Here is a 66373-nt window from a genome sequence, read left to right on the forward strand (position 1 = left end):
GCCAGAAATCGGTACTGCAGCCCGAAAAATCAGTACTGCAGCCGAAGCGGGGCGCATGCGCAGTGGTTTCGGCGTGACCCGTGGGTGCCCTCGGCTGGCCAGAAATCGGTACTGCAGGCGAAGCGGGGCGCATGTGCAGTGGTTTCGGCGTGGCTCGTGGGTGCCCTCGGCTGGCCAGAAATCGGTACTGCAGGCGAAGCGGGGCGCAGGCGCAGTGGTTTCGGCGTGGCTCGTTGGTGCCCTCGGCTGGCCAGAAATCGGTACTGCAAGCGAAGCGGGGCGCATGCGCACTGGGTTTCGGCGTGGCTCGTGGGTGCCCTCGGCTGGCGAGAAATCGGTACTGCAGGCGAAGCGGGGCGCATGCGCACTGGGTTTCGGCGTGGCTCGTGGGTGCCCTCGGCTGGCCAGAAATCGGTACTGCAGGCGAAGCGGGGCGCAGGCGCAGTGGTTTCGGCGTGGCTCGTTGGTGCCCTCGGCTGGCCAGAAATCGGTACTGCAGGCGAAGCGGGGCGCAGGCGCAGTGGTTTCGGCGTGGCTCGTGGGTGCCCTCGGCTGGCCAGAAATCGGTACTGCAGGTGAAGCGGGGCGCAGGCGCAGTGGTTTCGGCGTGGCTCGTTGGTGCCCTCGGCTGGCCAGAAATCGGTCCTGCAGGCGAAGCGGGGCGCATGCGCAGTGGTTTCGGCGTGGCTCGTTGGTGCCCTCGGCTGGCCAGAAATCGGTACTGCAGGCGAAGCGGGGCGCATGCGCAGTGGTTTCGGCGTGGCTCGTTGGTGCCCTCGGCTGGCGAAAAATCGGTACTGCAGGCGAAGCGGGGCGCATGCGCAGTGGTTTCGGCGTGGCTCGTTGGTGCCCTCGGCTGGCCAGAAATCGGTACTGCAGGCGAAGCGGGGCGCATGCGCAGTGGTTTCGGCGTGGCTCGTGGGTGCCCTCGGCTGGCCAGAAATCGGTACTGCAGGCGAAGCGGGGCGCATGCGCACTGGGTTTCGGCGTGGCTCGTTGGTGCCCTCGGCTGGCCAGAAATCGGTACTGCAGGTGAAGCGGGGCGCATGCGCAGTGGTTTCGGCGTGGCTCGTGGGTGCCCTCGGCTGGCCAGAAATCGGTACTGCAGGCGAAGCGGGGCGCAGGCGCAGTGGTTTCGGCGTGGCTCGTTGGTGCCCTCGGCTGGCCAGAAATCGGTACTGCAGGCGAAGCGGGGCGCAGGCGCAGTGGTTTCGGCGTGGCTCGTGGGTGCCCTCGGCTGGCCAGAAATCGGTACTGCAGGCGAAGCGGGGCGCAGGCGCAGTGGTTTCGGCGTGGCTCGTTGGTGCCCTCGGCTGGCGAGAAATCGGTACTGCAGGCGAAGCGGGGTGCATGCGCAGTGGTTTCGGCGTGGCTCGTTGGTGCCCTCGGCTGGCCAGAAATCGGTACTGCAGGCGAAGCGGGGCGCAGGCGCAGTGGTTTCGGCGTGGCTCGTTGGTGCCCTCGGCTGGCCAGAAATCGGTACTGCAGGCGAAGCGGGGCGCAGGCGCAGTGGTTTCGGCGTGACCCGTGGGTGCCCTCGGCTGGCCAGAAATCGGTACTGCAGGCGAAGCGGGGCGCATGCGCACTGGGTTTCGGCGTGGCTCGTTGGTGCCCTCGGCTGGCCAGAAATCGGTACTGCAGGCGAAGCGGGGCGCAGGCGCAGTGGTTTCGGCGTGGCTCGTTGGTGCCCTCGGCTGGCCAGAAATCGGTACTGCAGGCGAAGCGGGGCGCAGGCGCAGTGGTTTCGGCGTGACTCGTGGGTGCCCTCGGCTGGCCAGAAATCGGTACTGCAGGCGAAGCGGGGCGCAGGCGCAGTGGTTTCGGCGTGGCTCGTTGGTGCCCTCGGCTGGCCAGAAATCGGTACTGCAGGCGAAGCGGGGCGCAGGCGCAGTGGTTTCGGCGTGACCCGTGGGTGCCCTCGGCTGGCCAGAAATCGGTACTGCAGGCGAAGCGGGGCGCAGGCGCAGTGGTTTCGGCGTGGCTCGTTGGTGCCCTCGGCTGGCCAGAAATCGGTACTGCAGGCGAAGCGGGGCGCATGCGCAGTGGTTTCGGCGTGGCTCGTTGGTGCCCTCGGCTGGCCAGAAATCGGTACTGCAGGCGAAGCGGGGCGCATGCGCAGTGGTTTCGGCGTGGCTCGTTGGTGCCCTCGGCTGGCCAGAAATCGGTACTGCAGGCGAAGCGGGGCGCATGCGCACTGGGTTTCGGCGTGGCTCGTTGGTGCCCTCGGCTGGCCAGAAATCGGTACTGCAGCCCGAAAAAACGGTCCTGCAGGCGAAGCGGGGCGCATGCGCACTGGGTTTCGGCGTGGCTCGTGGGTGCCCTCGGCTGGCCAGAAATCGGTACTGCAGGCGAAGCGGGGCGCATGCGCAGTGGTTTCGGCGTGGCTCGTTGGTGCCCTCGGCTGGCCAGAAATCGGTACTGCAGGCGAAGCGGGGCGCATGCGCAGTGGTTTCGGCGTGGCTCGTTGGTGCCCTCGGCTGGCCAGAAATCGGTACTGCAGGCGAAGCGGGGCGCAGGCGCAGTGGTTTCGGCGTGGCTCGTTGGTGCCCTCGGCTGGCCAGAAATCGGTACTGCAGGCGAAGCGGGGCGCAGGCGCAGTGGTTTCGGCGTGGCTCGTTGGTGCCCTCGGCTGGCGAGAAATCGGTACTGCAGGCGAAGCGGGGCGCATGCGCAGTGGTTTCGGCGTGGCTCGTTGGTGCCCTCGGCTGGCCAGAAATCGGTACTGCAGGCGAAGCGGGGCGCAGGCGCAGTGGTTTCGGCGTGGCTCGTTGGTGCCCTCGGCTGGCCAGAAATCGGTACTGCAGGCGAAGCGGGGCGCAGGCGCAGTGGTTTCGGCGTGACCCGTGGGTGCCCTCGGCTGGCCAGAAATCGGTACTGCAGGCGAAGCGGGGCGCATGCGCACTGGGTTTCGGCGTGGCTCGTTGGTGCCCTCGGCTGGCCAGAAATCGGTACTGCAGGCGAAGCGGGGCGCAGGCGCAGTGGTTTCGGCGTGGCTCGTTGGTGCCCTCGGCTGGCCAGAAATCGGTACTGCAGGCGAAGCGGGGCGCAGGCGCAGTGGTTTCGGCGTGACTCGTGGGTGCCCTCGGCTGGCCAGAAATCGGTACTGCAGGCGAAGCGGGGCGCAGGCGCAGTGGTTTCGGCGTGGCTCGTTGGTGCCCTCGGCTGGCCAGAAATCGGTACTGCAGGCGAAGCGGGGCGCAGGCGCAGTGGTTTCGGCGTGACCCGTGGGTGCCCTCGGCTGGCTAGAAATCGGTACTGCAGGCGAAGCGGGGCGCAGGCGCAGTGGTTTCGGCGTGGCTCGTTGGTGCCCTCGGCTGGCCAGAAATCGGTACTGCAGGCGAAGCGGGGCGCATGCGCAGTGGTTTCGGCGTGGCTCGTTGGTGCCCTCGGCTGGCCAGAAATCGGTACTGCAGGCGAAGCGGGGCGCATGCGCAGTGGTTTCGGCGTGGCTCGTTGGTGCCCTCGGCTGGCCAGAAATCGGTACTGCAGGCGAAGCGGGGCGCATGCGCACTGGGTTTCGGCGTGGCTCGTTGGTGCCCTCGGCTGGCCAGAAATCGGTACTGCAGCCCGAAAAAACGGTCCTGCAGGCGAAGCGGGGCGCATGCGCACTGGGTTTCGGCGTGGCTCGTGGGTGCCCTCGGCTGGCCAGAAATCGGTACTGCAGGCGAAGCGGGGCGCATGCGCAGTGGTTTCGGCGTGGCTCGTTGGTGCCCTCGGCTGGCCAGAAATCGGTACTGCAGGCGAAGCGGGGCGCAGGCGCAGTGGTTTCGGCGTGGCTCGTTGGTGCCCTCGGCTGGCCAGAAATCGGTACTGCAGGCGAAGCGGGGCGCATGCGCAGTGGTTTCGGCGTGGCTCGTTGGTGCCCTCGGCTGGCCAAAAATCGGTACTGCAGCCCGAAATATCGGTACTGCAGGCGAAGCGGGGCGCATGCGCAGTGGTTTCGGCGTGGCTCGTTGGTGCCCTCGGCTGGCCAGAAATCGGTACTGCAGGCGAAGCGGGGCGCAGGCGCAGTGGTTTCGGCGTGGCTCGTTGGTGCCCTCGGCTGGCCAGAAATCGGTACTGCAGGCGAAGCGGGGCGCAGGCGCAGTGGTTTCGGCGTGGCTCGTTGGTGCCCTCGGCTGGCCAGAAATCGGTACTGCAGGCGAAGCGGGGCGCATGCGCACTGGGTTTCGGCGTGGCTCGTTGGTGCCCTCGGCTGGCCAGAAATCGGTACTGCAGGCGAAGCGGGGCGCAGGCGCAGTGGTTTCGGCGTGGCTCGTTGGTGCCCTCGGCTGGCCAGAAATCGGTACTGCAGGCGAAGCGGGGCGCATGCGCACTGGGTTTCGGCGTGACTCGTGGGTGCCCTCGGCTGGCCAGAAATCGGTACTGCAGGCGAAGCGGGGCGCATGCGCAGTGGTTTCGGCGTGGCTCGTTGGTGCCCTCGGCTGGCCAGAAATCGGTCCTGCAGGCGAAGCGGGGCGCATGCGCAGTGGTTTCGGCGTGGCTCGTGGGGGCCCTCGGCTGGCCAGAAATCGGTACTGCAGGCGAAGCGGGGCGCATGCGCAGTGGTTTCGGCGTGGCTCGTTGGTGCCCTCGGCTGGCCAGAAATCGGTACTGCAGGCGAAGCGGGGCGCATGCGCAGTGGTTTCGGCGTGGCTCGTTGGTGCCCTCGGCTGGCCAGAAATCGGTACTGCAGGCGAAGCGGGGCGCATGCGCAGTGGTTTCGGCGTGGCTCGTTGGTGCCCTCGGCTGGCCAGAAATCGGTACTGCAGGCGAAGCGGGGCGCATGCGCAGTGGTTTCGGCGTGGCTCGTTGGTGCCCTCGGCTGGCCAGAAATCGGTACTGCAGGCGAAGCGGGGCGCAGGCGCAGTGGTTTCGGCGTGGCTCGTTGGTGCCCTCGGCTGGCCAGAAATCGGTACTGCAGGCGAAGCGGGGCGCATGCGCAGTGGTTTCGGCGTGGCTCGTTGGTGCCCTCGGCTGGCCAGAAATCGGTACTGCAGCACGAAAAATCGGTACTGCAGGCGAAGCGGGGCGCATGCGCACTGGGTTTCGGCGTGGCTCGTTGGTGCCCTCGGCTGGCCAGAAATCGGTACTGCAGCGCGAAAAATCGGTACTGCAGGCGAAGCGGGGCGCATGCGCAGTGGTTTCGGCGTGGCTCGTTGGTGCCCTCGGCTGGCCAGAAATCGGTACTGCAGGCGAAGCGGGGCGCATGCGCAGTGGTTTCGGCGTGGCTCGTTGGTGCCCTCGGCTGGCCAGAAATCGGTACTGCAGGCGAAGCGGGGCGCATGCGCAGTGGTTTCGGCGTGGCTCGTTGGTGCCCTCGGCTGGCCAGAAATCGGTACTGCAGGCGAAGCGGGGCGCAGGCGCAGTGGTTTCGGCGTGGCTCGTTGGTGCCCTCGGCTGGCCAGAAATCGGTACTGCAGGCGAAGCGGGGCGCAGGCGCAGTGGTTTCGGCGTGGCTCGTTGGTGCCCTCGGCTGGCCAGAAATCGGTACTGCAGGCGAAGCGGGGCGCATGCGCAGTAGTTTCGGCGTGACTCGTGGGTGCCCTCGGCTGGCCAGAAATCGGTACTGCAGCACGAAAAATCGGTACTGCAGGCGAAGCGGGGCGCATGCGCACTGGGTTTCGGCGTGGCTCGTTGGTGCCCTCGGCTGGCCAGAAATCGGTACTGCAGCCCGAAAAATCGGTACTGCAGGCGAAGCGGGGCGCATGCGCACTGGGTTTCGGCGTGGCTCGTTGGTGCCCTCGGCTGGCCAGAAATCGGTACTGCAGGCGAAGCGGGGCGCAGGCGCAGTGGTTTCGGCGTGGCTCGTTGGTGCCCTCGGCTGGCCAGAAATCGGTACTGCAGGCGAAGCGGGGCGCAGGCGCACTGGGTTTCGGCGTGGCTCGTTGGTGCCCTCGGCTGGCCAGAAATCGGTACTGCAGGCGAAGCGGGGCGCATGCGCACTGGGTTTCGGCGTGGCTCGTGGGTGCCCTCGGCTGGCCAGAAATCGGTACTGCAGCCCGAAAAAACGGTCCTGCAGGCGAAGCGGGGCGCATGCGCACTGGGTTTCGGCGTGGGTCGTTGGTGCCCTCGGCTGGCCAGAAATCGGTACTGCAGGCGAAGCGGGGCGCATGCGCAGTGGTTTCGGCGTGGCTCGTTGGTGCCCTCGGCTGGCCAGAAATCGGTACTGCAGGCGAAGCGGGGCGCAGGCGCAGTGGTTTCGGCGTGGCTCGTTGGTGCCCTCGGCTGGCCAGAAATCGGTACTGCAGGCGAAGCGGGGCGCATGCGCACTGGGTTTCGGCGTGGCTCGTTGGTGCCCTCGGCTGGCCAGAAATCGGTACTGCAGCGCGAAAAATCGGTACTGCAGGCGAAGCGGGGCGCAGGCGCAGTGGTTTCGGCGTGGCTCGTGGGTGCCCTCGGCTGGCCAGAAATCGGTACTGCAGGCGAAGCGGGGCGCATGCGCAGTGGTTTCGGCGTGGCTCGTTGGTGCCCTCGGCTGGCCAGAAATCGGTACTGCAGGCGAAGCGGGGCGCAGGCGCAGTGGTTTCGGCGTGGCTCGTTGGTGCCCTCGGCTGGCCAGAAATCGGTACTGCAGCGCGAAAAATCCGTACTGCAGGCGAAGCGGGGCGCATGCGCACTGGGTTTCGGTGTGGCTCGTTGGTGCCCTCGGCTGGCCAGAAATCGGTACTGCAGGCGAAGCGGGGCGCATGCGCAGTGGTTTCGGCGTGGCTCGTTGGTGCCCTCGGCTGGCCAGAAATCGGTACTGCAGGCGAAGCGGGGTGCATGCGCAGTGGTTTCGGCGTGGCTCGTTGGTGCCCTCGGCTGGCCAGAAATCGGTACTGCAGGCGAAGCGGGGCGCAGGCGCAGTGGTTTCGGCGTGGCTCGTTGGTGCCCTCGGCTGGCCAGAAATCGGTACTGCAGGCGAAGCGGGGCGCAGGCGCAGTGGTTTCGGCGTGGCTCGTTGGTGCCCTCGGCTGGCCAGAAATCGGTACTGCAGGCGAAGCGGGGCGCAGGCGCAGTGGTTTCGGCGTGGCTCGTTGGTGCCCTCGGCTGGCCAGAAATCGGTACTGCAGGCGAAGCGGGGCGCATGCGCAGTAGTTTCGGCGTGGCTCGTGGGTGCCCTCGGCTGGCCAGAAATCGGTACTGCAGCCCGAAAAATCGGTACTGCAGGCGAAGCGGGGCGCATGCGCACTGGGTTTCGGCGTGGCTCGTTGGTGCCCTCGGCTGGCCAGAAATCGGTACTGCAGCCCGAAAAATCGGTACTGCAGGCGAAGCGGGGCGCATGCGCACTGGGTTTCGGCGTGGCTCGTGGGTGCCCTCGGCTGGCCAGAAATCGGTACTGCAGGCGAAGCGGGGCGCATGCGCAGTGGTTTCGGCGTGGCTCGTTGGTGCCCTCGGCTGGCCAGAAATTGGTACTGCAGGCGAAGCGGGGCGCAGGCGCAGTGGTTTCGGCGTGGCTCGTTGGTGCCCTCGGCTGGCCAGAAATCGGTACTGCAGGCGAAGCGGGGCGCATGCGCACTGGGTTTCGGCGTGACTCGTGGGTGCCCTCGGCTGGCCAGAAATCGGTACTGCAGGCGAAGCGGGGCGCATGCGCACTGGGTTTCGGCGTGGCTCGTTGGTGCCCTCGGCTGGCCAGAAATCGGTACTGCAGGCGAAGCGGGGCGCAGGCGCAGTGGTTTCGGCGTGGCTCGTTGGTGCCCTCGGCTGGCCAGAAATCGGTACTGCAGGCGAAGCGGGGCGCAGGCGCAGTGGTTTCGGCGTGACTCGTGGGTGCCCTCGGCTGGCCAGAAATCGGTACTGCAGGCGAAGCGGGGCGCATGCGCAGTGGTTTCGGCGTGGCTCGTGGGTGCCCTCGGCTGGCCAGAAATCGGTACTGCAGGCGAAGCGGGGCGCAGGCGCACTGGGTTTCGGCGTGGCTCGTTGGTGCCCTCGGCTGGCCAGAAATCGGTACTGCAGGCGAAGCGGGGCGCATGCGCACTGGGTTTCGGCGTGGCTCGTGGGTGCCCTCGGCTGGCCAGAAATCGGTACTGCAGCCCGAAAAAACGGTCCTGCAGGCGAAGCGGGGCGCATGCGCACTGGGTTTCGGCGTGGCTCGTTGGTGCCCTCGGCTGGCCAGAAATCGGTACTGCAGGCGAAGCGGGGCGCATGCGCAGTGGTTTCGGCGTGGCTCGTTGGTGCCCTCGGCTGGCCAGAAATCGGTACTGCAGGCGAAGCGGGGCGCAGGCGCAGTGGTTTCGGCGTGGCTCGTTGGTGCCCTCGGCTGGCCAGAAATCGGTACTGCAGGCGAAGCGGGGCGCATGCGCACTGGGTTTCGGCGTGGCTCGTTGGTGCCCTCGGCTGGCCAGAAATCGGTACTGCAGGCGAAGCGGGGCGCATGCGCACTGGGTTTCGGCGTGGCTCGTGGGTGCCCTCGGCTGGCCAGAAATCGGTACTGCAGCGCGAAAAATCGGTACTGCAGGCGAAGCGGGGCGCATGCGCACTGGGTTTCGGCGTGGCTCGTTGGTGCCCTCGGCTGGCCAGAAATCGGTACTGCAGGCGAAGCGGGGCGCAGGCGCAGTGGTTTCGGCGTGGCTCGTTGGTGCCCTCGGCTGGCCAGAAATCGGTACTGCAGGCGAAGCGGGGCGCAGGCGCACTGGGTTTCGGCGTGGCTCGTTGGTGCCCTCGGCTGGCCAGAAATCGGTACTGCAGGCGAAGCGGGGCGCATGCGCACTGGGTTTCGGCGTGGCTCGTGGGTGCCCTCGGCTGGCCAGAAATCGGTACTGCAGCCCGAAAAAACGGTCCTGCAGGCGAAGCGGGGCGCATGCGCACTGGGTTTCGGCGTGGCTCGTTGGTGCCCTCGGCTGGCCAGAAATCGGTACTGCAGGCGAAGCGGGGCGCAGGCGCACTGGGTTTCGGCGTGGCTCGTTGGTGCCCTCGGCTGGCCAGAAATCGGTACTGCAGCGCGAAAAATCGGTACTGCAGGCGAAGCGGGGCGCAGGCGCAGTGGTTTCGGCGTGGCTCGTGGGTGCCCTCGGCTGGCCAGAAATCGGTACTGCAGGCGAAGCGGGGCGCATGCGCAGTGGTTTCGGCGTGGCTCGTTGGTGCCCTCGGCTGGCCAGAAATCGGTCCTGCAGCGCGAAAAATCGGTACTGCAGGCGAAGCGGGGCGCATGCGCACTGGGTTTCGGCGTGACTCGTGGGTGCCCTCGGCTGGCCAGAAATCGGTACTACAGCCCGAAAAATCGGTACTGCAGGCGAAGCGGGGCGCAGGCGCAGTGGTTTCGGCGTGGCTCGTTGGTGCCCTCGGCTGGCCAGAAATCGGTCCTGCAGCGCGAAAAATCCGTACTGCAGGCGAAGCGGGGCGCATGCGCACTGGGTTTCGGTGTGGCTCGTTGGTGCCCTCGGCTGGCGAAAAATCGGTACTGCAGGCGAAGCGGGGCGCATGCGCAGTGGTTTCGGCGTGGCTCGTTGGTGCCCTCGGCTGGCCAAAAATCGGTACTGCAGGCGAAGCGGGGTGCATGCGCAGTGGTTTCGGCGTGGCTCGTTGGTGCCCTCGGCTGGCCAGAAATCGGTACTGCAGGCGAAGCGGGGCGCAGGCGCAGTGGTTTCGGCGTGGGTCGTTGGTGCCCTCGGCTGGCCAGAAATCGGTACTGCAGGCGAAGCGGGGCGCAGGCGCAGTGGTTTCGGCGTGGCTCGTTGGTGCCCTCGGCTGGCCAGAAATCGGTACTGCAGGCGAAGCGGGGCGCAGGCGCAGTGGTTTCGGCGTGGCTCGTTGGTGCCCTCGGCTGGCCAGAAATCGGTACTGCAGGCGAAGCGGGGCGCATGCGCACTGGGTTTCGGCGTGACTCGTGGGTGCCCTCGGCTGGCCAGAAATCGGTACTGCAGCCCGAAAAAACGGTCCTGCAGGCGAAGCGGGGCGCATGCGCACTGGGTTTCGGCGTGGCTCGTTGGTGCCCTCGGCTGGCCAGAAATCGGTACTGCAGGCGAAGCGGGGCGCATGCGCAGTGGTTTCGGCGTGGCTCGTTGGTGCCCTCGGCTGGCCAGAAATCGGTACTGCAGGCGAAGCGGGGCGCAGGCGCAGTGGTTTCGGCGTGGCTCGTTGGTGCCCTCGGCTGGCCAGAAATCGGTACTGCAGGCGAAGCGGGGCGCAGGCGCACTGGGTTTCGGCGTGGCTCGTTGGTGCCCTCGGCTGGCCAGAAATCGGTACTGCAGGCGAAGCGGGGCGCATGCGCACTGGGTTTCGGCGTGGCTCGTGGGTGCCCTCGGCTGGCCAGAAATCGGTACTGCAGCCCGAAAAAACGGTCCTGCAGGCGAAGCGGGGCGCATGCGCACTGGGTTTCGGCGTGGGTCGTTGGTGCCCTCGGCTGGCCAGAAATCGGTACTGCAGGCGAAGCGGGGCGCATGCGCACTGGGTTTCGGCGTGGCTCGTTGGTGCCCTCGGCTGGCCAGAAATCGGTACTGCAGGCGAAGCGGGGCGCAGGCGCAGTGGTTTCGGCGTGGCTCGTGGGTGCCCTCGGCTGGCCAGAAATCGGTACTGCAGGCGAAGCGGGGCGCATGCGCACTGGGTTTCGGCGTGGCTCGTTGGTGCCCTCGGCTGGCCAGAAATCGGTACTGCAGCGCGAAAAATCGGTACTGCAGGCGAAGCGGGGCGCATGCGCAGTGGTTTCGGCGTGGCTCGTGGGTGCCCTCGGCTGGCCAGAAATCGGTACTGCAGGCGAAGCGGGGCGCATGCGCAGTGGTTTCGGCGTGGCTCGTTGGTGCCCTCGGCTGGCCAGAAATCGGTCCTGCAGCGCGAAAAATCCGTACTGCAGGCGAAGCGGGGCGCATGCGCAGTGGTTTCGGCGTGGCTCGTTGGTGCCCTCGGCTAGCCAGAAATCGGTACTGCAGGCGAAGCGGGGCGCAGGCGCAGTGGTTTCGGCGTGGCTCGTTGGTGCCCTCGGCTGGCCAGAAATCGGTACTGCAGGCGAAGCGGGGCGCATGCGCACTGGGTTTCGGCGTGGCTCGTTGGTGCCCTCGGCTGGCCAGAAATCGGTACTGCAGGCGAAGCGGGGCGCAGGCGCAGTGGTTTCGGCGTGGGTCGTTGGTGCCCTCGGCTGGCCAGAAATCGGTACTGCAGGCGAAGCGGGGCGCAGGCGCAGTGGTTTCGGCGTGGCTCGTGGGTGCCCTCGGCTGGCCAAAAATCGGTACTGCAGGCGAAGCGGGGCGCAGGCGCAGTGGTTTCGGCGTGGCTCGTTGGTGCCCTCGGCTGGCCAGAAATCGGTACTGCAGGCGAAGCGGGGCGCAGGCGCAGTGGTTTCGGCGTGGCTCGTTGGTGCCCTCGGCTGGCCAGAAATCGGTACTGCAGGCGAAGCGGGGCGCAGGCGCAGTGGTTTCGGCGTGGCGAAGCGGGGCGCAGGTGCACTTGCTCGTCGGCGCTCGTTCGTGCCCTCGGCTGGCGAAAAGTGGGTACTGCAGGCGAAGCGGGGCGCATGCGCGGTGCTCGAGAGTCGGGCCCCCCGCGCTCCCGCGCCCCGTTCGCGATCGGCGCATGCGCGGAGGGCGGCGCATGCGCGGCGGCGGGCAGCAGCATGGCGGCGCGCGGGGACGGAGTTTTCGCTGGGGCGGCGGCGGGTGCGGGCCGAGGCCGCCCGGAGTCGGAGATCTGGGGGCCCCGGTGAGGTGAGCGCGTCCCCTCGGGCGGCCGCGGGCGTCGGGCGGTTTCTGCCCGCGGGGGCCGTCGCTGCGTGGAGGCGGAGGTGCGGGGCGAGATTTGGGGAGGGGGCTCGTGCCTGGCGCCGCGCCGCGCCGGCAACGCGGCCCAGGGTCTGCCGGGAGCGCGGGTTTGACCGTCCGTTTGCCGTGTGTCGCCCTCAGGGCCCCGGTTCCTCCCTGGCGCGGCCGGGGCGGGCGCTCGCCCCTGCGGAGGCGGCCGGGAGGAGCGGCGAGGCTGGCGGGCCCCGGAGCGGCGCTGGGCGGACGGCTCCCGTCGCGGCAGGCCTGCCCGAGGGTGCTGGTAAGTCGCAAGGAAGCTTAAAGCTACCGGACCAAACCGACTTAAGGTCACTTTGAGCCAGGTGCAGTTAGCGCAGCGCCGAGAACGTTTACTTGAGAGTTGTAGCTAGGGAAACGAGAAGGTGGACAGGGGAAAAATACGCCCAGGCGCCCTGAGGCCTCCCCCAGTCGCAGGCACAGACTGTGGGCCCCAGCCAACCCGGGTACCAACTGACTGTAACCCCTGCTGAGCCTCGCTGAGCCCCGCGCCCTCCTGCACAGCTGCCCCACAGCTGTGGGGTTCCCCAGTCCAGTGTGTGTCGATGGGTCCTCCGTTGCCTCTTACATCTCCCCAGGCACGCGTATGCTGCACAGGAGTGTGGGTGTCTCCAGCAGTGGCACAGCAGCCTGATGCCTCTTGTCTGGAAGGTGGGGTCCTTCACAGCTCTTCTGGGCTCTTGGTGAGTTCCCTGCTGCCTCTTCTGGCATTCTGTACAAGCTCGTAGATCCTTCCTCCTCTTCCAGTGGCTTCTCCTGCAAAGCTGACAGCCACATGCAGCACTGCTGTGCACTCAGTACGCATCTGGGGTGGCACCCCTGCCGTTGAGGGCCCTGCAGATTCCCACCCTTCCTGCTTCCAGCTCCCCCAAAAGCCAAGAAACCACCCACAGATCCTGTCCTAACACCCCTACAGACCCCAAAATGCCTCCAAACCCTGCCACAACATTGTCACTGACTCCAGACTTTCCCCCTCCAAGCCCCATACAGTCCTAAAACCACTCCTAGACCCTGTCCCCACAGCAGCGAGGTGTCCTAATTAGAGGGTGTGATCTGTGTCCCCCTTGACTCAGTCCTGCTTTGGAGAAAAGAGAATTTGCAGCACTTCTTGGTGAAGAATGTTGGCAGGTGGGTGCACAGATGACAAACCGATTTTTCTCTCTCTTTTTCTGAGCCACCTCTCGGGACCCTCTGTGCCTGCAAGAGGACTTTCTAAATGCGGCTGGTCTAGGATAATTGTGCTCTGTGCAATGCTTAAGGAGAACATTAACATACAATTGCAGGCTAAGGAATAACCTAAACAAATAAAAGGCTCAGGAAAAGCCTAAGGGAACGCTGAAGGGCTATGGGAAGCCCCCAACCATACTGTAGAAAAAAGTGTGGGTCTTAGGCACGTCCTCAGAGAAGGAGAGATGTGTTACTCCAATCCATGGGACAATGGGTGCTATTAATTACCACCTGTAATTACCAAAAGTTCTGTAAAAGCAGAAGGGGCTAGAGATGATGCATAGCAGATTATGGACTATACGTAAAGTTGAAACAAACAACAACCCCCTCTTAAAATAGAAACAGGTTAGTCCTAGGCAGTAGATGAATGTAGCTTTGAGTAATGTGAAGAGCAGGGGTTATGTCAATCACCCTGAAAGCCCTGGAGAAGTGGTGCAAAAAATCTATACCCTTGTGGCCTCATCAGTCTTTTGGGTTTGTTTGGCAGGGTAGTCCACTGAAGGAGAACGTTTTGAAGAGAAGCAGCTAGACCTAGTGATCCAGTTGTTCACCTTTGGTCATTGCCTCTAAGGCAAGCATCCACGTATAGGAGGAATAATCTAGGAGATGTATCAAAAAGGTAACAGGTTTGAAACAGAGGCAGGCAAATTAAGTGCTGTCATTCTTCCATGTAGTTAAAGACTGAGAGAATTGTTGGTTAAGCATGTGTATACAAGGGTTTGAGAAAGGATATTGAATGGTACAATAACACTGAACCAGACTAAGGTTTCATGGAAGATGGCATAGGTGTGTATTAGGTGATGTGCCTGCCTGTCTAATAACCTAGCCCTAGTTGCTGTATGTTTTGTTACCAAACTGTTTACCTGTAACGTATGATGCCGAGGGCTGTTATAACTGCTGTCTCCATCTCCCCAAAAGGGAAACCCCATTCCTCCTGTTGAGGAAGGATCCCTAGGAATAGTGATCAGGATAACAGATCACCAACATATAACAGAAGGTCTGCACGTGTTACAAAAAGTATGCTGCATACATATTTCTTTGCATGTGACTTTATGTATCTATGAAGCATCATATTTTAAGAGCTACAAGACAGCAACTTATTATCATAGGGGAATGATAGTCAAGTGACCAGAGTTCCCGAAGAGGAAGTGAGAGTGAGAGAGAAGTATCTGAATTGTAAAATTAAGAGGTGAATTTCAGGAAGGCTCAATTGGTGCAACCCCAGGTTCCTGATATGGCAATGGTATTTGGGGAAACAGGAATATAGTAGCTAGAAAAAAGGTTAAAGCCTTATGAAATTAAGACTCTTTCTTGTCAGTTCCAACTTTAGGGCAATTTTAGGAGGATTTAATTTCCTCCGGCAGTGTTAATATAACTTGCGTGGTATCGGCAGACCACGGTGGGAATTACGGGAAAGGAGTCAGGAATGGAGCTGGAACAAGGAACATGATGCTGCTTTCACTCAACTGAAAGAAGCGGCTGTAAAATCTCCTGCCCTCAAATTCCCAGGACAAGGCAAGCCTTTTTCAGTAAGGATTCCCACATCTACTGATTCCATGGGAGCAGCGCTGCTGCAAAAGAGCAGTAGAGGGAAAGTGGGTGCCAGTGGCATCATCCTTACATCCCCTTTGAGGCCCGAACAGAAACTCTCTGGCTGTGAGAAAGACTGTTTAGAAGCAATCTGGGCTGTAACTGTCTTTGAGACTTTTACCTTTTATCAGCCCAGATGCAGCCCAATCTGCTCAATTCCCTCTAAACTAGCTCATGTCAGGGAAATAAATAGGCAGCAGAGTATCCTCTGTCTAAGTGGGACAGTGGGCACTGATCTTAACAAGGGGGGAGTTACAGTGCAAGTGTACCAAGAAGCGGATCATCTTCTGTGCATCTGAATTGAATGAGGGGTAGAGCGTGGTTGTGCCAAAAATGTGGACACAGAAGGCTTCTGAAAGATTAAGCTCTAGGAGCTACTTAGTCTAACTTCCCTTTCACAGCAACCCAAGTGTCTTCATGGCTTCCAAAAGGGGAGTTGGGGGAAGCGGTATTTGTGGCTTGCCTGTGCTCGTTTGCTTTGCTTGTGTGTATATTAGATCTGCTTTTGTGCATATAAACGGGTTTGTCTTATGATTTTCTGCAGAGCTCTGATTTTTTTTTTTTTTTTGCTTTGCTTTATACTTTCGGAGGATGATGGATTTTACCGTGCCTCCATCAACAAGCGCTGGCTGACAAAGTTATAACGTCCCAGCGGAGACTCTTAGGCAAGACGGAGGAGTTCAGACACGCAGCCTGCCAGAAGAACGTCACCTGGGAGGGGTTGCTAGCCTTGAGCTATAGGCGCTGATGCATATGGCTCATTCTGGCAGACACGGAGGGGTTTTCTTTGGTGGCAGAAATTGTAGCTTGACTGTACACCCTATAGCGGCAGTATTTTTGTGTTTATAAATTGTGTTAATCTTAGGTATTCAGAACATCGGGGATCGACTACATGCTGCCATGAAGAACTACAGGCTACCGCGCTCAGACCTTTGTAAGTTACAGCGTGTCAAGAGCGGCCAGGAGAATCCAAATGCCAGTGGAAAGATTCTCTGCGTGGTCCTGCTGAAGAACTTCGGCTGTAGGAAGGTTGGCTGCATCCTCACTGGACTTGTGAGTAATAAGCCACAATTCATGGACCAGCCAAGGAGAGAGGGGAATAGTGGGCCCGTGGGTGCACCCTCGCTCTTGCAGACACAGACACTCTGGAGGTATAGGGATACAGGCAAGCAGGCCCACAAGTGGCCTCCACGTGCCTTTCGGTGTGGCTGCGGGTCCTCCACACAGCAGTGCCCAAGTGGACTTTGGGCCCAGCGGTACACAGAGAGCTCTGCAGCTCAGCAGGTGAGTGGAACTGGAGCGTGTTGAGGGCTGTTCCGGGCTGTCTGGATCCATCTGGTTCCATTCGCTGTCCCTCTGTCCAGCGCTCCATCTTTTTCTTTCTTTCCCCGTAGCTCTGTCCGATACCCCGTCCCTTTGTTTAGCTACTCAGTGCCCTGCCCAGTTCCCCATCCCTCTGGTACTCTTTGCATCCCTCTGTCAATATCTTCCTCCCTCCGACTGGCTCCCTATCGCTCTATCCAGCTCTCCATCATCCTTTTCCCCTCTCTGTCCCACTACCTGCCCGCTGTTCCTCTGTCCAGCTCCCCATCCCTCTGCTGCTCTTGTCTGTCTCTTTGTACCTTTCCAGCCTTCTCTCCCCCTCTCCAGCCTTCTCTTTCTATTTCTGTCCCTCTGTTCAGCTCCCCATCCATCTATTTGTCTCCCTATCCCTCTTTTCCCCTGCTCTATCTCATCTCTCTGTCTGACTTCCCCTCCCTCTTTTTTTTCTCTCCACCTTTCTGGTTGGCTCTTCGTCCTTCTCACTCTCTTCCCATTGCTCTGACTGGCTCCCTTTCCCTCTCTTCCAGTCCCCGTTCCTCTGTCTGGTTCTCCACCCTTCTCTTTTGCTTCCCGTCCCTCTGTCTGCTTCCCCTTCCCTCCTTTCCTCTCTTTATTCTTCTGTCCACTTCTACATCCCTCTTTTTCTCTCTTCTGCTCCCTGGTCCTCTCTTCAGCCCTCCACCTGTCTGGCCCTCTGTCCTCTTTTTCTCTTCCTTTGTCCAGGGCCCTGACCCTGGGGCTAGGTCTCTATCCTTCTCTTTCTTTTTCCATCTGTCAGCCAAGCTCTCTATCCCTCTTTCCTTCTGTTCTGCTCCCTGTCCCTCTGTCCAGCTGAAGGTTCATCATTCCTTTGTGTTTTGTCTGGTGTGGAAGGTGTCAAGAGGCAATTGGTGCTCGGCAGAGACGATCAGTAGCAACCAGAGGGTCCCATCAATCTGCCTGGTTCAGGTCATGTCAGATACCCCTGCAGTGACTCTGTGCAGAGGCATGGGGCTGCGGATGTGCAGTGGGGGAGCACTAATGGGCCAAAGATGCTGTGGGGGGATGTGGTAGACATTAGCATGTGGTAGAGATTAGCAGAGGCTCTGAGTATTCGGGTGTTAGGACAGGTGCAGGTAGGGCAGGGTGTGCTAGGGCAGTCTGGAGCTGCTGTTGTCCGTCTTACACGTCAGCGCAGTCTGCAGTTACTGTGTCTTGTCTGCCTGTGCGCAGACAGGGCTGCTGCGCGGTGCAGTTGGAGTCGTGATTGTGTCGCTGGCATTGAGCCCTGTTTTCTGACTTTATGCAAACTGTTGTCTTCCCTACATCAGCCTTACTCTGCTCCTCTTCCAGGAGCCTGTGCTCAGCTCTGCTTTCCAACACGCTGTCACGTCACAGGGATTTCCAGCACGGTCTGTCTAACTTGGGCCACATGCTAGGCAGCCTGAACGAGTGAAGCAAAATCCTTCTTCTGTCATTGTCCAGGCCAGAGTCAGTTTCCCATCAGCTCAGTCTCCAGAGTTTGGAGTTTTTGGAGGCCTTAGTTTTTATCCTGCCTTGGCTGGACAGTGCTTTCTGAGAGTGTCCGTCAGCGGCACAGTTTCCCTGAGGAGGACCATCTACCGAAGGCTGGAGGTGGCCGAGTGCCTGAGCGAGCCTGACTGTATGTGAGGGCTGCCGTGACATCCTTGCGATAAAACGGAGCCTGAGAGAGTGACTGGAGCAGTGTAGAGGGTCAGTCATAATTGTGGGAACAGTTACGGGCCTTGGACAAGGGAGTAGTTCTAGGAGGGCTGCGCAGTTGCCTGGCCTCTCAGTAACTGTTCTGGCTTCTTTGCAGGTGCTGAAGCATAGTCTGGCAGTCGAAGGAGCGGTGTCACAGCTGGGAGCTCTGCGGAGATCTGTGGTTGGCCATGAAGGTCGAGCTCTGACTTGCAGCGTGGACGCAGCTAAGTCTTGGGGCTGCACTGTGTGTGTGCAGGGCTGGGAGGTGGAAGGTGGTTGTCCCCTAGGTGGTTGCTGGAGTCACTGGCTGTGGATGTTTGCCCATGGAGCTGAGGGGACCAAAAATATTAATTGTCTGTAATGGAGTTGAATAAGCGCTTGCAATGTTTCAGGTAGGTTCAGTGGAAGTGCAGCTTACTGCAGTCCTGTGGAGCGATTCTTGCATGTGCTCACATTTGAATGGTGGCTAAGACCAAGCTTATAAACAGCAACTGTAACGTGATTCTGATGCATATCTTCCTGTTCTGCTGTACTTCTAAATGAAGGGGAAACTTCTTAAGCTGTGGGCAAAACTTGCAAGCTCATGTGTACTTTGGTGTGTCTTGCTTAAAGCTGAGGGTTTGGAGTTTTTCACTTGAGGTTTATTGTTTAGTTTGTTGTTGAGGGTCTGTCACTCAGGGGCTATGGTTTATTACTTTATTTTGTGGGGCTGTCTTTATCAGTCAGGGTTTACAGTTTGCTGACTTAGCGATCAGGGCGCAGGATTTAAAATCCAACCTCATCCGTAAATTTTAAAGCAACCACTTGGGTTCCAAGATTTGCAATTTGTCACATAGGGTTCAGGGCTTACGCCTTACTGATAAATGACAAGGGCTGAATCCTTAGATAATAAACTGTAAGCCCCGAAGCCTAAGCAGCAGGGTGCAAACCCTTCTCTGGGGTTCCTAACCTTCCCCTGTTCCCAGCGTTCAGCTTTGTGCACTGACCTGAGGTCTGGATTTGATAAGGCGCAGGCCCATCGCACTGAGAGTGGTGATGTGACAGGTGAGGTGAGAGCTGTGAAAGTGTCTTGCAGGGCTCTAGTCTGGGGTAGGGCAGTAGTGCAGACAGGCAGGATCAGAGATCAAAGATCTTCTCACCTGTCAGAGCTGAATCCTATCCCTGAAGGAAAAAGTAGAGGGGATAGGCTGTCAGCTACTCAGACGCCTGCCGCGTCAAGGGCAGCAGCAGGAGCTGACCCTTCCCCAAAGGACCGACGAACGCTGGTGCGGAGATGACTCTTCAGGTGTCACAGGGTAAGGGGAAGCATGCTGGCACTGAGCTCCATGGCAAACTCCCTCCCAGGTGTTGCTTCTGCGCAGTAAAACAATAAACAGTTGCTTTACTCTTTGCACTCGTGTCTGTGGTTCCTGCCGTCGCTTTGCCTGAAGATGATGCCCAGGGGAGGAGGTTACACATTGTGTCTGGGATTGGGAGCTGGTCCCCACATCCTTTGTTCTTGGGGGTCCCTGCGGTTCCCAGGGACCCCAGTGCTGTTCACAGGGCTCGGGGTAACTTCCCTTGCATTGCCTCGACCCTTGGGGCTCTTGGTGGAGTTTCCCATTATCCTGGGGGCAGCCAGGGCTCCGCAGGGCAGTGTGAGGGCCCCAGACTGCTCCCAGATTTGCTTTCAGCACTCTGCAACGTCTCTCATGTGTCGGTGGCGGGGGCCTGTGCGCCTGGGGCTGGGAGACACTTTCCCTGGGGACAGGGGGAGCCTGCAGGCACCGTCCCGTCAGCCGCGCTGAGCCCTGTGACATGTCCTGCTGCCCCTTCGGTGTGCACTGAGACCCTGCACTCGTACTTTGCTTTGCCCCACAGCCCTGCGTTTGCCCTCCGACGCCCTCAGGACCCCTCCGTTCACGTTCTGAGGTGCCCCCGATCCCTCTGTGTGCCCCGGGGCCCAGTGCTGGTTTTGCAGCACGCCACAAAGTTCTCTGCTGAGCTTTCTCCCCTGCCCAGGAGCTGTCCGGGTGCCTTCTGGCGCCTCCGGGCCCCGCAGAGTCCCTCCGTCTGCGCTGTCGTCGCCCGGTAACTTCCTTTTTTCCACTGTTCCTTTACGGCGGGGCTGGGAGTGGTGTCGGGAGGGCGGAGGGGTCCCAGGGGAGCCCTGCGGAGGGTCGCGGCGGTGCCGGGGATCGCGGGGCCGGGGGGCTCCGGGCTCCACGGCGGCTGCCGGGGACGGGACGGGATCGCCGCTGGGTCCAACCTCACGGAGCGCTGCTGCCCGCGGCATCCTGGGAGATGTAGTCTTCCGGCGCCGGGCGGCCATGCTGGTTTGGGAGTGCGGCATGCCGGGAGCAGTAGTCTTCCGGCACCGGGCTGCCGGGCGGCCAGGCTGTCTGCGGGGCGCGGCATGCCGGGAGCAGTAGTCTTCCGGCGCCGGGCTTCCGGGCGGCCATTTTAGTCTGCAGAGCATTCTGGGAGATGTATTCTTCCGGTACCGAGCTTCCGGGCGGCCATGTTGTTTTGGGGGCGCGGCATGCCGGGAGCAGTAGTCTTCCGGCGCCGGGCTGCCGGGCGGCCATTTTCATCTGCGGAGCATTCTGGGAGATGTAGTGTCCCAGCACCGAGCTTCCGGGCGGCCATTTTAATCTGTTAGGCATGCCGGGAGGCGTTGGCTTCCCTTGCTGGGTTTCTGGGAGATCATGTTGTGCCTGTCGAGGTGGCAGGAGGTGCAGCTGTCAACAGGGTTCCCACCCGCTGGCCACGTCGTGCTCTGTGGCAGCCAGGAGCTGCCGTTCCAGGTGCCTGTGCCTCCTCAGCACTGCAGCAGTGGGCCAGTGTGTCTGTTCCTTACTTGTCATGTCATGGGGGAAGGACTATATGCTGCCGTGAAGAACTACGGGCTGCTGCCCTCAGACCTCTGTCAGTTATCGCGTGTCAGGAGCGGCCAGGAGAATCCAAATGCCAGCGGAAAGGTTCTCTGCCCGGTCCCGAAGAGGAGCCTTCGGCCGTAGGAAGGTTGGCAGCGTCCTTACCGTGACCCGTGAGCCACGCTTCGTGGACCAGCAAAGGAGAGGGGGGAGTAGCGCCTGGTAGCCCAGTCGCTATGGCATCGCTGGCGCTAGCAGGCCCGCGAGGTCTGTGTGAAGCCTCACCTGCCTGTCTGGAGCTTTATTTTGGTCTGTTTACCCGGAGTAACCGGCGAGGCCTAAAATGAGAATTTAGGATGGCTAGATGGGTTACCTGTGACCCGACCTGTCCTCGCCTTGCTTTGCTGCCTAGCAGCAAGCAATAACGGGAACTTGGGACCCCAGAATAAAAACTGTTGCAGTGCTTAAGGGAGGACCTGCGTTTGCCCAGGTTAGGGAACCGTAATGAAAGCTTGGGGGGGGGGGGCGGGAGGGGGGAGAGGAAGCTCCAAAACAGGAACCTCCCGGTGACCTTGGTGGTTTGATTCATTTGCAGAATAGTGTTCCGAGGGCCAGCAACCTGAGGAGGAGCCGCTCGACCCGTTTTGTTGATTTCGGTGATGCTGTTTTAAGGAAGCACGTAAGTACAGAAGAGCTCTGGGAGGGTTTTCAAACAAGACGGGGAAGAGCGTGGGAAAGCTAGGTGCCGTGAGTACGGAAGTTGTTAAGGGCTTAGAGAATTTGGGGGGTTAAGCGTGCGCACGTGACGGTCTGAAAGGGGCTGATGCACAAGCAGTAGTAAAAGGGCGTGACGGAGTGCAAGGTTCCTCCCCGGTGTGGGCCCGTGCGTGCGCCCTCGCTCTCGCGGACGCAGGCGCTCTGGAGGCGCAGGGATTCGGGCAAGCAGGCCCACAGGCGGACTTGGGGAAAACGGTGTGCAGAGCGCTCGGCGGGTGAGCGGGGCTGGAGCGGGTCGAGGGCTGTCCCGGGCGGGCTGCCTGGGTCCATCCGGTTCTGCTCCCTGTCCCTCTGTCCAGCTCTCCATCTTTCTCTTTCTTTCCCCATAGCTCTGTCCGGTGCCCCATCCCTTTGTTTAACTACTCGTTGCTCTGCCCAGCTCCCCATCCCTCTTGTACTCTTCCCGTCCCTCTGTCAATACCTGCTTCCCTCTGTCTGCTTCTCCATCCCTCTGACTGGCTCCCTATCGCTCTGTCCAGCTCTTCGTCGTCCTCTTTCTCTCCCGATCCCACTACCTGCCTGCTGTCCCTCTGCCTGGCTCCCCATCCCTCCACCACCCCCCCCAACTGCTCTGTCTATCTGCCTCTTCGTACCTCTCTTTGCCCCTTCAGCCCTCCATCCACCTCTCCAGTCTTCTCTGTTTCCATCCCTCTGTTCAGCTCCTCATCCATCTATTTGCCGCCTCCTTATCCCTCTTTTCCCCTGTACCATCCCATCTCTCTGTCCGACTTCCCCTCTCTCTTTTGGGGGGTTTAGTACCTGTTTTAGCAGACAATCGCGTGTCCCTTTAGGCCCCAGGAAGCAGAAAGTTCTGACCTGACAGCAAAGTATTTGGTCTTTTTAACGCTCTTGCGGCTGAAGGTGACTCCTAATGAAAAGCAATGAGAATTCTGAGGATTCACTGGAAACGTAAAAGACAGTATCTGCCCTTTTTAAAAGGCTGTGTGCTTCCGCTAATAATACCTGTAGTAATCAAGCCACTAGATTTTTCTGACAATAAGAGCCTTTAAGCTGCGATCGCTACTCGAAAAGTCCAGATATTTTAGAAACTGAACGAGCCTTCTGAGCTTGCTGACTGCAGTACCTCGAAAGATGATCAGAGTGCTGATGTTTTCATGCTTTAGTGTGGTAGAGATGCTCTGTGCAAACATCCCTTGTGTTTAATCTTCAAAACTGCGCAGACTGTCACGGAGCTCTCTTTTGACTATCTACTTTGCGTAACAAACAGAAAGGCAGGAGGTTGACAGTGCTAAATGAGTAAGGTCATTGCTTGTTTAGGGGTTGCAAATTTTATGGAATTTTGTCCTTTTAAATCTCATCTAGAATATGCTTGCAAAAAATCCCTGGGAAGAAAACAAGGAGTATAAGCAGCTTTTGAATATTATTAGCAATACTTACACGTTCTGGATGGGTTCTTAGGGTCCCCCATGGTCTTCTGCCCTCCCCATTACCCCCAAATTTACCCATTTTGCAGTGTTTTGGCACTTATTTTGCTCTTTCTTGTCCCGAAGCAGGTCAGGGTTTGGTGTGGACAGAGGGGGGAAGGAGCCAGCTGTGGGTAAATGGGCCCTGGATGGCATCGCGGGGACACGGCGAATCCTGGCACAGCCCATCTTCAGCACGGGGAGAGGCCGGAGTGCTGCCGTGATGAGTGCTGAGAAAGGTACCTCTCTTTGGATTATGTGCACCCCAGAGCCCACCTTCTGGCCTTTCATTCTCCCCCGATCCCTCCTGTCAAGTATTTGTGCTCTGCGGATGCCTGAGTTTGGCTTTTTGTGACTTGTAGGTTCCTCCGCTGAGGTTCTTTTTGCCCCTGAGGTCCTCCCTTTCACCATCTTGTCCCCACAGAACCCTGAATTGTTTCTTCTCCCTCGCCCAGCCCACAACATCCCTTCCTTTTCCTTTTCTTTTTTGCTGCCCCTCGATCCTTCCTTTTGCAATTTTGCACCACCAGTTCACTCTGTTAAGCTCTTCTCTCTTTTGGGCTTTTTGCACCCCCCACCCCCCACCCCCTTTGTAAAGCTTTTTTTGTGCCGCTTACAAGCTTCTGGCTTTTTTTCCCCTGAGAAGCCTTCCTTCTGGCTTTGTGTGTCAGCACCCTCCCCTTTTTGAATAAAGCAGAGATTAAAGGCAAACTCGGTATCTCTTTATGCAGCTGCAACCCTTTGGAGGGGAAGCAAATACGTTATTGTGGTTTGTAGTATTTCTGGGCTAACTCTGGGGAAATCCTCATCACAGTTTGGATTTTTTGTTGTTGTTTCTATAAGTTCGTTGCTTTGAAAGTTTGAAACTAGTATTCGTTTGGCTTACTGCCTTACTGTCATAACTGAGCGTAAAGCAGAGATTGTGTTGCCATTGCATATGACCTCCCTCATATGGTGCTTGCGTTCATATACGTGTGTTCTCCCCAGGAGTACTCTTGCCTTTTCCTTTCCTTTAGTAAACAAACGCCTTTCTGAGCCAATACCGAGCAACACGGTGGATGTGCTTCTAGCGCTAACGTCGCGTCGCAGGAGGCAGCTGAGAGCAGTCGATAAGCCGGTGCTCTAGACATGCAAAGGCAGGAAGAAGCGGACTAGCTATTGAGCTTCCCTCGAGAGCAGAGGAAGAGGAGAAGAAACCCAGGGGGCGGTCATACGCCCGCTGACGATTCCGGAGGCTTTGCCTTGCAATGCGTTTCTCCTGGTAGGCGGCAGCACTCATTGCCCGTGGCGGGTAAGGGCCGGAACCACCTTGCGCTGAGGGCTCAGCAGAACCAGAGAGGCGAGGGTGTCCCTGGGGTGGCTGCGGGTGCCTGGATTTCTCCGGCCCACCTCAAGGCATGCGTTGCGGGGAGAAAAGGGTGCGGGCTTTCAGGGGCCTGGCAGTGCTCTGCTCCGTGCGGGCACAGGGCAGGGTCTGCCCTGAACACATGTTTGCCTCTCCCTGTCTTTGTTTTAATTCCTGCCTTTAGGGCTGAGGTTCCTCCCCAGAGCAGACTTGTACGTGTGCCCTCGCTCGTGTAGATGCAGATGGCCTGGAGGTGTGGGGAGGCAGGCTGTCCCGCGAGAAGGACTTTTGCGCGGCGTCCCGGGGAGGATAGCTGTGATGTACCTCGTGCACCCAAGGGTGTTGGTAAGCGACAAGATAACAAGTGGCTGTTTCCTGGTCACTCCCCTCACTAGAGAAAAATCGATTTACAGATTGGCTTTCACATGGAGAGAGAAACAGTACACCTTTCCTCAGGTCTGGTTGGGGTTTCACAGTGTGCCTGCACTAACACGTGGTCGTTGTCAGAGACGGTTTAGACGGGTTGCCTGCAGAGAGGTAGGAAAGGCATTACCTTTCGTGGACAGTGCTGTGGTGGGCAGAGCTACGGACGAAGAGGTGTGAGAGCGAGGTGCCTGAGCCTTAAAACTGACTGGAAGGGACAGGATTCAAGGCCGGTTGGTGCACAGCACACAGCGCAACGCCAGGCTCATTATAAAGGTACTGTAATTGGGGAAACGGCCCGCTGACAGAAGAAGAAAGGTTAAAGCTCTGTGTGAAATAAAGGGTCCTTCCCATCAGTGCTGAGGAAGAGGGTCGCGTTTCTTAGAGCAGCATATCCGTCGTTTTTCTGGTAGCAGCAGAGCACCGCAGTGGGAGGTTCTGGAAGAGTCAGGAGCAGAACTGGCAGGAGGCTCTTTTCCCTGTCCGGATGGAAAAACGGCTGTAAGCACGCTTGCCAGAAACCGAGGAGGCCGAGGACGAGGCCCGGCTGGGGCCCTTGCCTTGGGCCCTGACTGCGGGCACCCGGCGCGCCCTGCCACCCGAGGCCTGCTCGCCCCAGGCGCGACTGCCACCGCCACCACCCCTCGGCGCTGCTGCGCCCCGGTGCTGCACCGCCGCCGAGACACGGGGTGCTCGTGAGGTCCCCGCCACCGTCTCCTCCTGCAGGACACAGGTGCCCGGGGGGAGGGTACGAAAGGGTCGGGGCGGCCCGACCGGAGGGTGCGGGGAGCGGCGGCGGCCGCTGCCGGCCTAGGCCAGCGGGGTCGCGCATGCGCACTGGATCAGACCGGCTCGCGGCTGCGGCAAGCGGAGTGGCGCATGCGCATTGGGGGGGCGACCCGCTTACTCCCTGCTGCCCTCAAGTGACTACGAACCGGTACTGCAGGCAGGGGATTAACGCATGCGCACTGCTCCAGATGTGCTCCATGCTGCCCTCGGGTGATGCCACCCCAATAGTGCAGCCAGCCGACGAACGCATGCGTCCTGGACGCATCGGTTCCTTGGTGCCCCTCGAGCGATGAAAGCCTGCCAGCCAACCAGCCGCCTCGCGCATGCGCGCCGCCCCGACACTGCTCCCTGCGGCCCTCAGCTACGAACAGCGTAGTACTGCAGGCAGCCGCAGCGCGCAGGCGCACTTGCTCGGCGTGGCTCGCTGGTGCCCTCGGCTGGCCAGAAATCGGTACTGCAGCCCGAAAAATCAGTACTGCAGCCGAAGCGGGGCGCAGGCGCAGTGGTTTCGGCGTGGCTCGTTGGTGCCCTCGGCTGGCCAGAAATCGGTACTGCAGGCGAAGCGGGGCGCATGCGCAGTGGTTTCGGCGTGGCTCGTTGGTGCCCTCGGCTGGCCAGAAATCGGTACTGCAGGCGAAGCGGGGCGCAGGCGCAGTGGTTTCGGCGTGGCTCGTTGGTGCCCTCGGCTGGCCAGAAATCGGTACTGCAAGCGAAGCGGGGCGCATGCGCACTGGGTTTCGGCGTGGCTCGTTGGTGCCCTCGGCTGGCCAGAAATCGGTACTGCAGGTGAAGCGGGGCGCAGGCGCAGTGGTTTCGGCGTGGCTCGTGGGTGCCCTCGGCTGGCCAGAAATCGGTACTGCAGGCGAAGCGGGGCGCAGGCGCAGTGGTTTCGGCGTGGCTCGTGGGTGCCCTCGGCTGGCCAGAAATCGGTACTGCAGGTGAAGCGGGGCGCAGGCGCAGTGGTTTCGGCGTGGCTCGTTGGTGCCCTCGGCTGGCCAGAAATCGGTCCTGCAGGCGAAGCGGGGCGCATGCGCAGTGGTTTCGGCGTGGCTCGTTGGTGCCCTCGGCTGGCCAGAAATCGGTACTGCAGGCGAAGCGGGGCGCATGCGCAGTGGTTTCGGCGTGGCTCGTTGGTGCCCTCGGCTGGCGAAAAATCGGTACTGCAGGCGAAGCGGGGCGCATGCGCAGTGGTTTCGGCGTGGCTCGTTGGTGCCCTCGGCTGGCCAGAAATCGGTACTGCAGGCGAAGCGGGGCGCATGCGCAGTGGTTTCGGCGTGGCTCGTGGGTGCCCTCGGCTGGCCAGAAATCGGTACTGCAGGCGAAGCGGGGCGCATGCGCACTGGGTTTCGGCGTGGCTCGTTGGTGCCCTCGGCTGGCCAGAAATCGGTACTGCAGGTGAAGCGGGGCGCATGCGCAGTGGTTTCGGCGTGGCTCGTGGGTGCCCTCGGCTGGCCAGAAATCGGTACTGCAGGCGAAGCGGGGCGCAGGCGCAGTGGTTTCGGCGTGGCTCGTTGGTGCCCTCGGCTGGCCAGAAATCGGTACTGCAGGCGAAGCGGGGCGCAGGCGCAGTGGTTTCGGCGTGGCTCGTTGGTGCCCTCGGCTGGCCAGAAATCGGTACTGCAGGCGAAGCGGGGCGCAGGCGCAGTGGTTTCGGCGTGGCTCGTTGGTGCCCTCGGCTGGCGAGAAATCGGTACTGCAGGCGAAGCGGGGTGCATGCGCAGTGGTTTCGGCGTGGCTCGTTGGTGCCCTCGGCTGGCCAGAAATCGGTACTGCAGGCGAAGCGGGGCGCAGGCGCAGTGGTTTCGGCGTGGCTCGTTGGTGCCCTCGGCTGGCCAGAAATCGGTACTGCAGGCGAAGCGGGGCGCAGGCGCAGTGGTTTCGGCGTGACCCGTGGGTGCCCTCGGCTGGCCAGAAATCGGTACTGCAGGCGAAGCGGGGCGCATGCGCACTGGGTTTCGGCGTGGCTCGTTGGTGCCCTCGGCTGGCCAGAAATCGGTACTGCAGGCGAAGCGGGGCGCAGGCGCAGTGGTTTCGGCGTGGCTCGTTGGTGCCCTCGGCTGGCCAGAAATCGGTACTGCAGGCGAAGCGGGGCGCAGGCGCAGTGGTTTCGGCCTGACTCGTGGGTGCCCTCGGCTGGCCAGAAATCGGTCCTGCAGGCGAAGCGGGGCGCAGGCGCAGTGGTTTCGGCGTGGCTCGTTGGTGCCCTCGGCTGGCCAGAAATCGGTACTGCAGGCGAAGCGGGGCGCAGGCGCAGTGGTTTCGGCGTGACCCGTGGGTGCCCTCGGCTGGCCAGAAATCGGTACTGCAGGCGAAGCGGGGCGCAGGCGCAGTGGTTTCGGCGTGGCTCGTTGGTGCCCTCGGCTGGCCAGAAATCGGTACTGCAGGCGAAGCGGGGCGCATGCGCAGTGGTTTCGGCGTGGCTCGTTGGTGCCCTCGGCTGGCCAGAAATCGGTACTGCAGGCGAAGCGGGGCGCATGCGCAGTGGTTTCGGCGTGGCTCGTTGGTGCCCTCGGCTGGCCAGAAATCGGTACTGCAGGCGAAGCGGGGCGCATGCGCACTGGGTTTCGGCGTGGCTCGTTGGTGCCCTCGGCTGGCCAGAAATCGGTACTGCAGCCCGAAAAAACGGTCCTGCAGGCGAAGCGGGGCGCATGCGCACTGGGTTTCGGCGTGGCTCGTGGGTGCCCTCGGCTGGCCAGAAATCGGTACTGCAGGCGAAGCGGGGCGCAGGCGCAGTGGTTTCGGCGTGGCTCGTTGGTGCCCTCGGCTGGCCAGAAATCGGTACTGCAGGCGAAGCGGGGCGCAGGCGCAGTGGTTTCGGCGTGGCTCGTTGGTGCCCTCGGCTGGCCAGAAATCGGTCCTGCAGGCGAAGCGGGGCGCATGCGCAGTGGTTTCGGCGTGGCTCGTGGGGGCCCTCGGCTGGCCAGAAATCGGTACTGCAGGCGAAGCGGGGCGCATGCGCAGTGGTTTCGGCGTGGCTCGTTGGTGCCCTCGGCTGGCCAAAAATCGGTACTGCAGGCGAAGCGGGGCGCAGGCGCAGTGGTTTCGGCGTGGCTCGTTGGTGCCCTCGGCTGGCCAGAAATCGGTCCTGCAGGCGAAGCGGGGCGCAGGCGCAGTGGTTTCGGCGTGGCTCGTTGGTGCCCTCGGCTGGCCAGAAATCGGTACTGCAGGCGAAGCGGGGCGCAGGCGCAGTGGTTTCGGCGTGGCGAAGCGGGGCGCAGGTGCACTTGCTCGTCGGCGCTCGTTCGTGCCCTCGGCTGGCGAAAAGTGGGTACTGCAGGCGAAGCGGGGCGCATGCGCGGTGCTCGAGAGCCGGGCCCCCCGCGCTCCCGCGCCCCGTTCGCGATCGGCGCATGCGCGGAGGGCGGCGCATGCGCGGCGGCGGGCAGCAGCATGGCGGCGCGCGGGGACGGAGTTTTCGCTGGGGCGGCGGCGGGTGCGGGCCGAGGCCGCCCGGAGTCGGAGATCTGGGGGCCCCGGTGAGGTGAGCGCGTCCCCTCGGGCGGCCGCGGGCGTCGGGCGGTTTCTGCCCGCGGGGGCCGTCGCTGCGTGGAGGCGGAGGTGCGGGGCGAGATTTGGGGAGGGGGCTCGTGCCTGGCGCCGCGCCGCGCCGGCAGCGCGGCCCAGGGTCTGCCGGGAGCGCGGGTTTGACCGTCCGTTTGCCGTGTGTCGCCCTCAGGGCCCCGGTTCCTCCCTGGCGCGGCCGGGGCGGGCGCTCGCCCCTGCGGAGGCGGCCGGGAGGAGCGGCGAGGCTGGCGGGCCCCGGAGCGGCGCTGGGCGGACGGCTCCCGTCGCGGCAGGCCTGCCCGAGGGTGCTGGTAAGTCGCAAGGAAGCTTAAAGCTACCGGACCAAACCGACTTAAGGTCACTTTGAGCCAGGTGCAGTTAGCGCAGCGCCGAGAACGTTTACTTGAGAGTTGTAGCTAGGGAAACGAGAAGGTGGACAGGGGAAAAATACGCCCAGGCGCCCTGAGGCCTCCCCCAGTCGCAGGCACAGACTGTGGGCCCCAGCCAACCCGGGTACCAACTGACTGTAACCCCTGCTGAGCCTCGCTGAGCCCCGCGCCCTCCTGCACAGCTGCCCCACAGCTGTGGGGTTCCCCAGTCCAGTGTGTGTCGATGGGTCCTCCGTTGCCTCTTACATCTCCCCAGGCACGCGTATGCTGCACAGGAGTGTGGGTGTCTCCAGCAGTGGCACAGCAGCCTGATGCCTCTTGTCTGGAAGGTGGGGTCCTTCACAGCTCTTCTGGGCTCTTGGTGAGTTCCCTGCTGCCTCTTCTGGCATTCTGTACAAGCTCGTAGATCCTTCCTCCTCTTCCAGTGGCTTCTCCTGCAAAGCTGACAGCCACATGCAGCACTGCTGTGCACTCAGTACGCATCTGGGGTGGCACCCCTGCCGTTGAGGGCCCTGCAGATTCCCACCCTTCCTGCTTCCAGCTCCCCCAAAAGCCAAGAAACCACCCACAGATCCTGTCCTAACACCCCTACAGACCCCAAAATGCCTCCAAACCCTGCCACAACATTGTCACTGACTCCAGACTTTCCCCCTCCAAGCCCCATACAGTCCTAAAACCACTCCTAGACCCTGTCCCCACAGCAGCGAGGTGTCCTAATTAGAGGGTGTGATCTGTGTCCCCCTTGACTCAGTCCTGCTTTGGAGAAAAGAGAATTTGCAGCACTTCTTGGTGAAGAATGTTGGCAGGTGGGTGCACAGATGACAAACCGATTTTTCTCTCTCTTTTTCTGAGCCACCTCTCGGGACCCTCTGTGCCTGCAAGAGGACTTTCTAAATGCGGCTGGTCTAGGATAATTGTGCTCTGTGCAATGCTTAAGGAGAACATTAACATACAATTGCAGGCTAAGGAATAACCTAAACAAATAAAAGGCTCAGGAAAAGCCTAAGGGAACGCTGAAGGGCTATGGGAAGCCCCCAACCATACTGTAGAAAAAAGTGTGGGTCTTAGGCACGTCCTCAGAGAAGGAGAGATGTGTTACTCCAATCCATGGGACAATGGGTGCTATTAATTACCACCTGTAATTACCAAAAGTTCTGTAAAAGCAGAAGGGGCTAGAGATGATGCATAGCAGATTATGGACTATACGTAAAGTTGAAACAAACAACAACCCCCTCTTAAAATAGAAACAGGTTAGTCCTAGGCAGTAGATGAATGTAGCTTTGAGTAATGTGAAGAGCAGGGGTTATGTCAATCACCCTGAAAGCCCTGGAGAAGTGGTGCAAAAAATCTATACCCTTGTGGCCTCATCAGTCTTTTGGGTTTGTTTGGCAGGGTAGTCCACTGAAGGAGAACGTTTTGAAGAGAAGCAGCTAGACCTAGTGATCCAGTTGTTCACCTTTGGTCATTGCCTCTAAGGCAAGCATCCACGTATAGGAGGAATAATCTAGGAGATGTATCAAAAAGGTAACAGGTTTGAAACAGAGGCAGGCAAATTAAGTGCTGTCATTCTTCCATGTAGTTAAAGACTGAGAGAATTGTTGGTTAAGCATGTGTATACAAGGGTTTGAGAAAGGATATTGAATGGTACAATAACACTGAACCAGACTAAGGTTTCATGGAAGATGGCATAGGTGTGTATTAGGTGATGTGCCTGCCTGTCTAATAACCTAGCCCTAGTTGCTGTATGTTTTGTTACCAAACTGTTTACCTGTAACGTATGATGCCGAGGGCTGTTATAACTGCTGTCTCCATCTCCCCAAAAGGGAAACCCCATTCCTCCTGTTGAGGAAGGATCCCTAGGAATAGTGATCAGGATAACAGATCACCAACATATAACAGAAGGTCTGCACGTGTTACAAAAAGTATGCTGCATACATATTTCTTTGCATGTGACTTTATGTATCTATGAAGCATCATATTTTAAGAGCTACAAGACAGCAACTTATTATCATAGGGGAATGATAGTCAAGTGACCAGAGTTCCCGAAGAGGAAGTGAGAGTGAGAGAGAAGTATCTGAATTGTAAAATTAAGAGGTGAATTTCAGGAAGGCTCAATTGGTGCAACCCCAGGTTCCTGATATGGCAATGGTATTTGGGGAAACAGGAATATAGTAGCTAGAAAAAAGGTTAAAGCCTTATGAAATTAAGACTCTTTCTTGTCAGTTCCAACTTTAGGGCAATTTTAGGAGGATTTAATTTCCTCCGGCAGTGTTAATATAACTTGCGTGGTATCGGCAGACCACGGTGGGAATTACGGGAAAGGAGTCAGGAATGGAGCTGGAACAAGGAACATGATGCTGCTTTCACTCAACTGAAAGAAGCGGCTGTAAAATCTCCTGCCCTCAAATTCCCAGGACAAGGCAAGCCTTTTTCAGTAAGGATTCCCACATCTACTGATTCCATGGGAGCAGCGCTGCTGCAAAAGAGCAGTAGAGGGAAAGTGGGTGCCAGTGGCATCATCCTTACATCCCCTTTGAGGCCCGAACAGAAACTCTCTGGCTGTGAGAAAGACTGTTTAGAAGCAATCTGGGCTGTAACTGTCTTTGAGACTTTTACCTTTTATCAGCCCAGATGCAGCCCAATCTGCTCAATTCCCTCTAAACTAGCTCATGTCAGGGAAATAAATAGGCAGCAGAGTATCCTCTGTCTAAGTGGGACAGTGGGCACTGATCTTAACAAGGGGGGAGTTACAGTGCAAGTGTACCAAGAAGCGGATCATCTTCTGTGCATCTGAATTGAATGAGGGGTAGAGCGTGGTTGTGCCAAAAATGTGGACACAGAAGGCTTCTGAAAGATTAAGCTCTAGGAGCTACTTAGTCTAACTTCCCTTTCACAGCAACCCAAGTGTCTTCATGGCTTCCAAAAGGGGAGTTGGGGGAAGCGGTATTTGTGGCTTGCCTGTGCTCGTTTGCTTTGCTTGTGTGTATATTAGATCTGCTTTTGTGCATATAAACGGGTTTGTCTTATGATTTTCTGCAGAGCTCTGATTTTTTTTTTTTTTTTGCTTTGCTTTATACTTTCGGAGGATGATGGATTTTACCGTGCCTCCATCAACAAGCGCTGGCTGACAAAGTTATAACGTCCCAGCGGAGACTCTTAGGCAAGACGGAGGAGTTCAGACACGCAGCCTGCCAGAAGAACGTCACCTGGGAGGGGTTGCTAGCCTTGAGCTATAGGCGCTGATGCATATGGCTCATTCTGGCAGACACGGAGGGGTTTTCTTTGGTGGCAGAAATTGTAGCTTGACTGTACACCCTATAGCGGCAGTATTTTTGTGTTTATAAATTGTGTTAATCTTAGGTATTCAGAACATCGGGGATCGACTACATGCTGCCATGAAGAACTACAGGCTACCGCGCTCAGACCTTTGTAAGTTACAGCGTGTCAAGAGCGGCCAGGAGAATCCAAATGCCAGTGGAAAGATTCTCTGCGTGGTCCTGCTGAAGAACTTCGGCTGTAGGAAGGTTGGCTGCATCCTCACTGGACTTGTGAGTAATAAGCCACAATTCATGGACCAGCCAAGGAGAGAGGGGAATAGTGGGCCCGTGGGTGCACCCTCGCTCTTGCAGACACAGACACTCTGGAGGTATAGGGATACAGGCAAGCAGGCCCACAAGTGGCCTCCACGTGCCTTTCGGTGTGGCTGCGGGTCCTCCACACAGCAGTGCCCAAGTGGACTTTGGGCCCAGCGGTACACAGAGAGCTCTGCAGCTCAGCAGGTGAGTGGAACTGGAGCGTGTTGAGGGCTGTTCCGGGCTGTCTGGATCCATCTGGTTCCATTCGCTGTCCCTCTGTCCAGCGCTCCATCTTTTTCTTTCTTTCCCCGTAGCTCTGTCCGATACCCCGTCCCTTTGTTTAGCTACTCAGTGCCCTGCCCAGTTCCCCATCCCTCTGGTACTCTTTGCATCCCTCTGTCAATATCTTCCTCCCTCCGACTGGCTCCCTATCGCTCTATCCAGCTCTCCATCATCCTTTTCCCCTCTCTGTCCCACTACCTGCCCGCTGTTCCTCTGTCCAGCTCCCCATCCCTCTGCTGCTCTTGTCTGTCTCTTTGTACCTTTCCAGCCTTCTCTCCCCCTCTCCAGCCTTCTCTTTCTATTTCTGTCCCTCTGTTCAGCTCCCCATCCATCTATTTGTCTCCCTATCCCTCTTTTCCCCTGCTCTATCTCATCTCTCTGTCTGACTTCCCCTCCCTCTTTTTTTTCTCTCCACCTTTCTGGTTGGCTCTTCGTCCTTCTCACTCTCTTCCCATTGCTCTGACTGGCTCCCTTTCCCTCTCTTCCAGTCCCCGTTCCTCTGTCTGGTTCTCCACCCTTCTCTTTTGCTTCCCGTCCCTCTGTCTGCTTCCCCTTCCCTCCTTTCCTCTCTTTATTCTTCTGTCCACTTCTACATCCCTCTTTTTCTCTCTTCTGCTCCCTGGTCCTCTCTTCAGCCCTCCACCTGTCTGGCCCTCTGTCCTCTTTTTCTCTTCCTTTGTCCAGGGCCCTGACCCTGGGGCTAGGTCTCTATCCTTCTCTTTCTTTTTCCATCTGTCAGCCAAGCTCTCTATCCCTCTTTCCTTCTGTTCTGCTCCCTGTCCCTCTGTCCAGCTGAAGGTTCATCATTCCTTTGTGTTTTGTCTGGTGTGGAAGGTGTCAAGAGGCAATTGGTGCTCGGCAGAGACGATCAGTAGCAACCAGAGGGTCCCATCAATCTGCCTGGTTCAGGTCATGTCAGATACCCCTGCAGTGACTCTGTGCAGAGGCATGGGGCTGCGGATGTGCAGTGGGGGAGCACTAATGGGCCAAAGATGCTGTGGGGGGATGTGGTAGACATTAGCATGTGGTAGAGATTAGCAGAGGCTCTGAGTATTCGGGTGTTAGGACAGGTGCAGGTAGGGCAGGGTGTGCTAGGGCAGTCTGGAGCTGCTGTTGTCCGTCTTACACGTCAGCGCAGTCTGCAGTTACTGTGTCTTGTCTGCCTGTGCGCAGACAGGGCTGCTGCGCGGTGCAGTTGGAGTCGTGATTGTGTCGCTGGCATTGAGCCCTGTTTTCTGACTTTATGCAAACTGTTGTCTTCCCTACATCAGCCTTACTCTGCTCCTCTTCCAGGAGCCTGTGCTCAGCTCTGCTTTCCAACACGCTGTCACGTCACAGGGATTTCCAGCACGGTCTGTCTAACTTGGGCCACATGCTAGGCAGCCTGAACGAGTGAAGCAAAATCCTTCTTCTGTCATTGTCCAGGCCAGAGTCAGTTTCCCATCAGCTCAGTCTCCAGAGTTTGGAGTTTTTGGAGGCCTTAGTTTTTATCCTGCCTTGGCTGGACAGTGCTTTCTGAGAGTGTCCGTCAGCGGCACAGTTTCCCTGAGGAGGACCATCTACCGAAGGCTGGAGGTGGCCGAGTGCCTGAGCGAGCCTGACTGTATGTGAGGGCTGCCGTGACATCCTTGCGATAAAACGGAGCCTGAGAGAGTGACTGGAGCAGTGTAGAGGGTCAGTCATAATTGTGGGAACAGTTACGGGCCTTGGACAAGGGAGTAGTTCTAGGAGGGCTGCGCAGTTGCCTGGCCTCTCAGTAACTGTTCTGGCTTCTTTGCAGGTGCTGAAGCATAGTCTGGCAGTCGAAGGAGCGGTGTCACAGCTGGGAGCTCTGCGGAGATCTGTGGTTGGCCATGAAGGTCGAGCTCTGACTTGCAGCGTGGACGCAGCTAAGTCTTGGGGCTGCACTGTGTGTGTGCAGGGCTGGGAGGTGGAAGGTGGTTGTCCCCTAGGTGGTTGCTGGAGTCACTGGCTGTGGATGTTTGCCCATGGAGCTGAGGGGACCAAAAATATTAATTGTCTGTAATGGAGTTGAATAAGCGCTTGCAATGTTTCAGGTAGGTTCAGTGGAAGTGCAGCTTACTGCAGTCCTGTGGAGCGATTCTTGCATGTGCTCACATTTGAATGGTGGCTAAGACCAAGCTTATAAACAGCAACTGTAACGTGATTCTGATGCATATCTTCCTGTTCTGCTGTACTTCTAAATGAAGGGGAAACTTCTTAAGCTGTGGGCAAAACTTGCAAGCTCATGTGTACTTTGGTGTGTCTTGCTTAAAGCTGAGGGTTTGGAGTTTTTCACTTGAGGTTTATTGTTTAGTTTGTTGTTGAGGGTCTGTCACTCAGGGGCTATGGTTTATTACTTTATTTTGTGGGGCTGTCTTTATCAGTCAGGGTTTACAGTTTGCTGACTTAGCGATCAGGGCGCAGGATTTAAAATCCAACCTCATCCGTAAATTTTAAAGCAACCACTTGGGTTCCAAGATTTGCAATTTGTCACATAGGGTTCAGGGCTTACGCCTTACTGATAAATGACAAGGGCTGAATCCTTAGATAATAAACTGTAAGCCCCGAAGCCTAAGCAGCAGGGTGCAAACCCTTCTCTGGGGTTCCTAACCTTCCCCTGTTCCCAGCGTTCAGCTTTGTGCACTGACCTGAGGTCTGGATTTGATAAGGCGCAGGCCCATCGCACTGAGAGTGGTGATGTGACAGGTGAGGTGAGAGCTGTGAAAGTGTCTTGCAGGGCTCTAGTCTGGGGTAGGGCAGTAGTGCAGACAGGCAGGATCAGAGATCAAAGATCTTCTCACCTGTCAGAGCTGAATCCTATCCCTGAAGGAAAAAGTAGAGGGGATAGGCTGTCAGCTACTCAGACGCCTGCCGCGTCAAGGGCAGCAGCAGGAGCTGACCCTTCCCCAAAGGACCGACGAACGCTGGTGCGGAGATGACTCTTCAGGTGTCACAGGGTAAGGGGAAGCATGCTGGCACTGAGCTCCATGGCAAACTCCCTCCCAGGTGTTGCTTCTGCGCAGTAAAACAATAAACAGTTGCTTTACTCTTTGCACTCGTGTCTGTGGTTCCTGCCGTCGCTTTGCCTGAAGATGATGCCCAGGGGAGGAGGTTACACATTGTGTCTGGGATTGGGAGCTGGTCCCCACATCCTTTGTTCTTGGGGGTCCCTGCGGTTCCCAGGGACCCCAGTGCTGTTCACAGGGCTCGGGGTAACTTCCCTTGCATTGCCTCGACCCTTGGGGCTCTTGGTGGAGTTTCCCATTATCCTGGGGGCAGCCAGGGCTCCGCAGGGCAGTGTGAGGGCCCCAGACTGCTCCCAGATTTGCTTTCAGCACTCTGCAACGTCTCTCATGTGTCGGTGGCGGGGGCCTGTGCGCCTGGGGCTGGGAGACACTTTCCCTGGGGACAGGGGGAGCCTGCAGGCACCGTCCCGTCAGCCGCGCTGAGCCCTGTGACATGTCCTGCTGCCCCTTCGGTGTGCACTGAGACCCTGCACTCGTACTTTGCTTTGCCCCACAGCCCTGCGTTTGCCCTCCGACGCCCTCAGGACCCCTCCGTTCACGTTCTGAGGTGCCCCCGATCCCTCTGTGTGCCCCGGGGCCCAGTGCTGGTTTTGCAGCACGCCACAAAGTTCTCTGCTGAGCTTTCTCCCCTGCCCAGGAGCTGTCCGGGTGCCTTCTGGCGCCTCCGGGCCCCGCAGAGTCCCTCCGTCTGCGCTGTCGTCGCCCGGTAACTTCCTTTTTTCCACTGTTCCTTTACGGCGGGGCTGGGAGTGGTGTCGGGAGGGCGGAGGGGTCCCAGGGGAGCCCTGCGGAGGGTCGCGGCGGTGCCGGGGATCGCGGGGCCGGGGGGCTCCGGGCTCCACGGCGGCTGCCGGGGACGGGACGGGATCGCCGCTGGGTCCAACCTCACGGAGCGCTGCTGCCCGCGGCATCCTGGGAGATGTAGTCTTCCGGCGCCGGGCGGCCATGCTGGTTTGGGAGTGCGGCATGCCGGGAGCAGTAGTCTTCCGGCACCGGGCTGCCGGGCGGCCAGGCTGTCTGCGGGGCGCGGCATGCCGGGAGCAGTAGTCTTCCGGCGCCGGGCTTCCGGGCGGCCATTTTAGTCTGCAGAGCATTCTGGGAGATGTATTCTTCCGGTACCGAGCTTCCGGGCGGCCATGTTGTTTTGGGGGCGCGGCATGCCGGGAGCAGTAGTCTTCCGGCGCCGGGCTGCCGGGCGGCCATTTTCATCTGCGGAGCATTCTGGGAGATGTAGTGTCCCAGCACCGAGCTTCCGGGCGGCCATTTTAATCTGTTAGGCATGCCGGGAGGCGTTGGCTTCCCTTGCTGGGTTTCTGGGAGATCATGTTGTGCCTGTCGAGGTGGCAGGAGGTGCAGCTGTCAACAGGGTTCCCACCCGCTGGCCACGTCGTGCTCTGTGGCAGCCAGGAGCTGCCGTTCCAGGTGCCTGTGCCTCCTCAGCACTGCAGCAGTGGGCCAGTGTGTCTGTTCCTTACTTGTCATGTCATGGGGGAAGGACTATATGCTGCCGTGAAGAACTACGGGCTGCTGCCCTCAGACCTCTGTCAGTTATCGCGTGTCAGGAGCGGCCAGGAGAATCCAAATGCCAGCGGAAAGGTTCTCTGCCCGGTCCCGAAGAGGAGCCTTCGGCCGTAGGAAGGTTGGCAGCGTCCTTACCGTGACCCGTGAGCCACGCTTCGTGGACCAGCAAAGGAGAGGGGGGAGTAGCGCCTGGTAGCCCAGTCGCTATGGCATCGCTGGCGCTAGCAGGCCCGCGAGGTCTGTGTGAAGCCTCACCTGCCTGTCTGGAGCTTTATTTTGGTCTGTTTACCCGGAGTAACCGGCGAGGCCTAAAATGAGAATTTAGGATGGCTAGATGGGTTACCTGTGACCCGACCTGTCCTCGCCTTGCTTTGCTGCCTAGCAGCAAGCAATAACGGGAACTTGGGACCCCAGAATAAAAACTGTTGCAGTGCTTAAGGGAGGACCTGCGTTTGCCCAGGTTAGGGAACCGTAATGAAAGCTTGGGGGGGGGGGGCGGGAGGGGGGAGAGGAAGCTCCAAAACAGGAACCTCCCGGTGACCTTGGTGGTTTGATTCATTTGCAGAATAGTGTTCCGAGGGCCAGCAACCTGAGGAGGAGCCGCTCGACCCGTTTTGTTGATTTCGGTGATGCTGTTTTAAGGAAGCACGTAAGTACAGAAGAGCTCTGGGAGGGTTTTCAAACAAGACGGGGAAGAGCGTGGGAAAGCTAGGTGCCGTGAGTACGGAAGTTGTTAAGGGCTTAGAGAATTTGGGGGGTTAAGCGTGCGCACGTGACGGTCTGAAAGGGGCTGATGCACAAGCAGTAGTAAAAGGGCGTGACGGAGTGCAAGGTTCCTCCCCGGTGTGGGCCCGTGCGTGCGCCCTCGCTCTCGCGGACGCAGGCGCTCTGGAGGCGCAGGGATTCGGGCAAGCAGGCCCACAGGCGGACTTGGGGAAAACGGTGTGCAGAGCGCTCGGCGGGTGAGCGGGGCTGGAGCGGGTCGAGGGCTGTCCCGGGCGGGCTGCCTGGGTCCATCCGGTTCTGCTCCCTGTCCCTCTGTCCAGCTCTCCATCTTTCTCTTTCTTTCCCCATAGCTCTGTCCGGTGCCCCATCCCTTTGTTTAACTACTCGTTGCTCTGCCCAGCTCCCCATCCCTCTTGTACTCTTCCCGTCCCTCTGTCAATACCTGCTTCCCTCTGTCTGCTTCTCCATCCCTCTGACTGGCTCCCTATCGCTCTGTCCAGCTCTTCGTCGTCCTCTTTCTCTCCCGATCCCACTACCTGCCTGCTGTCCCTCTGCCTGGCTCCCCATCCCTCCACCACCCCCCCCAACTGCTCTGTCTATCTGCCTCTTCGTACCTCTCTTTGCCCCTTCAGCCCTCCATCCACCTCTCCAGTCTTCTCTGTTTCCATCCCTCTGTTCAGCTCCTCATCCATCTATTTGCCGCCTCCTTATCCCTCTTTTCCCCTGTACCATCCCATCTCTCTGTCCGACTTCCCCTCTCTCTTTTGGGGGGTTTAGTACCTGTTTTAGCAGACAATCGCGTGTCCCTTTAGGCCCCAGGAAGCAGAAAGTTCTGACCTGACAGCAAAGTATTTGGTCTTTTTAACGCTCTTGCGGCTGAAGGTGACTCCTAATGAAAAGCAATGAGAATTCTGAGGATTCACTGGAAACGTAAAAGACAGTATCTGCCCTTTTTAAAAGGCTGTGTGCTTCCGCTAATAATACCTGTAGTAATCAAGCCACTAGATTTTTCTGACAATAAGAGCCTTTAAGCTGCGATCGCTACTCGAAAAGTCCAGATATTTTAGAAACTGAACGAGCCTTCTGAGCTTGCTGACTGCAGTACCTCGAAAGATGATCAGAGTGCTGATGTTTTCATGCTTTAGTGTGGTAGAGATGCTCTGTGCAAACATCCCTTGTGTTTAATCTTCAAAACTGCGCAGACTGTCACGGAGCTCTCTTTTGACTATCTACTTTGCGTAACAAACAGAAAGGCAGGAGGTTGACAGTGCTAAATGAGTAAGGTCATTGCTTGTTTAGGGGTTGCAAATTTTATGGAATTTTGTCCTTTTAAATCTCATCTAGAATATGCTTGCAAAAAATCCCTGGGAAGAAAACAAGGAGTATAAGCAGCTTTTGAATATTATTAGCAATACTTACACGTTCTGGATGGGTTCTTAGGGTCCCCCATGGTCTTCTGCCCTCCCCATTACCCCCAAATTTACCCATTTTGCAGTGTTTTGGCACTTATTTTGCTCTTTCTTGTCCCGAAGCAGGTCAGGGTTTGGTGTGGACAGAGGGGGGAAGGAGCCAGCTGTGGGTAAATGGGCCCTGGATGGCATCGCGGGGACACGGCGAATCCTGGCACAGCCCATCTTCAGCACGGGGAGAGGCCGGAGTGCTGCCGTGATGAGTGCTGAGAAAGGTACCTCTCTTTGGATTATGTGCACCCCAGAGCCCACCTTCTGGCCTTTCATTCTCCCCCGATCCCTCCTGTCAAGTATTTGTGCTCTGCGGATGCCTGAGTTTGGCTTTTTGTGACTTGTAGGTTCCTCCGCTGAGGTTCTTTTTGCCCCTGAGGTCCTCCCTTTCACCATCTTGTCCCCACAGAACCCTGAATTGTTTCTTCTCCCTCGCCCAGCCCACAACATCCCTTCCTTTTCCTTTTCTTTTTTGCTGCCCCTCGATCCTTCCTTTTGCAATTTTGCACCACCAGTTCACTCTGTTAAGCTCTTCTCTCTTTTGGGCTTTTTGCACCCCCCACCCCCCACCCCCTTTGTAAAGCTTTTTTTGTGCCGCTTACAAGCTTCTGGCTTTTTTTCCCCTGAGAAGCCTTCCTTCTGGCTTTGTGTGTCAGCACCCTCCCCTTTTTGAATAAAGCAGAGATTAAAGGCAAACTCGGTATCTCTTTATGCAGCTGCAACCCTTTGGAGGGGAAGCAAATACGTTATTGTGGTTTGTAGTATTTCTGGGCTAACTCTGGGGAAATCCTCATCACAGTTTGGATTTTTTGTTGTTGTTTCTATAAGTTCGTTGCTTTGAAAGTTTGAAACTAGTATTCGTTTGGCTTACTGCCTTACTGTCATAACTGAGCGTAAAGCAGAGATTGTGTTGCCATTGCATATGACCTCCCTCATATGGTGCTTGCGTTCATATACGTGTGTTCTCCCCAGGAGTACTCTTGCCTTTTCCTTTCCTTTAGTAAACAAACGCCTTTCTGAGCCAATACCGAGCAACACGGTGGATGTGCTTCTAGCGCTAACGTCGCGTCGCAGGAGGCAGCTGAGAGCAGTCGATAAGCCGGTGCTCTAGACATGCAAAGGCAGGAAGAAGCGGACTAGCTATTGAGCTTCCCTCGAGAGCAGAGGAAGAGGAGAAGAAACCCAGGGGGCGGTCATACGCCCGCTGACGATTCCGGAGGCTTTGCCTTGCAATGCGTTTCTCCTGGTAGGCGGCAGCACTCATTGCCCGTGGCGGGTAAGGGCCGGAACCACCTTGCGCTGAGGGCTCAGCAGAACCAGAGAGGCGAGGGTGTCCCTGGGGTGGCTGCGGGTGCCTGGATTTCTCCGGCCCACCTCAAGGCATGCGTTGCGGGGAGAAAAGGGTGCGGGCTTTCAGGGGCCTGGCAGTGCTCTGCTCCGTGCGGGCACAGGGCAGGGTCTGCCCTGAACACATGTTTGCCTCTCCCTGTCTTTGTTTTAATTCCTGCCTTTAGGGCTGAGGTTCCTCCCCAGAGCAGACTTGTACGTGTGCCCTCGCTCGTGTAGATGCAGATGGCCTGGAGGTGTGGGGAGGCAGGCTGTCCCGCGAGAAGGACTTTTGCGCGGCGTCCCGGGGAGGATAGCTGTGATGTACCTCGTGCACCCAAGGGTGTTGGTAAGCGACAAGATAACAAGTGGCTGTTTCCTGGTCACTCCCCTCACTAGAGAAAAATCGATTTACAGATTGGCTTTCACATGGAGAGAGAAACAGTACACCTTTCCTCAGGTCTGGTTGGGGTTTCACAGTGTGCCTGCACTAACACGTGGTCGTTGTCAGAGACGGTTTAGACGGGTTGCCTGCAGAGAGGTAGGAAAGGCATTACCTTTCGTGGACAGTGCTGTGGTGGGCAGAGCTACGGACGAAGAGGTGTGAGAGCGAGGTGCCTGAGCCTTAAAACTGACTGGAAGGGACAGGATTCAAGGCCGGTTGGTGCACAGCACACAGCGCAACGCCAGGCTCATTATAAAGGTACTGTAATTGGGGAAACGGCCCGCTGACAGAAGAAGAAAGGTTAAAGCTCTGTGTGAAATAAAGGGTCCTTCCCATCAGTGCTGAGGAAGAGGGTCGCGTTTCTTAGAGCAGCATATCCGTCGTTTTTCTGGTAGCAGCAGAGCACCGCAGTGGGAGGTTCTGGAAGAGTCAGGAGCAGAACTGGCAGGAGGCTCTTTTCCCTGTCCGGATGGAAAAACGGCTGTAAGCACGCTTGCCAGAAACCGAGGAGGCCGAGGACGAGGCCCGGCTGGGGCCCTTGCCTTGGGCCCTGACTGCGGGCACCCGGCGCGCCCTGCCACCCGAGGCCTGCTCGCCCCAGGCGCGACTGCCACCGCCACCACCCCTCGGCGCTGCTGCGCCCCGGTGCTGCACCGCCGCCGAGACACGGGGTGCTCGTGAGGTCCCCGCCACCGTCTCCTCCTGCAGGACACAGGTGCCCGGGGGGAGGGTACGAAAGGGTCGGGGCGGCCCGACCGGAGGGTGCGGGGAGCGGCGGCGGCCGCTGCCGGCCTAGGCCAGCGGGGTCGCGCATGCGCACTGGATCAGACCGGCTCGCGGCTGCGGCAAGCGGAGTGGCGCATGCGCATTGGGGGGGCGACCCGCTTACTCCCTGCTGCCCTCAAGTGACTACGAACCGGTACTGCAGGCAGGGGATTAACGCATGCGCACTGCTCCAGATGTGCTCCATGCTGCCCTCGGGTGATGCCACCCCAATAGTGCAGCCAGCCGACGAACGCATGCGTCCTGGACGCATCGGTTCCTTGGTGCCCCTCGAGCGATGAAAGCCTGCCAGCCAACCAGCCGCCTCGCGCATGCGCGCCGCCCCGACACTGCTCCCTGCGGCCCTCAGCTACGAACAGCGTAGTACTGCAGGCAGCCGCAGCGCGCAGGCGCACTTGCTCGGCGTGGCTCGCTGGTGCCCTCGGCTGGCCAGAAATCGGTACTGCAGCCCGAAAAATCAGTACTGCAGCCGAAGCGGGGCGCAGGCGCAGTGGTTTCGGCGTGGCTCGTTGGTGCCCTCGGCTGGCCAGAAATCGGTACTGCAGGCGAAGCGGGGCGCATGCGCAGTGGTTTCGGCGTGGCTCGTTGGTGCCCTCGGCTGGCCAGAAATCGGTACTGCAGGCGAAGCGGGGCGCAGGCGCAGTGGTTTCGGCGTGGCTCGTTGGTGCCCTCGGCTGGCCAGAAATCGGTACTGCAAGCGAAGCGGGGCGCATGCGCACTGGGTTTCGGCGTGGCTCGTGGGTGCCCTCGGCTGGCGAGAAATCGGTACTGCAGGCGAAGCGGGGCGCATGCGCACTGGGTTTCGGCGTGGCTCGTTGGTGCCCTCGGCTGGCCAGAAATCGGTACTGCAGGTGAAGCGGGGCGCAGGCGCAGTGGTTTCGGCGTGGCTCGTGGGTGCCCTCGGCTGGCCAGAAATCGGTACTGCAGGCGAAGCGGGGCGCAGGCGCAGTGGTTTCGGCGTGGCTCGTTGGTGCCCTCGGCTGGCCAGAAATCGGTACTGCAGGCGAAGCGGGGCGCAGGCGCAGTGGTTTCGGCGTGGCTCGTGGGTGCCCTCGGCTGGCCAGAAATCGGTACTGCAGGTGAAGCGGGGCGCAGGCGCAGTGGTTTCGGCGTGGCTCGTTGGTGCCCTCGGCTGGCCAGAAATCGGTACTGCAGGCGAAGCGGGGCGCATGCGCAGTGGTTTCGGCGTGGCTCGTTGGTGCCCTCGGCTGGCCAGAAATCGGTACTGCAGGCGAAGCGGGGCGCATGCGCAGTGGTTTCGGCGTGGCTCGTTGGTGCCCTCGGCTGGCGAAAAATCGGTACTGCAGGCGAAGCGGGGCGCATGCGCAGTGGTTTCGGCGTGGCTCGTGGGTGCCCTCGGCTGGCCAGAAATCGGTACTGCAGGCGAAGCGGGGCGCATGCGCACTGGGTTTCGGCGTGGCTCGTTGGTGCCCTCGGCTGGCCAGAAATCGGTACTGCAGGTGAAGCGGGGCGCAGGCGCAGTGGTTTCGGCGTGGCTCGTGGGTGCCCTCGGCTGGCCAGAAATCGGTACTGCAGGCGAAGCGGGGCGCAGGCGCAGTGGTTTCGGCGTGGCTCGTTGGTGCCCTCGGCTGGCCAGAAATCGGTACTGCAGGCGAAGCGGGGCGCAGGCGCAGTGGTTTCGGCGTGGCTCGTGGGTGCCCTCGGCTGGCCAGAAATCGGTACTGCAGGCGAAGCGGGGCGCAGGCGCAGTGGTTTCGGCGTGGCTCGTTGGTGCCCTCGGCTGGCGAGAAATCGGTACTGCAGGCGAAGCGGGGTGCATGCGCAGTGGTTTCGGCGTGGCTCGTTGGTGCCCTCGGCTGGCCAGAAATCGGTACTGCAGGCGAAGCGGGGCGCAGGCGCAGTGGTTTCGGCGTGGCTCGTTGGTGCCCTCGGCTGGCCAGAAATCGGTACTGCAGGCGAAGCGGGGCGCAGGCGCAGTGGTTTCGGCGTGACCCGTGGGTGCCCTCGGCTGGCCAGAAATCGGTACTGCAGGCGAAGCGGGGCGCATGCGCACTGGGTTTCGGCGTGGCTCGTTGGTGCCCTCGGCTGGCCAGAAATCGGTACTGCAGGCGAAGCGGGGCGCAGGCGCAGTGGTTTCGGCGTGGCTCGTTGGTGCCCTCGGCTGGCCAGAAATCGGTACTGCAGGCGAAGCGGGGCGCAGGCGCAGTGGTTTCGGCCTGACTCGTGGGTGCCCTCGGCTGGCCAGAAATCGGTACTGCAGGCGAAGCGGGGCGCAGGCGCAGTGGTTTCGGCGTGGCTCGTTGGTGCCCTCGGCTGGCCAGAAATCGGTACTGCAGGCGAAGCGGGGCGCAGGCGCAGTGGTTTCGGCGTGACCCGTGGGTGCCCTCGGCTGGCCAGAAATCGGTACTGCAGGCGAAGCGGGGCGCAGGCGCAGTGGTTTCGGCGTGGCTCGTTGGTGCCCTCGGCTGGCCAGAAATCGGTACTGCAAGCGAAGCGGGGCGCATGCGCAGTGGTTTCGGCGTGGCTCGTTGGTGCCCTCGGCTGGCCAGAAATCGGTACTGCAGGCGAAGCGGGGCGCATGCGCAGTGGTTTCGGCGTGGCTCGTTGGTGCCCTCGGCTGGCCAGAAATCGGTACTGCAGGCGAAGCGGGGCGCATGCGCACTGGGTTTCGGCGTGGCTCGTTGGTGCCCTCGGCTGGCCAGAAATCGGTACTGCAGCCCGAAAAAACGGTCCTGCAGGCGAAGCGGGGCGCATGCGCACTGGGTTTCGGCGTGGCTCGTGGGTGCCCTCGGCTGGCCAGAAATCGGTACTGCAGGCGAAGCGGGGCGCATGCGCAGTGGTTTCGGCGTGGCTCGTTGGTGCCCTCGGCTGGCCAGAAATCGGTACTGCAGGCGAAGCGGGGCGCATGCGCAGTGGTTTCGGCGTGGCTCGTTGGTGCCCTCGGCTGGCCAGAAATCGGTACTGCAGGCGAAGCGGGGCGCAGGCGCAGTGGTTTCGGCGTGGCTCGTTGGTGCCCTCGGCTGGCCAGAAATCGGTACTGCAGGCGAAGCGGGGCGCAGGCGCAGTGGTTTCGGCGTGGCTCGTGGGTGCCCTCGGCTGGCCAGAAATCGGTACTGCAGGCGAAGCGGGGCGCAGGCGCAGTGGTTTCGGCGTGGCTCGTTGGTGCCCTCGGCTGGCGAGAAATCGGTACTGCAGGCGAAGCGGGGCGCATGCGCAGTGGTTTCGGCGTGGCTCGTTGGTGCCCTCGGCTGGCCAGAAATCGGTACTGCAGGCGAAGCGGGGCGCAGGCGCAGTGGTTTCGGCGTGGCTCGTTGGTGCCCTCGGCTGGCCAGAAATCGGTACTGCAGGCGAAGCGGGGCGCAGGCGCAGTGGTTTCGGCGTGACCCGTGGGTGCCCTCGGCTGGCCAGAAATCGGTACTGCAGGCGAAGCGGGGCGCATGCGCACTGGGTTTCGGCGTGGCTCGTTGGTGCCCTCGGCTGGCCAGAAATCGGTACTGCAGGCGAAGCGGGGCGCAGGCGCAGTGGTTTCGGCGTGGCTCGTTGGTGCCCTCGGCTGGCCAGAAATCGGTACTGCAGGCGAAGCGGGGCGCAGGCGCAGTGGTTTCGGCGTGACTCGTGGGTGCCCTCGGCTGGCCAGAAATCGGTACTGCAGGCGAAGCGGGGCGCAGGCGCAGTGGTTTCGGCGTGGCTCGTTGGTGCCCTCGGCTGGCCAGAAATCGGTACTGCAGGCGAAGCGGGGCGCATGCGCAGTGGTTTCGGCGTGGCTCGTTGGTGCCCTCGGCTGGCCAGAAATCGGTACTGCAGGCGAAGCGGGGCGCATGCGCAGTGGTTTCGGCGTGGCTCGTTGGTGCCCTCGGCTGGCCAGAAATCGGTACTGCAGGCGAAGCGGGGCGCATGCGCACTGGGTTTCGGCGTGGCTCGTTGGTGCCCTCGGCTGGCCAGAAATCGGTACTGCAGCCCGAAAAAACGGTCCTGCAGGCGAAGCGGGGCGCATGCGCACTGGGTTTCGGCGTGGCTCGTGGGTGCCCTCGGCTGGCCAGAAATCGGTACTGCAGGCGAAGCGGGGCGCATGCGCAGTGGTTTCGGCGTGGCTCGTTGGTGCCCTCGGCTGGCCAGAAATCGGTACTGCAGGCGAAGCGGGGCGCATGCGCAGTGGTTTCGGCGTGGCTCGTTGGTGCCCTCGGCTGGCCAGAAATCGGTACTGCAGGCGAAGCGGGGCGCATGCGCAGTGGTTTCGGCGTGGCTCGTTGGTGCCCTCGGCTGGCCAGAAATCGGTACTGCAGGCGAAGCGGGGCGCATGCGCAGTGGTTTCGGCGTGGCTCGTTGGTGCCCTCGGCTGGCCAAAAATCGGTACTGCAGCCCGAAATATCGGTACTGCAGGCGAAGCGGGGCGCATGCGCAGTGGTTTCGGCGTGGCTCGTTGGTGCCCTCGGCTGGCCAGAAATCGGTACTGCAGGCGAAGCGGGGCGCAGGCGCAGTGGTTTCGGCGTGGCTCGTTGGTGCCCTCGGCTGGCCAGAAATCGGTACTGCAGGCGAAGCGGGGCGCAGGCGCAGTGGTTTCGGCGTGGCTCGTTGGTGCCCTCGGCTGGCCAGAAATCGGTACTGCAGGCGAAGCGGGGCGCATGCGCACTGGGTTTCGGCGTGGCTCGTTGGTGCCCTCGGCTGGCCAGAAATCGGTACTGCAGGCGAAGCGGGGCGCAGGCGCAGTGGTTTCGGCGTGGCTCGTTGGTGCCCTCGGCTGGCCAGAAATCGGTACTGCAGGCGAAGCGGGGCGCATGCGCACTGGGTTTCGGCGTGACTCGTGGGTGCCCTCGGCTGGCCAGAAATCGGTACTGCAGGCGAAGCGGGGCGCATGCGCAGTGGTTTCGGCGTGGCTCGTTGGTGCCCTCGGCTGGCCAGAAATCGGTCCTGCAGGCGAAGCGGGGCGCATGCGCAGTGGTTTCGGCGTGGCTCGTGGGGGCCCTCGGCTGGCCAGAAATCGGTACTGCAGGCGAAGCGGGGCGCATGCGCAGTGGTTTCGGCGTGGCTCGTTGGTGCCCTCGGCTGGCCAGAAATCGGTACTGCAGGCGAAGCGGGGCGCATGCGCAGTGGTTTCGGCGTGGCTCGTTGGTGCCCTCGGCTGGCCAGAAATCGGTACTGCAGGCGAAGCGGGGCGCATGCGCAGTGGTTTCGGCGTGGCTCGTTGGTGCCCTCGGCTGGCCAGAAATCGGTACTGCAGGCGAAGCGGGGCGCATGCGCAGTGGTTTCGGCGTGGCTCGTTGGTGCCCTCGGCTGGCCAGAAATCGGTACTGCAGGCGAAGCGGGGCGCAGGCGCAGTGGTTTCGGCGTGGCTCGTTGGTGCCCTCGGCTGGCCAGAAATCGGTACTGCAGGCGAAGCGGGGCGCATGCGCAGTGGTTTCGGCGTGGCTCGTTGGTGCCCTCGGCTGGCCAGAAATCGGTACTGCAGCACGAAAAATCGGTACTGCAGGCGAAGCGGGGCGCATGCGCACTGGGTTTCGGCGTGGCTCGTGGGTGCCCTCGGCTGGCGAGAAATCGGTACTGCAGGCGAAGCGGGGCGCATGCGCAGTGGTTTCGGCGTGGCTCGTTGGTGCCCTCGGCTGGCCAGAAATCGGTACTGCAGGCGAAGCGGGGCGCAGGCGCACTGGGTTTCGGCGTGGCTCGTTGGTGCCCTCGGCTGGCCAGAAATCGGTACTGCAGGCGAAGCGGGGCGCATGCGCACTGGGTTTCGGCGTGGCTCGTGGGTGCCCTCGGCTGGCCAGAAATCGGTACTGCAGCCCGAAAAAACGGTCCTGCAGGCGAAGCGGGGCGCATGCGCACTGGGTTTCGGCGTGGGTCGTTGGTGCCCTCGGCTGGCCAGAAATCGGTACTGCAGGCGAAGCGGGGCGCATGCGCACTGGGTTTCGGCGTGGCTCGTTGGTGCCCTCGGCTGGCCAGAAATCGGTACTGCAGGCGAAGCGGGGCGCAGGCGCAGTGGTTTCGGCGTGGCTCGTGGGTGCCCTCGGCTGGCCAGAAATCGGTACTGCAGGCGAAGCGGGGCGCATGCGCACTGGGTTTCGGCGTGGCTCGTTGGTGCCCTCGGCTGGCCAGAAATCGGTACTGCAGCGCGAAAAATCGGTACTGCAGGCGAAGCGGGGCGCATGCGCAGTGGTTTCGGCGTGGCTCGTGGGTGCCCTCGGCTGGCCAGAAATCGGTACTGCAGGCGAAGCGGGGCGCATGCGCAGTGGTTTCGGCGTGGCTCGTTGGTGCCCTCGGCTGGCCAGAAATCGGTCCTGCAGCGCGAAAAATCGGTACTGCAGGCGAAGCGGGGCGCATGCGCACTGGGTTTCGGCGTGGCTCGTGGGGGCCCTCGGCTGGCCAGAAATCGGTACTACAGCCCGAAAAATCGGTACTGCAGGCGAAGCGGGGCGCATGCGCAGTGGTTTCGGCGTGGCTCGTTGGTGCCCTCGGCTGGCCAGAAATCGGTACTGCAGCGCGAAAAATCCGTACTGCAGGCGAAGCGGGGCGCATGCGCACTGGGTTTCGGTGTGGCTCGTTGGTGCCCTAGGCTGGCGAAAAATCAGTACTGCAGGCGAAGCGGGGCGCATGCGCAGTGGTTTCGGCGTGGCTCGTTGGTGCCCTCGGCTGGCCAAAAATCGGTACTGCAGGCGAAGCGGGGTGCATGCGCAGTGGTTTCGGCGTGGCTCGTTGGTGCCCTCGGCTGGCCAGAAATCGGTACTGCAGGCGAAGCGGGGCGCAGGCGCACTGGGTTTCGGCGTGGCTCGTTGGTGCCCTCGGCTGGCGAAAAATCGGTACTGCAGGCGAAGCGGGGCGCATGCGCACTGGGTTTCGGCGTGGCTCGTTGGTGCCCTCGGCTGGCCAGAAATCGGTACTGCAGGCGAAGCGGGGCGCATGCGCAGTGGTTTCGGCGTGGCTCGTGGGTGCCCTCGGCTGGCCAGAAATCGGTACTGCAGGCGAAGCGGGGCGCAGGCGCAGTGGTTTCGGCGTGGCTCGTTGGTGCCCTCGGCTGGCCAGAAATCGGTACTGCAGCGCGAAAAATCGGTCCTGCAGGCGAAGCGGGGCGCATGCGCAGTGGTTTCGGCGTGGCTCGTTTGTGCCCTCGGCTAGCCAGAAATCGGTACTGCAGGCGAAGCGGGGCGCAGGCGCAGTGGTTTCGGCGTGGCTCGTTGGTGCCCTCGGCTGGCCAGAAATCGGTACTGCAGGCGAAGCGGGGCGCATGCGCAGTGGTTTCGGCGTGGCTCGTTGGTGCCCTCGGCTGGCCAGAAATCGGTACTGCAGGCGAAGCGGGGCGCAGGCGCAGTGGTTTCGGCGTGGCTCGTTGGTGCCCTCGGCTGGCCAGAAATCGGTCCTGCAGGCGAAGCGGGGCGCATGCGCAGTGGTTTCGGCGTGGCTCGTTGGTGCCCTCGGCTGGCCAGAAATCGGTACTGCAGGCGAAGCGGGGCGCATGCGCAGTGGTTTCGGCGTGGCTCGTTGGTGCCCTCGGCTGGCCAGAAATCGGTACTGCAGGCGAAGCGGGGCGCAGGCGCAGTGGTTTCGGCGTGGCTCGTTGGTGCCCTCGGCTGGCCAGAAATCGGTACTGCAAGCGAAGCGGGGCGCAGGCGCAGTGGTTTCGGCGTGGCTCGTTGGTGCCCTCGGCTGGCCAGAAATCGGTACTGCAGGCGAAGCGGGGCGCATGCGCAGTGGTTTCGGCGTGGCTCGTTGGTGCCCTCGGCTGGCCAGAAATCGGTACTGCAGGCGAAGCGGGGCGCAGGCGCAGTGGTTTCGGCGTGGCTCGTTGGTGCCCTCGGCTGGCCAGAAATCGGTACTGCAGGCGAAGCGGGGCGCAGGCGCAGTGGTTTCGGCGTGGCTCGTTGGTGCCCTCGGCTGGCGAAAAATCGGTACTGCAGGCGAAGCGGGGCGCATGCGCACTGGGTTTCGGCGTGGCTCGTTGGTGCCCTCGGCTGGCCAGAAATCGGTACTGCAGGCGAAGCGGGGCGCATGCGCAGTGGTTTCGGCGTGGCTCGTGGGTGCCCTCGGCTGGCCAGAAATCGGTACTGCAGGCGAAGCGGGGCGCAGGCGCAGTGGTTTCGGCGTGGCTCGTTGGTGCCCTCGGCTGGCCAGAAATCGGTACTGCAGCGCGAAAAATCGGTCCTGCAGGCGAAGCGGGGCGCATGCGCAGTGGTTTCGGCGTGGCTCGTTGGTGCCCTCGGCTAGCCAGAAATCGGTACTGCAGGCGAAGCGGGGCGCAGGCGCAGTGGTTTCGGCGTGGCTCGTTGGTGCCCTCGGCTGGCCAGAAATCGGTACTGCAGGCGAAGCGGGGCGCATGCGCAGTGGTTTCGGCGTGGCTCGTTGGTGCCCTCGGCTGGCCAGAAATCGGTACTGCAGGCGAAGCGGGGCGCAGGCGCAGTGGTTTCGGCGTGGCTCGTTGGTGCCCTCGGCTGGCCAGAAATCGGTCCTGCAGGCGAAGCGGGGCGCATGCGCAGTGGTTTCGGCGTGGCTCGTTGGTGCCCTCGGCTGGCCAGAAATCGGTACTGCAGGCGAAGCGGGGCGCAGGCGCAGTGGTTTCGGCGTGGGTCGTTGGTGCCCTCGGCTGGCCAGAAATCGGTACTGCAGGCGAAGCGGGGCGCAGGCGCAGTGGTTTCGGCGTGGCTCGTTGGTGCCCTCGGCTGGCCAGAAATCGGTACTGCAGGCGAAGCGGGGCGCAGGCGCAGTGGTTTCGGCGTGGCTCGTGGGTGCCCTCGGCTGGCCAGAAATCGGTACTGCAGGCGAAGCGGGGCGCAGGCGCAGTGGTTTCGGCGTGGCTCGTTGGTGCCCTCGGCTGGCGAAAAATCGGTACTGCAGGCGAAGCGGGGCGCATGCGCACTGGGTTTCGGCGTGGCTCGTTGGTGCCCTCGGCTGGCCAGAAATCGGTACTGCAGGCGAAGCGGGGCGCATGCGCAGTGGTTTCGGCGTGGCTCGTGGGTGCCCTCGGCTGGCCAGAAATCGGTACTGCAGGCGAAGCGGGGCGCAGGCGCACTGGGTTTCGGCGTGGCTCGTTGGTGCCCTCGGCTGGCCAGAAATCGGTACTGCAGCGCGAAAAATCGGTCCTGCAGGCGAAGCGGGGCGCATGCGCAGTGGTTTCGGCGTGGCTCGTTGGTGCCCTCGGCTAGCCAGAAATCGGTACTGCAGGCGAAGCGGGGCGCAGGCGCAGTGGTTTCGGCGTGGCTCGTTGGTGCCCTCGGCTGGCCAGAAATCGGTACTGCAGGCGAAGCGGGGCGCATGCGCAGTGGTTTCGGCGTGGCTCGTTGGTGCCCTCGGCTAGCCAGAAATCGGTACTGCAGGCGAAGCGGGGCGCAGGCGCAGTGGTTTCGGCGTGGCTCGTTGGTGCCCTCGGCTGGCCAGAAATCGGTACTGCAGGCGAAGCGGGGCGCATGCGCACTGGGTTTCGGCGTGGCTCGTTGGTGCCCTCGGCTGGCCAGAAATCGGTACTGCAGGTGAAGCGGGGCGCAGGCGCAGTGGTTTCGGCGTGGCTCGTGGGTGCCCTCGGCTGGCCAGAAATCGGTACTGCAGGCGAAGCGGGGCGCAGGCGCAGTGGTTTCGGCGTGGCTCGTGGGTGCCCTCGGCTGGCCAGAAATCGGTACTGCAGGTGAAGCGGGGCGCAGGCGCAGTGGTTTCGGCGTGGCTCGTTGGTGCCCTCGGCTGGCCAGAAATCGGTCCTGCAGGCGAAGCGGGGCGCATGCGCAGTGGTTTCGGCGTGGCTCGTTGGTGCCCTCGGCTGGCCAGAAATCGGTACTGCAGGCGAAGCGGGGCGCATGCGCAGTGGTTTCGGCGTGGCTCGTTGGTGCCCTCGGCTGGCGAAAAATCGGTACTGCAGGCGAAGCGGGGCGCATGCGCAGTGGTTTCGGCGTGGCTCGTTGGTGCCCTCGGCTGGCCAGAAATCGGTACTGCAGCGCGAAAAATCGGTACTGCAGGCGAAGCGGGGCGCATGCGCAGTGGTTTCGGCGTGGCTCGTGGGTGCCCTCGGCTGGCCAGAAATCGGTACTGCAGGCGAAGCGGGGCGCATGCGCAGTGGTTTCGGCGTGGCTCGTTGGTGCCCTCGGCTGGCCAGAAATCGGTCCTGCAGCGCGAAAAATCGGTACTGCAGGCGAAGCGGGGCGCATGCGCACTGGGTTTCGGCGTGGCTCGTGGGGGCCCTCGGCTGGCCAGAAATCGGTACTACAGCCCGAAAAATCGGTACTGCAGGCGAAGCGGGGCGCAGGCGCAGTGGTTTCGGCGTGGCTCGTTGGTGCCCTCGGCTGGCCAGAAATCGGTACTGCAGCGCGAAAAATCCGTACTGCAGGCGAAGCGGGGCGCATGCGCAGTGGTTTCGGCGTGGCTCGTTGGTGCCCTCGGCTAGCCAGAAATCGGTACTGCAGGCGAAGCGGGGCGCAGGCGCAGTGGTTTCGGCGTGGCTCGTTGGTGCCCTCGGCTGGCCAGAAATCGGTACTGCAGGCGAAGCGGGGCGCATGCGCACTGGGTTTCGGCGTGGCTCGTTGGTGCCCTCGGCTGGCCAGAAATCGGTACTGCAGGCGAAGCGGGGCGCAGGCGCAGTGGTTTCGGCGTGGCTCGTTGGTGCCCTCGGCTGGCCAGAAATCGGTACTGCAGGCGAAGCGGGGCGCAGGCGCACTGGGTTTCGGCGTGGCTCGTTGGTGCCCTCGGCTGGCCAGAAATCGGTACTGCAGGCGAAGCGGGGCGCATGCGCACTGGGTTTCGGCGTGGCTCGTGGGTGCCCTCGGCTGGCCAGAAATCGGTACTGCAGCCCGAAAAAACGGTCCTGCAGGCGAAGCGGGGCGCATGCGCACTGGGTTTCGGCGTGGGTCGTTGGTGCCCTCGGCTGGCCAGAAATCGGTACTGCAGGCGAAGCGGGGCGCATGCGCACTGGGTTTCGGCGTGGCTCGTTGGTGCCCTCGGCTGGCCAGAAATCGGTACTGCAGGCGAAGCGGGGCGCAGGCGCAGTGGTTTCGGCGTGGCTCGTGGGTGCCCTCGGCTGGCCAGAAATCGGTACTGCAGGCGAAGCGGGGCGCATGCGCACTGGGTTTCGGCGTGGCTCGTTGGTGCCCTCGGCTGGCCAGAAATCGGTACTGCAGCGCGAAAAATCGGTACTGCAGGCGAAGCGGGGCGCATGCGCAGTGGTTTCGGCGTGGCTCGTGGGTGCCCTCGGCTGGCCAGAAATCGGTACTGCAGGCGAAGCGGGGCGCATGCGCAGTGGTTTCGGCGTGGCTCGTTGGTGCCCTCGGCTGGCCAGAAATCGGTCCTGCAGCGCGAAAAATCCGTACTGCAGGCGAAGCGGGGCGCATGCGCAGTGGTTTCGGCGTGGCTCGTTGGTGCCCTCGGCTAGCCAGAAATCGGTACTGCAGGCGAAGCGGGGCGCAGGCGCAGTGGTTTCGGCGTGGCTCGTTGGTGCCCTCGGCTGGCCAGAAATCGGTACTGCAGGCGAAGCGGGGCGCATGCGCACTGGGTTTCGGCGTGGCTCGTTGGTGCCCTCGGCTGGCCAGAAATCGGTACTGCAGGCGAAGCGGGGCGCAGGCGCAGTGGTTTCGGCGTGGGTCGTTGGTGCCCTCGGCTGGCCAGAAATCGGTACTGCAGGCGAAGCGGGGCGCAGGCGCAGTGGTTTCGGCGTGGCTCGTGGGTGCCCTCGGCTGGCCAAAAATCGGTACTGCAGGCGAAGCGGGGCGCAGGCGCAGTGGTTTCGGCGTGGCTCGTTGGTGCCCTCGGCTGGCCAGAAATCGGTACTGCAGGCGAAGCGGGGCGCAGGCGCAGTGGTTTCGGCGTGGCTCGTTGGTGCCCTCGGCTGGCCAGAAATCGGTACTGCAGGCGAAGCGGGGCGCAGGCGCAGTGGTTTCGGCGTGGCGAAGCGGGGCGCAGGTGCACTTGCTCGTCGGCGCTCGTTCGTGCCCTCGGCTGGCGAAAAGTGGGTACTGCAGGCGAAGCGGGGCGCATGCGCGGTGCTCGAGAGTCGGGCCCCCCGCGCTCCCGCGCCCCGTTCGCGATCGGCGCATGCGCGGAGGGCGGCGCATGCGCGGCGGCGGGCAGCAGCATGGCGGCGCGCGGGGACGGAGTTTTCGCTGGGGCGGCGGCGGGTGCGGGCCGAGGCCGCCCGGAGTCGGAGATCTGGGGGCCCCGGTGAGGTGAGCGCGTCCCCTCGGGCGGCCGCGGGCGTCGGGCGGTTTCTGCCCGCGGGGGCCGTCGCTGCGTGGAGGCGGAGGTGCGGGGCGAGATTTGGGGAGGGGGCTCGTGCCTGGCGCCGCGCCGCGCCGGCAACGCGGCCCAGGGTCTGCCGGGAGCGCGGGTTTGACCGTCCGTTTGCCGTGTGTCGCCCTCAGGGCCCCGGTTCCTCCCTGGCGCGGCCGGGGCGGGCGCTCGCCCCTGCGGAGGCGGCCGGGAGGAGCGGCGAGGCTGGCGGGCCCCGGAGCGGCGCTGGGCGGACGGCTCCCGTCGCGGCAGGCCTGCCCGAGGGTGCTGGTAAGTCGCAAGGAAGCTTAAAGCTACCGGACCAAACCGACTTAAGGTCACTTTGAGCCAGGTGCAGTTAGCGCAGCGCCGAGAACGTTTACTTGAGAGTTGTAGCTAGGGAAACGAGAAGGTGGACAGGGGAAAAATACGCCCAGGCGCCCTGAGGCCTCCCCCAGTCGCAGGCACAGACTGTGGGCCCCAGCCAACCCGGGTACCAACTGACTGTAACCCCTGCTGAGCCTCGCTGAGCCCCGCGCCCTCCTGCACAGCTGCCCCACAGCTGTGGGGTTCCCCAGTCCAGTGTGTGTCGATGGGTCCTCCGTTGCCTCTTACATCTCCCCAGGCACGCGTATGCTGCACAGGAGTGTGGGTGTCTCCAGCAGTGGCACAGCAGCCTGATGCCTCTTGTCTGGAAGGTGGGGTCCTTCACAGCTCTTCTGGGCTCTTGGTGAGTTCCCTGCTGCCTCTTCTGGCATTCTGTACAAGCTCGTAGATCCTTCCTCCTCTTCCAGTGGCTTCTCCTGCAAAGCTGACAGCCACATGCAGCACTGCTGTGCACTCAGTACGCATCTGGGGTGGCACCCCTGCCGTTGAGGGCCCTGCAGATTCCCACCCTTCCTGCTTCCAGCTCCCCCAAAAGCCAAGAAACCACCCACAGATCCTGTCCTAACACCCCTACAGACCCCAAAATGCCTCCAAACCCTGCCACAACATTGTCACTGACTCCAGACTTTCCCCCTCCAAGCCCCATACAGTCCTAAAACCACTCCTAGACCCTGTCCCCACAGCAGCGAGGTGTCCTAATTAGAGGGTGTGATCTGTGTCCCCCTTGACTCAGTCCTGCTTTGGAGAAAAGAGAATTTGCAGCACTTCTTGGTGAAGAATGTTGGCAGGTGGGTGCACAGATGACAAACCGATTTTTCTCTCTCTTTTTCTGAGCCACCTCTCGGGACCCTCTGTGCCTGCAAGAGGACTTTCTAAATGCGGCTGGTCTAGGATAATTGTGCTCTGTGCAATGCTTAAGGAGAACATTAACATACAATTGCAGGCTAAGGAATAACCTAAACAAATAAAAGGCTCAGGAAAAGCCTAAGGGAACGCTGAAGGGCTATGGGAAGCCCCCAACCATACTGTAGAAAAAAGTGTGGGTCTTAGGCACGTCCTCAGAGAAGGAGAGATGTGTTACTCCAATCCATGGGACAATGGGTGCTATTAATTACCACCTGTAATTACCAAAAGTTCTGTAAAAGCAGAAGGGGCTAGAGATGATGCATAGCAGATTATGGACTATACGTAAAGTTGAAACAAACAACAACCCCCTCTTAAAATAGAAACAGGTTAGTCCTAGGCAGTAGATGAATGTAGCTTTGAGTAATGTGAAGAGCAGGGGTTATGTCAATCACCCTGAAAGCCCTGGAGAAGTGGTGCAAAAAATCTATACCCTTGTGGCCTCATCAGTCTTTTGGGTTTGTTTGGCAGGGTAGTCCACTGAAGGAGAACGTTTTGAAGAGAAGCAGCTAGACCTAGTGATCCAGTTGTTCACCTTTGGTCATTGCCTCTAAGGCAAGCATCCACGTATAGGAGGAATAATCTAGGAGATGTATCAAAAAGGTAACAGGTTTGAAACAGAGGCAGGCAAATTAAGTGCTGTCATTCTTCCATGTAGTTAAAGACTGAGAGAATTGTTGGTTAAGCATGTGTATACAAGGGTTTGAGAAAGGATATTGAATGGTACAATAACACTGAACCAGACTAAGGTTTCATGGAAGATGGCATAGGTGTGTATTAGGTGATGTGCCTGCCTGTCTAATAACCTAGCCCTAGTTGCTGTATGTTTTGTTACCAAACTGTTTACCTGTAACGTATGATGCCGAGGGCTGTTATAACTGCTGTCTCCATCTCCCCAAAAGGGAAACCCCATTCCTCCTGTTGAGGAAGGATCCCTAGGAATAGTGATCAGGATAACAGATCACCAACATATAACAGAAGGTCTGCACGTGTTACAAAAAGTATGCTGCATACATATTTCTTTGCATGTGACTTTATGTATCTATGAAGCATCATATTTTAAGAGCTACAAGACAGCAACTTATTATCATAGGGGAATGATAGTCAAGTGACCAGAGTTCCCGAAGAGGAAGTGAGAGTGAGAGAGAAGTATCTGAATTGTAAAATTAAGAGGTGAATTTCAGGAAGGCTCAATTGGTGCAACCCCAGGTTCCTGATATGGCAATGGTATTTGGGGAAACAGGAATATAGTAGCTAGAAAAAAGGTTAAAGCCTTATGAAATTAAGACTCTTTCTTGTCAGTTCCAACTTTAGGGCAATTTTAGGAGGATTTAATTTCCTCCGGCAGTGTTAATATAACTTGCGTGGTATCGGCAGACCACGGTGGGAATTACGGGAAAGGAGTCAGGAATGGAGCTGGAACAAGGAACATGATGCTGCTTTCACTCAACTGAAAGAAGCGGCTGTAAAATCTCCTGCCCTCAAATTCCCAGGACAAGGCAAGCCTTTTTCAGTAAGGATTCCCACATCTACTGATTCCATGGGAGCAGCGCTGCTGCAAAAGAGCAGTAGAGGGAAAGTGGGTGCCAGTGGCATCATCCTTACATCCCCTTTGAGGCCCGAACAGAAACTCTCTGGCTGTGAGAAAGACTGTTTAGAAGCAATCTGGGCTGTAACTGTCTTTGAGACTTTTACCTTTTATCAGCCCAGATGCAGCCCAATCTGCTCAATTCCCTCTAAACTAGCTCATGTCAGGGAAATAAATAGGCAGCAGAGTATCCTCTGTCTAAGTGGGACAGTGGGCACTGATCTTAACAAGGGGGGAGTTACAGTGCAAGTGTACCAAGAAGCGGATCATCTTCTGTGCATCTGAATTGAATGAGGGGTAGAGCGTGGTTGTGCCAAAAATGTGGACACAGAAGGCTTCTGAAAGATTAAGCTCTAGGAGCTACTTAGTCTAACTTCCCTTTCACAGCAACCCAAGTGTCTTCATGGCTTCCAAAAGGGGAGTTGGGGGAAGCGGTATTTGTGGCTTGCCTGTGCTCGTTTGCTTTGCTTGTGTGTATATTAGATCTGCTTTTGTGCATATAAACGGGTTTGTCTTATGATTTTCTGCAGAGCTCTGATTTTTTTTTTTTTTTTGCTTTGCTTTATACTTTCGGAGGATGATGGATTTTACCGTGCCTCCATCAACAAGCGCTGGCTGACAAAGTTATAACGTCCCAGCGGAGACTCTTAGGCAAGACGGAGGAGTTCAGACACGCAGCCTGCCAGAAGAACGTCACCTGGGAGGGGTTGCTAGCCTTGAGCTATAGGCGCTGATGCATATGGCTCATTCTGGCAGACACGGAGGGGTTTTCTTTGGTGGCAGAAATTGTAGCTTGACTGTACACCCTATAGCGGCAGTATTTTTGTGTTTATAAATTGTGTTAATCTTAGGTATTCAGAACATCGGGGATCGACTACATGCTGCCATGAAGAACTACAGGCTACCGCGCTCAGACCTTTGTAAGTTACAGCGTGTCAAGAGCGGCCAGGAGAATCCAAATGCCAGTGGAAAGATTCTCTGCGTGGTCCTGCTGAAGAACTTCGGCTGTAGGAAGGTTGGCTGCATCCTCACTGGACTTGTGAGTAATAAGCCACAATTCATGGACCAGCCAAGGAGAGAGGGGAATAGTGGGCCCGTGGGTGCACCCTCGCTCTTGCAGACACAGACACTCTGGAGGTATAGGGATACAGGCAAGCAGGCCCACAAGTGGCCTCCACGTGCCTTTCGGTGTGGCTGCGGGTCCTCCACACAGCAGTGCCCAAGTGGACTTTGGGCCCAGCGGTACACAGAGAGCTCTGCAGCTCAGCAGGTGAGTGGAACTGGAGCGTGTTGAGGGCTGTTCCGGGCTGTCTGGATCCATCTGGTTCCATTCGCTGTCCCTCTGTCCAGCGCTCCATCTTTTTCTTTCTTTCCCCGTAGCTCTGTCCGATACCCCGTCCCTTTGTTTAGCTACTCAGTGCCCTGCCCAGTTCCCCATCCCTCTGGTACTCTTTGCATCCCTCTGTCAATATCTTCCTCCCTCCGACTGGCTCCCTATCGCTCTATCCAGCTCTCCATCATCCTTTTCCCCTCTCTGTCCCACTACCTGCCCGCTGTTCCTCTGTCCAGCTCCCCATCCCTCTGCTGCTCTTGTCTGTCTCTTTGTACCTTTCCAGCCTTCTCTCCCCCTCTCCAGCCTTCTCTTTCTATTTCTGTCCCTCTGTTCAGCTCCCCATCCATCTATTTGTCTCCCTATCCCTCTTTTCCCCTGCTCTATCTCATCTCTCTGTCTGACTTCCCCTCCCTCTTTTTTTTCTCTCCACCTTTCTGGTTGGCTCTTCGTCCTTCTCACTCTCTTCCCATTGCTCTGACTGGCTCCCTTTCCCTCTCTTCCAGTCCCCGTTCCTCTGTCTGGTTCTCCACCCTTCTCTTTTGCTTCCCGTCCCTCTGTCTGCTTCCCCTTCCCTCCTTTCCTCTCTTTATTCTTCTGTCCACTTCTACATCCCTCTTTTTCTCTCTTCTGCTCCCTGGTCCTCTCTTCAGCCCTCCACCTGTCTGGCCCTCTGTCCTCTTTTTCTCTTCCTTTGTCCAGGGCCCTGACCCTGGGGCTAGGTCTCTATCCTTCTCTTTCTTTTTCCATCTGTCAGCCAAGCTCTCTATCCCTCTTTCCTTCTGTTCTGCTCCCTGTCCCTCTGTCCAGCTGAAGGTTCATCATTCCTTTGTGTTTTGTCTGGTGTGGAAGGTGTCAAGAGGCAATTGGTGCTCGGCAGAGACGATCAGTAGCAACCAGAGGGTCCCATCAATCTGCCTGGTTCAGGTCATGTCAGATACCCCTGCAGTGACTCTGTGCAGAGGCATGGGGCTGCGGATGTGCAGTGGGGGAGCACTAATGGGCCAAAGATGCTGTGGGGGGATGTGGTAGACATTAGCATGTGGTAGAGATTAGCAGAGGCTCTGAGTATTCGGGTGTTAGGACAGGTGCAGGTAGGGCAGGGTGTGCTAGGGCAGTCTGGAGCTGCTGTTGTCCGTCTTACACGTCAGCGCAGTCTGCAGTTACTGTGTCTTGTCTGCCTGTGCGCAGACAGGGCTGCTGCGCGGTGCAGTTGGAGTCGTGATTGTGTCGCTGGCATTGAGCCCTGTTTTCTGACTTTATGCAAACTGTTGTCTTCCCTACATCAGCCTTACTCTGCTCCTCTTCCAGGAGCCTGTGCTCAGCTCTGCTTTCCAACACGCTGTCACGTCACAGGGATTTCCAGCACGGTCTGTCTAACTTGGGCCACATGCTAGGCAGCCTGAACGAGTGAAGCAAAATCCTTCTTCTGTCATTGTCCAGGCCAGAGTCAGTTTCCCATCAGCTCAGTCTCCAGAGTTTGGAGTTTTTGGAGGCCTTAGTTTTTATCCTGCCTTGGCTGGACAGTGCTTTCTGAGAGTGTCCGTCAGCGGCACAGTTTCCCTGAGGAGGACCATCTACCGAAGGCTGGAGGTGGCCGAGTGCCTGAGCGAGCCTGACTGTATGTGAGGGCTGCCGTGACATCCTTGCGATAAAACGGAGCCTGAGAGAGTGACTGGAGCAGTGTAGAGGGTCAGTCATAATTGTGGGAACAGTTACGGGCCTTGGACAAGGGAGTAGTTCTAGGAGGGCTGCGCAGTTGCCTGGCCTCTCAGTAACTGTTCTGGCTTCTTTGCAGGTGCTGAAGCATAGTCTGGCAGTCGAAGGAGCGGTGTCACAGCTGGGAGCTCTGCGGAGATCTGTGGTTGGCCATGAAGGTCGAGCTCTGACTTGCAGCGTGGACGCAGCTAAGTCTTGGGGCTGCACTGTGTGTGTGCAGGGCTGGGAGGTGGAAGGTGGTTGTCCCCTAGGTGGTTGCTGGAGTCACTGGCTGTGGATGTTTGCCCATGGAGCTGAGGGGACCAAAAATATTAATTGTCTGTAATGGAGTTGAATAAGCGCTTGCAATGTTTCAGGTAGGTTCAGTGGAAGTGCAGCTTACTGCAGTCCTGTGGAGCGATTCTTGCATGTGCTCACATTTGAATGGTGGCTAAGACCAAGCTTATAAACAGCAACTGTAACGTGATTCTGATGCATATCTTCCTGTTCTGCTGTACTTCTAAATGAAGGGGAAACTTCTTAAGCTGTGGGCAAAACTTGCAAGCTCATGTGTACTTTGGTGTGTCTTGCTTAAAGCTGAGGGTTTGGAGTTTTTCACTTGAGGTTTATTGTTTAGTTTGTTGTTGAGGGTCTGTCACTCAGGGGCTATGGTTTATTACTTTATTTTGTGGGGCTGTCTTTATCAGTCAGGGTTTACAGTTTGCTGACTTAGCGATCAGGGCGCAGGATTTAAAATCCAACCTCATCCGTAAATTTTAAAGCAACCACTTGGGTTCCAAGATTTGCAATTTGTCACATAGGGTTCAGGGCTTACGCCTTACTGATAAATGACAAGGGCTGAATCCTTAGATAATAAACTGTAAGCCCCGAAGCCTAAGCAGCAGGGTGCAAACCCTTCTCTGGGGTTCCTAACCTTCCCCTGTTCCCAGCGTTCAGCTTTGTGCACTGACCTGAGGTCTGGATTTGATAAGGCGCAGGCCCATCGCACTGAGAGTGGTGATGTGACAGGTGAGGTGAGAGCTGTGAAAGTGTCTTGCAGGGCTCTAGTCTGGGGTAGGGCAGTAGTGCAGACAGGCAGGATCAGAGATCAAAGATCTTCTCACCTGTCAGAGCTGAATCCTATCCCTGAAGGAAAAAGTAGAGGGGATAGGCTGTCAGCTACTCAGACGCCTGCCGCGTCAAGGGCAGCAGCAGGAGCTGACCCTTCCCCAAAGGACCGACGAACGCTGGTGCGGAGATGACTCTTCAGGTGTCACAGGGTAAGGGGAAGCATGCTGGCACTGAGCTCCATGGCAAACTCCCTCCCAGGTGTTGCTTCTGCGCAGTAAAACAATAAACAGTTGCTTTACTCTTTGCACTCGTGTCTGTGGTTCCTGCCGTCGCTTTGCCTGAAGATGATGCCCAGGGGAGGAGGTTACACATTGTGTCTGGGATTGGGAGCTGGTCCCCACATCCTTTGTTCTTGGGGGTCCCTGCGGTTCCCAGGGACCCCAGTGCTGTTCACAGGGCTCGGGGTAACTTCCCTTGCATTGCCTCGACCCTTGGGGCTCTTGGTGGAGTTTCCCATTATCCTGGGGGCAGCCAGGGCTCCGCAGGGCAGTGTGAGGGCCCCAGACTGCTCCCAGATTTGCTTTCAGCACTCTGCAACGTCTCTCATGTGTCGGTGGCGGGGGCCTGTGCGCCTGGGGCTGGGAGACACTTTCCCTGGGGACAGGGGGAGCCTGCAGGCACCGTCCCGTCAGCCGCGCTGAGCCCTGTGACATGTCCTGCTGCCCCTTCGGTGTGCACTGAGACCCTGCACTCGTACTTTGCTTTGCCCCACAGCCCTGCGTTTGCCCTCCGACGCCCTCAGGACCCCTCCGTTCACGTTCTGAGGTGCCCCCGATCCCTCTGTGTGCCCCGGGGCCCAGTGCTGGTTTTGCAGCACGCCACAAAGTTCTCTGCTGAGCTTTCTCCCCTGCCCAGGAGCTGTCCGGGTGCCTTCTGGCGCCTCCGGGCCCCGCAGAGTCCCTCCGTCTGCGCTGTCGTCGCCCGGTAACTTCCTTTTTTCCACTGTTCCTTTACGGCGGGGCTGGGAGTGGTGTCGGGAGGGCGGAGGGGTCCCAGGGGAGCCCTGCGGAGGGTCGCGGCGGTGCCGGGGATCGCGGGGCCGGGGGGCTCCGGGCTCCACGGCGGCTGCCGGGGACGGGACGGGATCGCCGCTGGGTCCAACCTCACGGAGCGCTGCTGCCCGCGGCATCCTGGGAGATGTAGTCTTCCGGCGCCGGGCGGCCATGCTGGTTTGGGAGTGCGGCATGCCGGGAGCAGTAGTCTTCCGGCACCGGGCTGCCGGGCGGCCAGGCTGTCTGCGGGGCGCGGCATGCCGGGAGCAGTAGTCTTCCGGCGCCGGGCTTCCGGGCGGCCATTTTAGTCTGCAGAGCATTCTGGGAGATGTATTCTTCCGGTACCGAGCTTCCGGGCGGCCATGTTGTTTTGGGGGCGCGGCATGCCGGGAGCAGTAGTCTTCCGGCGCCGGGCTGCCGGGCGGCCATTTTCATCTGCGGAGCATTCTGGGAGATGTAGTGTCCCAGCACCGAGCTTCCGGGCGGCCATTTTAATCTGTTAGGCATGCCGGGAGGCGTTGGCTTCCCTTGCTGGGTTTCTGGGAGATCATGTTGTGCCTGTCGAGGTGGCAGGAGGTGCAGCTGTCAACAGGGTTCCCACCCGCTGGCCACGTCGTGCTCTGTGGCAGCCAGGAGCTGCCGTTCCAGGTGCCTGTGCCTCCTCAGCACTGCAGCAGTGGGCCAGTGTGTCTGTTCCTTACTTGTCATGTCATGGGGGAAGGACTATATGCTGCCGTGAAGAACTACGGGCTGCTGCCCTCAGACCTCTGTCAGTTATCGCGTGTCAGGAGCGGCCAGGAGAATCCAAATGCCAGCGGAAAGGTTCTCTGCCCGGTCCCGAAGAGGAGCCTTCGGCCGTAGGAAGGTTGGCAGCGTCCTTACCGTGACCCGTGAGCCACGCTTCGTGGACCAGCAAAGGAGAGGGGGGAGTAGCGCCTGGTAGCCCAGTCGCTATGGCATCGCTGGCGCTAGCAGGCCCGCGAGGTCTGTGTGAAGCCTCACCTGCCTGTCTGGAGCTTTATTTTGGTCTGTTTACCCGGAGTAACCGGCGAGGCCTAAAATGAGAATTTAGGATGGCTAGATGGGTTACCTGTGACCCGACCTGTCCTCGCCTTGCTTTGCTGCCTAGCAGCAAGCAATAACGGGAACTTGGGACCCCAGAATAAAAACTGTTGCAGTGCTTAAGGGAGGACCTGCGTTTGCCCAGGTTAGGGAACCGTAATGAAAGCTTGGGGGGGGGGGGCGGGAGGGGGGAGAGGAAGCTCCAAAACAGGAACCTCCCGGTGACCTTGGTGGTTTGATTCATTTGCAGAATAGTGTTCCGAGGGCCAGCAACCTGAGGAGGAGCCGCTCGACCCGTTTTGTTGATTTCGGTGATGCTGTTTTAAGGAAGCACGTAAGTACAGAAGAGCTCTGGGAGGGTTTTCAAACAAGACGGGGAAGAGCGTGGGAAAGCTAGGTGCCGTGAGTACGGAAGTTGTTAAGGGCTGAGAGAATTTGGGGGGTTAAGCGTGCGCACGTGACGGTCTGAAAGGGGCTGATGCACAAGCAGTAGTAAAAGGGCGTGACGGAGTGCAAGGTTCCTCCCCGGTGTGGGCCCGTGCGTGCGCCCTCGCTCTCGCGGACGCAGGCGCTCTGGAGGCGCAGGGATTCGGGCAAGCAGGCCCACAGGCGGACTTGGGGAAAACGGTGTGCAGAGCGCTCGGCGGGTGAGCGGGGCTGGAGCGGGTCGAGGGCTGTCCCGGGCGGGCTGCCTGGGTCCATCCGGTTCTGCTCCCTGTCCCTCTGTCCAGCTCTCCATCTTTCTCTTTCTTTCCCCATAGCTCTGTCCGGTGCCCCATCCCTTTGTTTAACTACTCGTTGCTCTGCCCAGCTCCCCATCCCTCTTGTACTCTTCCCGTCCCTCTGTCAATACCTGCTTCCCTCTGTCTGCTTCTCCATCCCTCTGACTGGCTCCCTATCGCTCTGTCCAGCTCTTCGTCGTCCTCTTTCTCTCCCGATCCCACTACCTGCCTGCTGTCCCTCTGCCTGGCTCCCCATCCCTCCACCACCCCCCCCAACTGCTCTGTCTATCTGCCTCTTCGTACCTCTCTTTGCCCCTTCAGCCCTCCATCCACCTCTCCAGTCTTCTCTGTTTCCATCCCTCTGTTCAGCTCCTCATCCATCTATTTGCCGCCTCCTTATCCCTCTTTTCCCCTGTACCATCCCATCTCTCTGTCCGACTTCCCCTCTCTCTTTTGGGGGGTTTAGTACCTGTTTTAGCAGACAATCGCGTGTCCCTTTAGGCCCCAGGAAGCAGAAAGTTCTGACCTGACAGCAAAGTATTTGGTCTTTTTAACGCTCTTGCGGCTGAAGGTGACTCCTAATGAAAAGCAATGAGAATTCTGAGGATTCACTGGAAACGTAAAAGACAGTATCTGCCCTTTTTAAAAGGCTGTGTGCTTCCGCTAATAATACCTGTAGTAATCAAGCCACTAGATTTTTCTGACAATAAGAGCCTTTAAGCTGCGATCGCTACTCGAAAAGTCCAGATATTTTAGAAACTGAACGAGCCTTCTGAGCTTGCTGACTGCAGTACCTCGAAAGATGATCAGAGTGCTGATGTTTTCATGCTTTAGTGTGGTAGAGATGCTCTGTGCAAACATCCCTTGTGTTTAATCTTCAAAACTGCGCAGACTGTCACGGAGCTCTCTTTTGACTATCTACTTTGCGTAACAAACAGAAAGGCAGGAGGTTGACAGTGCTAAATGAGTAAGGTCATTGCTTGTTTAGGGGTTGCAAATTTTATGGAATTTTGTCCTTTTAAATCTCATCTAGAATATGCTTGCAAAAAATCCCTGGGAAGAAAACAAGGAGTATAAGCAGCTTTTGAATATTATTAGCAATACTTACACGTTCTGGATGGGTTCTTAGGGTCCCCCATGGTCTTCTGCCCTCCCCATTACCCCCAAATTTACCCATTTTGCAGTGTTTTGGCACTTATTTTGCTCTTTCTTGTCCCGAAGCAGGTCAGGGTTTGGTGTGGACAGAGGGGGGAAGGAGCCAGCTGTGGGTAAATGGGCCCTGGATGGCATCGCGGGGACATGGCGAATCCTGGCACAGCCCATCTTCAGCACGGGGAGAGGCCGGAGTGCTGCCGTGATGAGTGCTGAGAAAGGTACCTCTCTTTGGATTATGTGCACCCCAGAGCCCACCTTCTGGCCTTTCATTCTCCCCCGATCCCTCCTGTCAAGTATTTGTGCTCTGCGGATGCCTGAGTTTGGCTTTTTGTGACTTGTAGGTTCCTCCGCTGAGGTTCTTTTTGCCCCTGAGGTCCTCCCTTTCACCATCTTGTCCCCACAGAACCCTGAATTGTTTCTTCTCCCTCGCCCAGCCCACAACATCCCTTCCTTTTCCTTTTCTTTTTTGCTGCCCCTCGATCCTTCCTTTTGCAATTTTGCACCACCAGTTCACTCTGTTAAGCTCTTCTCTCTTTTGGGCTTTTTGCACCCCCCACCCCCCACCCCCTTTGTAAAGCTTTTTTTGTGCCGCTTACAAGCTTCTGGCTTTTTTTCCCCTGAGAAGCCTTCCTTCTGGCTTTGTGTGTCAGCACCCTCCCCTTTTTGAATAAAGCAGAGATTAAAGGCAAACTCGGTATCTCTTTATGCAGCTGCAACCCTTTGGAGGGGAAGCAAATACGTTATTGTGGTTTGTAGTATTTCTGGGCTAACTCTGGGGAAATCCTCATCACAGTTTGGATTTTTTGTTGTTGTTTCTATAAGTTCGTTGCTTTGAAAGTTTGAAACTAGTATTCGTTTGGCTTACTGCCTTACTGTCATAACTGAGCGTAAAGCAGAGATTGTGTTGCCATTGCATATGACCTCCCTCATATGGTGCTTGCGTTCATATACGTGTGTTCTCCCCAGGAGTACTCTTGCCTTTTCCTTTCCTTTAGTAAACAAACGCCTTTCTGAGCCAATACCGAGCAACACGGTGGATGTGCTTCTAGCGCTAACGTCGCGTCGCAGGAGGCAGCTGAGAGCAGTCGATAAGCC

General features: G+C 59.5%; 3 protein-coding genes and 2 long non-coding RNA genes across 18 annotated transcripts in view; all 5 read left to right on the forward strand.

Annotated features, from left to right (window-relative positions):
* The first annotated feature begins 11484 nt into the window (after positions 1 to 11484).
* On the forward strand, positions 11485 to 18920 carry LOC138064619 (uncharacterized). Its single transcript, XM_068928039.1, has 4 exons — positions 11485 to 11597; positions 11793 to 11931; positions 15370 to 15788; positions 17647 to 18920. Exons 3-4 carry the CDS (start codon positions 15405 to 15407, stop codon positions 17890 to 17892), a joined length of 630 nt encoding a protein of 209 aa, XP_068784140.1. The 5' UTR covers positions 11485 to 11597; positions 11793 to 11931; positions 15370 to 15404; the 3' UTR covers positions 17893 to 18920.
* Positions 18921 to 20150: 1230 nt separating this feature from the next.
* LOC138064548 (uncharacterized) lies at positions 20151 to 35948 on the forward strand. 12 transcript variants are annotated; one of them, XM_068927624.1, is made up of 5 exons: positions 20151 to 20559; positions 20982 to 21065; positions 22675 to 22826; positions 32398 to 32816; positions 34675 to 35948. In XM_068927624.1, the coding sequence occupies exons 3-5, from the start codon at positions 22811 to 22813 to the stop codon at positions 34918 to 34920; spliced, it is 681 nt and encodes a 226-aa protein (XP_068783725.1). In that variant the 5' UTR covers positions 20151 to 20559; positions 20982 to 21065; positions 22675 to 22810; the 3' UTR covers positions 34921 to 35948. The 12 variants fall into 12 exon arrangements, 5 of the variants coding, with proteins under 5 accessions (XP_068783725.1, XP_068783724.1, XP_068783728.1 ...); XM_068927623.1 differs by having other exon boundaries at positions 20151 to 20534; XM_068927627.1 differs by having other exon boundaries at positions 20151 to 20534; positions 32398 to 32585.
* A 1223-nt stretch (positions 35949 to 37171) lies between these two features.
* LOC138064712 (uncharacterized) lies at positions 37172 to 40326 on the forward strand. The gene is made up of 3 exons (XR_011137955.1): positions 37172 to 37562; positions 38010 to 38093; positions 39703 to 40326. It is a non-coding gene; the product is annotated as an uncharacterized lncRNA (long non-coding RNA).
* Positions 40327 to 54154: 13828 nt separating this feature from the next.
* On the forward strand, positions 54155 to 61590 carry LOC138064617 (uncharacterized). Its single transcript, XM_068928038.1, has 4 exons — positions 54155 to 54267; positions 54463 to 54601; positions 58040 to 58458; positions 60317 to 61590. Exons 3-4 carry the CDS (start codon positions 58075 to 58077, stop codon positions 60560 to 60562), a joined length of 630 nt encoding a protein of 209 aa, XP_068784139.1. The 5' UTR covers positions 54155 to 54267; positions 54463 to 54601; positions 58040 to 58074; the 3' UTR covers positions 60563 to 61590.
* Positions 61591 to 62792: 1202 nt separating this feature from the next.
* LOC138064721 (uncharacterized) overlaps positions 62793 to 66373 on the forward strand; it is a 3640-nt gene continuing 59 nt past the window's right edge. Inside the window, exons 1-3 of one of the 3 annotated variants that reach the window (XR_011137967.1) lie at positions 62793 to 63229; positions 63652 to 63735; positions 65345 to 66373. The exon at positions 65345 to 66373 is cut by the window's right edge and continues 59 nt beyond it. This is a non-coding gene — a long non-coding RNA (uncharacterized lncRNA). The remainder of the gene's footprint in view (positions 63230 to 63651; positions 63736 to 65344) is intronic. The other 2 variants (XR_011137966.1, XR_011137968.1) reach the window with 2 other exon arrangements.

Source organism: Struthio camelus, chromosome Z (assembly GCF_040807025.1).
Source record: "Struthio camelus isolate bStrCam1 chromosome Z, bStrCam1.hap1, whole genome shotgun sequence".
NCBI lineage: Eukaryota > Metazoa > Chordata > Aves > Struthioniformes > Struthionidae > Struthio > Struthio camelus.

What these genes read in the sequence shown, in the direction of transcription:
- LOC138064617 (XM_068928038.1), top strand. Translation starts at nt 58,075, where the DNA reads ATGAAGAACTACAGGCTACCGCGCTCAGACCTTTGTAAGTTACAGCGT. An exon ending in AGAGCTCTGCAGCTCAGCAG is followed by an intron (nt 58,459 to 60,316) that starts GTGAGTGGAACT and finishes GCTTCTTTGCAG; the next exon opens with GTGCTGAAGCATAGTCTGGC.
- LOC138064619 (XM_068928039.1), top strand. Translation starts at nt 15,405, where the DNA reads ATGAAGAACTACAGGCTACCGCGCTCAGACCTTTGTAAGTTACAGCGT. An exon ending in AGAGCTCTGCAGCTCAGCAG is followed by an intron (nt 15,789 to 17,646) that starts GTGAGTGGAACT and finishes GCTTCTTTGCAG; the next exon opens with GTGCTGAAGCATAGTCTGGC.
- LOC138064548 (XM_068927624.1), top strand. An exon ending in AGAGCTCTGCAGCTCAGCAG is followed by an intron (nt 32,817 to 34,674) that starts GTGAGTGGAACT and finishes GCTTCTTTGCAG; the next exon opens with GTGCTGAAGCATAGTCTGGC.